At 42.4% G+C, this 71,685-nt stretch overlaps 3 protein-coding genes across 5 annotated transcripts; all 3 read right to left on the minus strand.

Annotated features, from left to right (window-relative positions):
- Positions 1 to 11,661: 11,661 nt before the first annotated feature.
- LOC109905437 (sodium/potassium-transporting ATPase subunit gamma-like) lies at positions 11,662 to 17,027 on the minus strand. Of its 2 annotated transcripts, XM_020502803.2 has the most exons (6): positions 16,891 to 17,027; positions 14,274 to 14,311; positions 13,251 to 13,286; positions 12,690 to 12,764; positions 12,445 to 12,476; positions 11,662 to 11,772 (listed from the first exon to the last, which is right to left on the minus strand). In XM_020502803.2, exons 1-6 carry the CDS (start codon positions 17,010 to 17,012, stop codon positions 11,740 to 11,742), a joined length of 336 nt encoding a protein of 111 aa, XP_020358392.1. In that variant the 5' UTR covers positions 17,013 to 17,027; the 3' UTR covers positions 11,662 to 11,739. The 2 variants fall into 2 exon arrangements, with proteins under 2 accessions (XP_020358392.1, XP_020358391.1); XM_020502802.1 differs by lacking the exon at positions 11,662 to 11,772 and having other exon boundaries at positions 11,779 to 12,476.
- A 408-nt stretch (positions 17,028 to 17,435) lies between these two features.
- Positions 17,436 to 42,355, minus strand: LOC109905438 (FXYD domain-containing ion transport regulator 6-like). 2 transcript variants are annotated; one of them, XM_031790477.1, is made up of 8 exons: positions 41,797 to 42,355; positions 23,317 to 23,370; positions 19,798 to 19,818; positions 19,602 to 19,643; positions 19,423 to 19,497; positions 19,276 to 19,318; positions 19,107 to 19,156; positions 17,436 to 18,902 (listed from the first exon to the last, which is right to left on the minus strand). In XM_031790477.1, the coding sequence occupies exons 2-8, from the start codon at positions 23,363 to 23,365 to the stop codon at positions 18,853 to 18,855; spliced, it is 330 nt and encodes a 109-aa protein (XP_031646337.1). In that variant the 5' UTR covers positions 23,366 to 23,370; positions 41,797 to 42,355; the 3' UTR covers positions 17,436 to 18,852. The 2 variants fall into 2 exon arrangements, with proteins under 2 accessions (XP_031646337.1, XP_020358395.1); XM_020502806.2 differs by having other exon boundaries at positions 19,798 to 19,821; positions 41,797 to 42,350.
- tmprss13a (transmembrane serine protease 13a) lies at positions 41,912 to 57,790 on the minus strand. Its single transcript, XM_020502809.2, has 13 exons — positions 57,632 to 57,790; positions 53,388 to 53,562; positions 52,476 to 52,589; positions 51,978 to 52,154; positions 51,677 to 51,803; positions 50,918 to 51,013; positions 50,439 to 50,482; positions 50,150 to 50,312; positions 49,274 to 49,452; positions 48,782 to 48,880; positions 48,169 to 48,311; positions 46,396 to 46,551; positions 41,912 to 44,964 (listed from the first exon to the last, which is right to left on the minus strand). Exons 1-13 carry the CDS (start codon positions 57,647 to 57,649, stop codon positions 44,950 to 44,952), a joined length of 1,506 nt encoding a protein of 501 aa, XP_020358398.1. The 5' UTR covers positions 57,650 to 57,790; the 3' UTR covers positions 41,912 to 44,949.
- Between the last annotated feature and the right edge of the window lie 13,895 nt (positions 57,791 to 71,685).

Below are 71,685 nucleotides of genomic sequence, written 5' to 3' on the forward strand. Positions count from 1 at the left end.
CTGCTCTCTACAACATAGAACGATAGTTGCTGGGTATGTAACTCCAGTTCTATCAGTGGAGTGGAGCCCCATAGGCAATTGGCTGCCAAGGCAGCGGGGTAAACCAAAAGGAGCGCCCCTATGGGGCTCCGCTCCACTCATAAAACTGGAGTTACATACCGCATACAGCAACTATCGTTCTATGTCATCAGATCTGAAAGGACTGGACGGGGAAACACTATGTGATGACCCGAACTAACTAGCCTTTCACAAGGGTATTTGGGTCCTGCCATATTGCTTACACCTATAGGTATTATGTCCTTTTAGATCTTTCAGATCTGTTCATATCAAGACAGAATGAGTGAGGGAAAGGGGTTTGGGCCTAAAGGCCCTGAATGGAACCTGTGTGGTTAACTTTGTGGGCTACTGTGTCAGTTTTCCTACCCCTCTCTTTATCCGTGTGTGTGTGTGTGTGTGTGTGTGTGTGTGTGTGTGTGTGTGTGTGTGTGTGTGTGTGTGTGTGTGTGTGTGTGTGTGTGTGTGTGTGTGTGTGTGTGTGTGTGTGTGTGTGTGTGTGTGTGTGAGAGAGAGAGAGAGCGTGAGAGGGCACGCAGAGCATTGCTGAGCGAAGACTTTCCATCTTGACCCCCATGCTCAGATCTTATCACTTTCCCACGCTTCACACTCCCCCCGCCACACCGACACTCACACATGGTAAATAAGGAGCTTCATCACCTTGACAGGTTAAACAAGCATTGCCCTGAGCATTTAACTGGCATTAAATAGTGGAAACAACACACTCCTTATCTCTGCATGTTTCCGATTCCAACAAGCTCTCACAAGCCTCACTGCAAATTTCTAAGTTGCTCCAAAAGTCACATTTCAAAGTGTTTTTATTGCTATTTTTTATGATTATTATGATTCTTATTATTCCTCGTGCAGCTCTGTATTGTTCAATTTCTCCAAGAGTCTAATTTTGAAGTTAAGGGTTAAGTTAAGGCACTCATTCAAAATGGTAAAGGTAATGGTGAAGGTTTGGGATAGGTTTACAACATTAAGTGTAGGCACTCATTCCGCGTGGTTAAGTTAAGAGTTAAGGTTTTGGGATGAGTTAAAAAAAATATATACATTTTAAAAATGGGTCCCACGACTAGGGGTGAAACATGAAACGTTCTAATCCAGAGTCATAGGATTAACAGTGTCATGAGAACAGGCCCATTCACCACCCCCATCCACAACGACCTAGCAGAACCCAAGCCTATCAAGTCAGCAAAAAAGAAACGTCCCTTTTTCAGGACCATGTCTTTCAAAGATATTTCAGAAAAATCCAAATGTCTTCACAGATCTTCATTGTTAAGGATTTAAACTCTGTTTCCCATGCTTGTTCAATGAACCATAATCATTGAATGAATATACACCTGGGGAACAGTCATTAAGACACTAACAGCTTACAGACGGAAGGCAATTAAGGTCACAGTTATGAAAACTTAGGACACTAAAGAGGCCTTTCTACTGACTCTGAAAAACACCAAACGAAACATGCCCAGGGTCCCTGCTCATCTGCGTGAACGTGCCTTAGGCATGCTGCAAGGAGGCATGAGGACTGCAAATGTGGCCAGGGCAATAAATTGCAATGTCCGTACTGTGAGACACCTAAGACAGCGCTACAGGGAGACAGGACGGACAGTTTATCGTCCTCGCAGTGTTAGGCCACGTGTAACAACACTTGCACAGGATCAGTACATCCAAACATCACACCTGTGGGACAGGTACAGGATGGCAACAACAACTTCCCAAGTTACACCAGGAATGCACAATCCCTCCATCAGTGCTCAGATTGTCCACAATAGCCTGAGAGAGGCTGGACTGAGGGCTTGTAGACCTGTTGTAAGGCAGGTCCTCACCAGACATCACCGGCAACAACATCGCCTATGGGCACAAACCCATCGTCGCTGGACCAGACAGGTTTTGTCTCACCAGGGGTGATGGTCGGATTGGCGTTTATCGTCAAAGGAATGAGCGTTACACCGAAGCCTGTACTCTGGAGCGGGATCGATTTGGAGCTGGAGGGTCCGTCGTGGTCTGGGGCGATGTGTCACAGCACCATCGAACTGAGCTTGTTGTCATTGCAGGCAATCTCAACGCTGTGCGTTACATCCTCCTACCTCATGTGGTACCCTTCCTGCAGGCTCATCCTGACATGACCCTCCAGCATGACAATGCCACCAGCCATACTGCTCATTCTGTGCGTGATTTCCTGCAAGACAGGAATGTCAGTGTTCTCCCATGGCCAGTGTAGAGCCTGGATCTCAATCCCATTGAGCACGTCTGGGACCTGTTGGATGGGAGGGTGAGGGCTAGGGCCATTCCCCCCCCAGAAATGTCCGGGAACTTGCAGGTGCCTTGGTGGAATGGTGGGGTAACATCTCACAGCAAGAACGGACAAGTCTGGAGCAGTCCATGAGGAGACGCACTGCAGTACTTAATGCAGCTGGTGGCCACACCAGACACCGACTGTTACTTTTGATTTTTGACCCCTTTGTTCAGGGACAAATTGTTCAATTTCTGTCTGTGGAACTTGTTCTGTTTATGTCTCGGGTTGTTGAATCTTGTTATGTTCATGCAAATATTTACACATGTTAAGTTTGCTGAAAATAAACGCAGTTGACAGTGAGAAGACGTTTCTTTTTTTGGTGAGTATATGACGGTAACAGAGCTCACTGTTGCCCCTAGTGGCCGGTTTTGAAGGCATTTCCCGGCACCTTCAGGTAATGGACAGATGTCCAATTTTTGAAAGACCTTTCTACTGATTCTTCAGACCTGTAAATTAGATTAGAGCCTTTTGACAGTTCAGCGTTTGACATTTGATTTAGCTGTTCTGATTTTGTTGTTCTACCTCAGTTTCACCCCAATGCTTTGCGCTATAACCGGTTTTGCGCTATAACCAATTCAACTGCAAACTTTCTGACATTGTCATAACCTGACATATGCAGTACACACAGATGCTGGCAATTAGGCTACCTACCTTACCTGTGGACACAATAACTGCCCTGCCCTCTCACATACCCCAGCACCTGTCCATTGTGTTTTCAGGTCCGTGAGCAAAGTACTAAAGATATTATCAGGACAGGGAACAGTCTGATAAATGGCCTCTCATTCTTAACTTAAGTGAAGTCTTCCTGCAAAGCAAGGCAGGTGTGGGAGGGAGAGCCCACCTGTCAAAGCATCCCATGTACAGTATTCACCATGCTGATCCAGCAAGTTGCCTTGGTGGGAGATTGATGCTGTTTCCACACGCTGAAACTTTTTTGGGTGTTTGTGGTTCTATAATAGGCCAGTTAACAGGAAATTCAGCAACTCTTAGAGGACAGTGAAAATTGATAAAGGTGCTTCAGTAAAACAAATGTGTTTCGGCCTTGTCGGAGTTATAGCTGGAAAATACAGGAGGCTGCTTAGGGGAAAACGGCTCATAATAACGTCTGTAATGGAGCACATGGAAACCATGTGTTCGATGTATTGGATACCATTCCACTAATTCCGCTCCAGTCATTACCACACGCCCGTTCTCCCCAATAAAGGTGCCACCAACCTCCTGTGGTGGAATAATTAAGGACACTTTTATATATTTCGAAAGGCCTACGACAGGTTCAGAGACCAATCAGGTGCCAATCACAACGAAAATTCAACGAAAAAATGTGATTGGATTGGTTATTGAGAAAAGAAAATTGCTCTTAATCACAATGTTTGAATTCCTTTCTGCACCTGTAACTGCGACGAGGCCGAAACGCATTTGTTTTTACCGAAGCTCTTATCAGCTTTCACTGTCCTCCGAGAGCTGATGAATTCCCCCTTCACATCACCGTTTACTCCTCAATTCATGCACCTTATTGAGCAAGTTATATAGGCCTAATATTCCCATCTAGGTGGTGGGCCGACGCAGAAAAATTTGAAGTCGATCTATCCCTGTCGAGGGAGGAGCTGATTATTTTGGATATGACAGTAAAACATTCTTATGTTGACCATGAAATTTGTTGCCACCTTCAATTCTTGCAATAAATTTAAAAAAATAAAAAGTATATTTCACCACTGTCTGCTCAGGCAAATTTGCTGAACTGCTTAACATGGAACCAATCAGAACTCCCGTACATATCCCTTGTCATGAAGGCAGCCAATGGCATGCTTCTATCTAATATGTAAACAGCCTCGTGTGAAAACGTAAGCCGCTGTCTGTCTGTGTGTGATGAAGAGGAACATATACAGATGTCGGGTCTTTATTTGATCACTCTTTTGTGGCGGAGAATTTTCCTGATACATCAGGTAATTCAAAAGAGCCTTGTGAGTGGCTGAAATTGAACGGTTCTCTTTTTCTCCATGCGGGGGCAGTCGAGTCAATGGGATCAGGGTTTGCAATCAAAATTATGTTCTCTCTCACTCGCTCAAACCCTAGGCCTAAGTCCTATTACTGCATAATTCAAATGCACAAAAATGTATCTGAAATCCATACACATCATCAACCGTCATTTTATATACAGTACCAGTCAAAAGTTTGGACACACCTACTCATTCAAGGGTTCTTCAAAGTAGCCACCCTTTGCCTTGATGACAGCTTTGCACACACTTGGCATTCTCTCAACGAGGTAGTCTTCATGAGGTAGTCACCTGTAATGCATTTCAATAAACAGGTGTGCCTTGTTAAAAGTTAATTTGTGGAATTTCATTCCTTCTTAATGCGTCTAACACATGAAGGTCAGTCAATCCGGAAAAGTGGCTTTATGATAGCACTGTAATAATGCAATATCTTAGTCATTTGAAGAAGTAAACGGTGGAATTCAGCCCTGGGACTGATATGAAATTAGAGGCAGCCATCTGGTGTTTGGGTTAAAGATAAGCTTCCGGTGGACCAACAGATAGGCTGCCGGTGAAAGTGAGTGATACTCGTTGAACTCAGGCTGTAAGGGACACAGGTATGAATCATTGAATAAGATACATTTTTGACGTTTGTAATACGTTTCATTATTTCTTCATTCAATAGTTTCAATAACACCAGTGAATTAAATGGTAAGGTAATGTCATCTAAAAAACAATCATCTCTTTCCATTGTGTGAAACACTGTCCAGAATTGGAGTAGATCCAATTAAATGTTTTAGGACTGAATATTGAGCTGATAAGTCAACACCAACTTTTTGAAGGCACTAGCAGATTTGTTAAACAACAGGTTTTATATTTTGACTAGTTTATGTCCCAGGAACAGTTAGTACAGAACAGGTCAATGCAACCCGATTGTGGTAAGAGCTATGGAAACAATGGTTAAACCTTGAGAGATTTATTTACCTCTGGGTCTACAGATCCCTTGTGTATCTGTGTGTATTTTAGATTGTACAACCCAGATTGAAGGGTTTGAAAGGATAACGGGTCTGGTTTTATGTGTTGATTTTGCTTACTTTGATAGAAGTATAGGACATCCTTTGATAGTTTAAGCCATAATAAAATGCTTACCTTTAAAACGAAACAATAATTATCACAGTGATAAAAGGAGGGAATGTGAGGGAAAATGTTGTCTGAAGAGATGTGAACTCAGACCAATTGGAACATCTCAGTTTTAGTATTTGAGAGTAGAAGCCATTTTTTTTTTTTACAATTTACTTAACTAGGGAAGTCAGTTAAGAACAAATTCTTATTTTCAATGACGGCCTAGGAACAGTGGGTAAACTGCCTTGTTCAGGGGCAGAATGAATGATTTTTATCTTGTCAGCTCTGGGATTTGATCAAGCAACCTTTTGGTTACTAGTCCAATGCTCTTAACCACCTGCCGCCCCACATGCAGGAGCAAAGTTAATAATTAATCATGTAAATCATGCTGACATGACTTGTTTGTGTAACAGTATATAAGAACTGAAAGGGAATGCCCTTTTCAGAGTTTACATCAAATTTGGATTGAGTTTGTGAACATCTCCGGCTGTGATAATAAAGATTGATTCATGCACATTGAGTTTGAGTCCATAGTGGTGAATTTCCACGACTGTCATACCAAGGATAATTTAGCTATTTGATTTAGAATTTTAAGCCTCCTTAATTAAAGTATCAACATATTTTTTTGCTCTGTTTTTTTGGGGGGACTTACTAGCCCATACAAATGCCTTGAATTACAGATTCACCACATGGAACAACAGATAGTCCCAAAAAATAAGTTAGTTCTGAAGTGTTTCTCCTATATCTGAGATAAATATATATATTTATTACATGTATTAAACCCCATATATTTGGCATTAAACATGCACTGTCAACTGTGAGACCTAATATAGACAGTTGTGTGCCTTTCAAAATCATGTCCAGTCAATTGAATTGACCACAGATGGACTCCAATCAAGTTGTGGAAACATCTCAAGGATGACTGGGTATTGTGTGTAGATTTATGAGGGGAAGAAATAATTAAATACATTTTAGAATAAGGCTGTAACGTATCAAAATGTGGAAAATAAAAAAAGGGATCTGAATACTTTCCGAATGCACTGTATATAGTACCACCATTCATTTTTCTCAACTGGTACCGGGGGTTCTTGAGACGAGTCTTGTGAGGCCTGTGGGCGTTCTAGAGCAAAACCACTGACATTTACATGTTTGTGAGAGTCTCACGTTTGCACAGAGGGGTTATATTAGTGTGTAGCCCAAAAGGTTTGGATGCTACAGACAGAAGTTGCCAGATCAGGGAGCAAAAAAACCACCATTGTGTTTGTGAGAGTCTCGTCTTTCCATAGAGGGCCTATCCTTATCGCGTAATTTACTAGCGAAGAGGAGGCGAGGTGTGTTTCTGCACAGATAATCAGTTTGTCTGCCTCTACGAATGAGATGTTCTGCTCTTAATCTGAGTGAGGAATTTAACTCGGATATTATGATGAATAATTCTCTCTCTTTCTCTGCGGAGAAACTGTTCTGCCGTTGACGAGTTAGTAAGGATAGAGTGGACTCCAGTTTTCTTTTAGTTGAGACCAGAAGCAAACGCCATTGCATTGTTCATAATGAACCCTTGAATGGCATCCCACAGGAATATCTTGTCATTCACAGACTCTTTGTTGCGGAGGATAAATTCATGTAAATCAGTGTGTGTGATTAAATCTCCACCTTGTGGCACGATTTGGAGCATTGGTTGTAGGCAATTTGCATACATTTGCATTATGATCAGGCATAGACACATGTACAATTTTCACCTTCTGAACTAGATGCACTAACTGTGATGAAAGTGATGTGTAATCTATCCTTGAAAATGATCAGTCTAGCGAGGTAAAAAGTATATTCTTCAGCTGTGGGTTATGTACGCCCCATATATCTGCTAGTGTAAAATCAGAGACCATATTTCACAATGCTATGGTGGGAGGAGGTGCAGTACCCAATTTGTTAGATTTATCCATTGTCAGGATGAGTGTTGTGTTCATGTCATCACCCAGGACCACATGGAAATCAGATAATCCAGCAAGTATTTTGAAAAAAGAATCATAAACCATATGCAAAAAGATATGGGGGGCATATGCAAAAATATATATTTTTAAGCAAATTTAAGTCATGACTGAGACTGGACCAAAAGACTGCGGTGGGTTTTCCTCTGACTTCCTCTAACTAGGCCCTGCTCCTTTCATATTTATTTTTGATCCAGCGAAACTCCCTAGTTCCTGTCAGTGACAAGCATACCAATAACATGATTCTGCTACCACTCTGTGTTGTATTGTATTTGACCCAAGCCTGTAGTTTTTTAATTTAGGCCAAAAAGTTCATTTATTTGCCGTGCCGTCTTGCAGTATTACTTACTGGCCTTGTTGAAAACAGAATGGATGATTTGTTGAACACAAGCTTCCTTCTTTTCTCTTTGTCATACAGAACAGTAATTTGTAGGGAAAGCAATGCTGTTCCTCTGTATTGTGGTGGCAGCATCATGTTATGGGTATGATTGTCACCGACAGAACCAATGAACCAGGCTGCAAGGAAAAGGATACAGGCAGGGTGCTCCGCATCCTACTCCAACTAGGCCTATTGACAGGGATAATGTTGCATTTCCTATTTGTCAGTATGAATGAGATGAGTGAGTCCTGCCCTGATGACTGTATTAGGTTTACAATACTTGTCCTATAGATTTTTGTAGTCTTACATTTTTACTTGGAATAGTGACAGCTTAATCTCTCTGTCCCAGAATGGAATGCTCGTTATAAAGCCATCTGCTCCTGCTAGTTAGTAACAGGTCTACTTCTTGTAGCTAGCTATCTACGTTGCTAAGGTTGTGCGTTTTACGTAAAGTTGGGAGTTAATTTACAGCTTTCATTGACGGTAGTATGTTTATATTACTAAATAGATTACAAATATTTTTTTAAAGACTTTACCCATAGCAGCTTGCCAGACTGAGGTCTCTCAAGTTGTCACCAGCGGTGTTTAAGTGCCTTAGGTACGGAGAATGTGATTGGCCGACGTGATCAGCGTAGTTTTGATTTGTTTTCTGTTTAGTACTTGGCAGTGTTTGCCTGTATAGCTAGTGAACATAAAAGTCAGTACACGACACGACCAGAAGTATGTGGACACCTGCTCGTCAAACATCTCATTCCAAAATCATGGGCATTAATATGGAATTGGTCCCCCCTTTGCTGCTATAACAGCCTCCTCTCTTCTGGGAAGGCTTTCCACTAGACGTTGGACATTGCTAGGGGAACTTGCTTCCGTTCAGCCACAAGTGCATTAGTGAGGTTGCTGGCTCACAGTCAGAGTTCCAATTCATCCCAAAGGTGTTCGATGGGGTTGTGGTCAGGGGTCTGTGCAGGAAAGGGCCTTCCCCAAACTGTTGCCTCAAAGTTGGAAGCGCAGAATCATTTAGAATGTCATTGTATTCTGTAGCATTAAGATTTTCCTTCACTGGAACTAAGGGGCCTTCCCCGAACCATGAAAAACGGCCCCACACCATTATTCCTCCTACACCAAACTTTACATTCTGCACAATGCATTCAGGCAGGTAGCATTTTCCTGGCATCCACCAAACCGAAATTTGTCCTTTGAACTGCCAGATGTTGAAGCGTGATTCATCACTCCAGAGAACGCATTTCTACTGGTCCGGAATCCAATGGCGGCAAACTTTACACCCCTCCAGCTGGCGCATGGTGATCTTAGGCTTGTGTGCGGCTGCTCGGCCATGGAAACCCATTTCATGAAGATCCCTACAAATAGTTATTGTGCTGACGTTGCTTCCAGAGGCAGTTTGGAACTCGGTACTAAGTGTTGCAACCGAGGACAGACGGTCTCGTTCGGTGAGCTTGTTGCCTAACATTTCGCGGCTGAGCCATTGTTGCTCCTAGATGTTTCCACTTCAGAATAATAGCACTTACAGATGACCGGGCAGCTCTAGCAGCGCATAAATTTGATGACCTGACATGTTGGAAAGGTGCCATCCTATGATGCGGCCACGTTGAAAGTCACTGAACTCTTAAGGAAGGCCATTCTACTGCCAATGTTTGTCTATGGAGATTGCATGGCGGTGTGCTCGATTTTATACACCTGTCAGCAACGGGTGTGGGTGAATTTGCCAAATCCACTATTTTGAAGAGGTTTCCACATACTTTTGTATATATAGTGTATTTTGAAAAGAGTTAGCAACGAATGGAAAAAAGAGTTAGCAATGTTAGCCAACGAATGGAAATGTGCTCAGGATAAATTAATATGTCAAAAACCGCTCCTCCCAATCATTTCGAAAACTAAATCAGAGACGATGCTTCGACTCACTGCCTTTTCCTCTTTGTTGTTCTAGAAGTCTGAAACAAAGATTGAGATGGAGGAATATATTATGCAGTTGCCTAAGCTAAATAACCTTGTTTCAGGGAGGAAGGTGTTTGCCGTCGTGGTGTTGTGGACTTTCCACTGACAGCTACTGTCCCTGGCTGTAACAACTTATTTATTCTGGGATAATTAACGCGGCCCCGGCGCCATGATTAATGCACTTTGTCATCGTCAGCACGATATAATCATCCAACGCTGCCTGTAGCCTATAGCAAGATGATGCACTTCAAAACGAGTTCAATATCTCAGCAAAAACAACAGCATGTGGCGCGTACAGTCACATACTGTATACAGTCATTGGGTGCAACCCATTTCACGTAGCTTAGGCCTCGTCTGTAGCCTAGGCATGGCCTACGGTCAGTTACATTGAAAACTGTACGATAACATCCATTCTCTTAGCTTAGGCTAATAGTTATGTGACTATAAAATGGGGTCAAATTAAATATAGGTAGAGGTGGTCACTGTCTAGGCTATTTTTAGGCCTGTGACAAGGTTGCAAGATCATGAGAATTCGTAGAAAGGATAACACATTGAAGATGGGATGATTGTTGATAGTTCAGAGAACTATAAGCCATAAATCTTGGCTGTTTTTGTTAAATGTCCATAGGATATTCACCCATTTAGCCTACAGGTAGGTGTGTGTGAGTGTGTTCCTTCCTGGGTGCATGCATGCATGTGCGTGTGTGTGTGAGAGAGAGCGATGGTGATCAAGGAAATGTAAAAGAGTGAGAAAGATTATGATCACAACGGGATGATGATAGGTAAATTAGTCTCTGTGTATGTGTGTGCATTCACACCCTAACACAGTGTGGCTGTTGTGGGGGTGTAGGACGGTGTTTACAGACGGACACTGCTGAGCCCCTTTGACCTAGAGGAGGTCCTGCAGGAGCTGCACAAAAGGGACAAAGAGAGAGGTGTGTAGACTAAGCCTACTGGTCTATTAAAATGCGGTGTATTCATTCGTTGGGTTCCCGTTGCAAAACGTTTCGCCTGTTGCGAAAGCGTTTTACAACGGAAACTGTTTGCTCCGAAACGTCCTTCAACGTTTCGTAAAAGCTGCTGAGTGCTTAAAAACGAAAGTTGTAGTTAATTTTTAAATGTATGGTTTCCACTCATTGCCATTCCAATCCGAATAGTCTGCGACGTGTTTGGCACAAGCTGCACATGTATAAATGAACAATTCTTCCATGCTCCAAAGTGGATTGAAGTCTGCGGGGTTCAATCCAACTTCTTCCACCTGCATATTTTTTTTTTAAGAGGGACTTGACTGAACTACAATTTCCATTTAAGAACTAAACAGAACTGAACAGGTTTTGGATTAAACAGACAAACATTTTGCAACGCAATCCAACTAATGACTACACCCTTGGATGTTTTTCAGGTTTGCTCATAGCATAAGACAAGTCTATGGTCATGGCCAAACAATGTTTTGCCTCCATCTCGTGGCCACATACGGTATTAATTCACTACTGAAATGATTGAGAGCGGACAGCAGGGTTTGAACCATCACATTTACGGTTACTGGGCACTTAACTTTCTGAGCCATTAATATCCAGACCTCTTGGCAGTGGTTCATTGTAGGCTTCTGCTAACATAGGCTACAGTACTACTTGGCAAAGTAAAGGCCTAATACCACAGAATTACATGATCTCAGTGACTCATTTACATTTTAGCAGATGCTCTTATCCAGAGCGACTTACCGAAGCCATTAGGGTTAAGTGCCTTGCTCAAGAGCACATGGACAGATTTGTCACCTCTGGGATTCAAACTAGTGACCTTTCGGTAACTAATAGGCTATCTGCAACCCAGTATAACACTTTGTCAAATTTACACAGGTACATTTTCAACTTACTTTGTATTAAACACAGGACAGCTACAGTGGGTCTACAGTTTATCAATACAAAAGGAACGCAGTCTCACACAATACAGTCAACAACATACAAGTGCCCAGCCGTCCTACGGTAGGTGAACCTCTTCAATCTTTCTTTGCTGGAACACACATAGCAGAAGGGCAGGACATTAACAATCGAATTCACAGAATATTCTCTTGTTAAAAAATTGTGACATGTAAAATAGTGACCGTTACAATGCCATTTATATATTCCTCCCTTCGGGTGTAGTAGATAGATGTAACATAGTCGAGAATTGAACTAATAGATTTTGGTATGAATGTGAATGAGAGCCTGAATTACTCGTACTATTACGTCTAGTAATACAACTGATTCATTAAAACTATGTACATTATGGGCCATCATTCATCCGTCATGAATAATCTTGCATTCTTCCAGTACCCAAGAAACACTTGGAAGTGTTCAGGCAGAAAGTATTTAGAGCTGCCACAACTGGTGTTGACCTGGAAAAACTTGTCCCAAACCGAGTGAGATGGATGGCATTCATTAACGGCCTTATAGGAGTGCTTCAGTCAAGTAAGTCTTCCAGACCTCTTACTCTATGTCTCAAAATGCAAACCAGCAGATGTCACTTAAATACTGCTTCATAACTGCTTTCCCCGAGAGCAACTTGCTCAATGGGTCACTGTGGTATCAACAATCCCACATGTTCATTTCTTGACCAATGACAGAGGGATGTGGACTGCCTCTCATTCAAGATGTAGCCTGTATCTCATCTTTGTATTCCATTGTCTGATATCAGGACACTCACCCGGGGCTTTCCACACTGGCGGATTTTGTTGCCTAGGGGATGAGAGAGAAAGACAATCAGCGAGTACTGATGATACAGTCTATTACAGCACTCCCCATTCCCCTAATAGACAGCAAGGCAATAGAGAACACTATCATTAAATTGGTTTAAAATGGGGTTGTTAGATGTCAGTCAGGTTGGAGAGTGCACACGCGCACACGCACACGCACACGCACACACACACACAGTCTGGTCTGGGGACTCACTGGCCAGCAGGAGAACAGACAGGATCATGATGACAGCAACAAAGGTCAGACCTCCAATACGAAGAGTCTGGTAGTCTACAACACAGAGGACACACCCATCATACGTTCACCTATGGCAACATCTCTATCTGTCTGTCTCTCTCTCTCTCTCTCTCTCTCTGTCTCTCTCTGTCACTGTCTCTGTCTCTTGCTCTCTCAATTTAAATTCAATTTAAGAGCTTTATTGGCATGGGAAACTTGTTTACATTGCCAAAGCAAGTGAAATAGATAAGAAACAAAACAGTTTTACAATAAACATTACCCTCACAAAAAGTTTTTAAAAAAAGGTCATATTATGTGCAAATAGTTAAAGTACAAAAGGGAAAATAAATAAAATATATATGGTTTGTATTTACAATGGTGTTTGTTCTTCACAAAATGCACTTTTCTTGTGGCAACAGCTTGCTCTCTCTCTCGCTCTCTAGCTCACTCACTCTCTCCTTGCCATTAGGCGTTATCAAATTACCAAATGACTGTCTGTCAGACAATCCTTTCCTGCAGTACCATTTTGTTGTCTCTTACCATACACAAATTCTGCATCAGGGTCGTACTCGGGAGCTGAGGAGAGAGCAGAGAACACGAGTTAAGTTCCAAGAGGATATACACACTCTACAGGCCGACACACACATAGGGGTGACAGAAATAGAGTAGACAAAGAAACATACTGTTGTCCCATGAGAGGGGTAGACCCATAAAGAAGTGGTCCCCTCTGATCCTCTACCTACATGGATCTGGATAAGCGTCAATGGCTGCCTACGCAGGAGGTTCCTGTCTATGTTTATGGTTGTGGATTTCCTGTGCGCCCGATTTCAAATGTCATATGCAGTTTAATGATCCCCATGCAATGTACATACACAAACATACACCATATTGTCTAATATACAGTACCATGGTTTTCAGCCAATCAGCATCCAGGGCTCGAATGTCCCGGTTTCTAATAATACATGACTGGCTCAAAAGTAAACCTGACCCACAGGAAGTCAATGTAAATCTCCCAGAGCAGGTCATGCCAATATGTTTCGATGATCCATGGTACCTGGTTTGTTTGACCGCTCCATAGATAAGGAGCAGGCTAACATGTGTCTCACTCAGTCAACGGGAAGTAGTGGCGACTGAGAGTGGTTTGCTTGACTAAGTGAAGGTGCTTTGGGATTTGTACTGTATGTCTCACAGTACACCGCGAAGCTAGCTAGCTCGTGTCGGTCTAGCTGTAAGCATAGCAAACCAATGTTTACTATGTAGCTAGAGCAACGAGCTAGCACATGGTTCCCTGTGGCTTTCTGCCCATTACCTGACTGGCTAATGATGTACATGAAACATGATCAGGTCACAGGTTGTGCCCCTTGCCTGATAAACCCATAGTATAAGAGAGAACTAGGACTAGAGGGGACACCTATGGGCATGTTCTCCATTTAATAAAAAAAATTATGGTCAATCACCATGAACTAGAATACAACATAGTGGGTCAAAACATTAAACCTCTGAGCAAAAAAACAAGCTATTTGTGTCTATGACCGGTAATTGAAATTCAGCAGTAACACGTACCTCCAGCGGCGGACATGATGGCCGGTCTGTGTGAGTGTCTGTTCGGATGAAGGAAATGAGTAAGAGATATACAAAAGCTGCATCCGTGTCTACAATAACATTTGTTGGATCCCTAGTCATTCATTGTAGCATGGCATGCTTTTTGGTTTGACACCGGCGTTACTGACAGGGCAAAAGTGGTTAAAATGTAACATATTTTTAGTTTGTTTAGTTAGCAAATAATTTCTCAGTAGCACTACCAATGAAAACAGGCATTCTGTTAGTTCTGAAAGCCATTGTCTCGCGTGGTTATGGATTCAGACGGATTACATTTCAATAACCTGTTTATAATTAATCTAAGGAATGGTTTTTAATGTTTTTATCCAGTTTTTATGAAAGTCCGTTGACAGGATAAGGAACATTAGATGTCCAATGAAATTGCTTCAGCTGGTTCTTAATCTTCATGTATCTGACTAATTCCTAGAGACGGTAGTAGAGATATTGATTTACACATGCACGCACACACACACACACAATCAGTACTCTGTTCTGTTTTTTTGATCTAAATCTCTATGCCTTTAATCATTAATTGCATGGATTGTGAGATTAAAACGTCCCGGAGTCAATTTTGTTCGGCTAGTCTCACGTGTGTGTGTAAGTACGAGGTGTGAAAGTTGACAGAGTGTATTTGCGTGTGTGTAGATATACAGTACCAGTCAAAAGGTTTGGACACACCTACTCATTCAAGGTTTTTATTTTGATTTGTACTATTTTCTACATTGTAGAATAATAGTGAAGACATTAAAACGATGAAATAACACAATTGGAATCATGTAGTACTCTGCTTTTCCTTCACTCTGCCGTCCAACTCATCCCAAACCATCTCAATTGGGTTGAGGTCTGCTGATTGCGGAGGCCAGGTCATATAGCCCTTACACAGCCTGGAGGTGTGTTTTGGGTCATTGTCCTGTTTAAAAACAAACGATAGTCCCACGAAGCGCAAACCAGATGGGATGGCATATCGCTGCAGAATGCTGTGGTAGCCATGCTGGTTCAGTGTGCCTTGAATTCTAAATAAATCACGGACAATGTCATCAGCAAAGCACCCCCACAACATCATACCTCCTTCTCCTTGCTTCACGGTGGGAACCACACATGCGGAGATCATCCGTTCACCTACTCTGCGTCCAAAAATCTCACATTTGGACTCGTCAAACCAAAGGACAGATTTCCACCGGTCAAATGTCCATTGCTCTTGTTTCTTGGCTCAAGCAAGTCTCTTCTTCTTATTGGTGTCCTTTAGTAGTGGTTTCTTTGCGGCAATTTGACCATGAAGGCCTGATTCACGCAGTCTCCTCTGAACAGTTGATGTTGAGATGTGTCTGTTACTTGAACTCTGTGCAGCATATATTTGGGCTGCAATCTGAGGTGCAGTTAACTCTAATGAACTTATCCTCTGCAGCAGAGGTAACTCTGGGTCTTCCTTTCCTGTCGTGGTCCTCATGAGACAGTTTCATCATAGCACTTGATGGTTTTTGAGGCAGTTGAAGAAATATTCAAAGTTCTTGACATTTTATGGATTGACTGACCTTCGTGTCTTAAAGTAATGATGTACTGTCATTTCTCTTTGCTTATTTCAGCTGTTCTTTCCTTAATATGGACCTGGTCTTTTACCAAATAGGGCTATCTTCTGTATACAACTCCTACCTTATCACAACACAACTGATTGGCTCAAACACATTAACACAGATTAACTTTTAATAAGGCACACCTGTTAATTGAAATGCATTCCAGGTGACTACCTCATGAAGTTGATTGAGAGAATTGGTTTAACACTTTTTTGGTTACTACATGATTCCATATGTGTTATTTCATAGTTTTGATGTCTTTACTATTATTCTACAATGTATAAAATATATATTTTTTTTTATCAACTGGAATGTGTTGGTGTGTCCAAACATTGACTGGCACTGTATGTGTTTCAGTATTCTGTGTATGATTTTTCAATGCATGGGTGACATACTTTAGCATATAGAAAAGTTATTTATTGCCTAAATGTCAGCTTAATTCATGAAACTCGACACCCACCTACAACCACCCTCTAAATACGAGACCAGAATGCTTCTGCTTTAACTCCAAGTAAAATGTACTCAATATGGAATTATTATAATTTTCGTTTAAGGGCTCGTAGACAAACATTTCACGGTCAAGTTCACACCCGCTGTATTCGGTGCATGTGACAAGTCAAATTATATGTGATTTGTAGAACATCCTGAGAAAGTCAACATCAATAAAGGCTTATTGCTAGTTCGATAATATTATTCAATGTAATTATAGACCAGTATAGTTTTCCCTTTTACTGATCAATATGTATAGAAGAGTAACACACCATGTTATTGATATTATAAAGATTGGGGATCAAAATCTGATGCTTTATGAAAAGCTGGCCCTTTCCCCAACTACACAGTGTTTCCCAAACTATACATGATTCGCTGGCTGCGGTTGCTTATGAGTTGCTTGAGTTAAGTAAGCAATAATTCAACAACGTTCATCCGACGAGTGCCCCTATTACGTATTTGAAGTACCAACGGTCGATCAATCTCTAGTCATAGGTTCGGTAGAACCAGGTTGGACTCACCTGTGGTGCTGGAGGGCTCCTCTGGCTGTGTGAGATCCTCTCAGGTGTGTCTCTCCGTCTGTCTCTGCAGTCGGCTGCTCTCCAGTCACCTCCTGCCCAGTCAACCCCATTCCCTCCCCCATAATTCAGCCTGCCCGGCTTGCCCTGCCCCCAGTCAGCCAGTCATTTACATGTTTACAGGCCTATAAAACTTGGCCTTCAGACCCGATAAATAGTGTGAGATGGTAACCTTTGGAATCATTTGAGGCACAGTGTTCACATTACTGTGACTAACCTATGAGGATAGGCACGCCATTTTGTACCTTACATTTGAAGTAGCACTCACACAACCTTGAGTGACTTTGAGTTTGGGAATTGGCAGGTTCATTGCATTGCCATTGTGTTGTAGTTCTTGGTCGTGTGACTTTGTAGCTTACCACAATTATGACCAGAATCACAGGTGAGCAGTGGTTGGCGGCTATTTTTCTCCATATAAGTCAACCAAACAAGTAAACCACAACATAACATTACAATTAAAACTGCATAAATTAACAAATAAGTGAAGGTTATTGGTGAGAGACACTTTATTTCTATGCTACAAGCCCAAAATGCAGCTATTACAATACAACCTCATGCACAGAACGAACAGAGTTAGTTACTTATTGTCGTGACAGTGTTTTTTTTTGTTTGTTTGTTGTAACAATAATACTCCGCATAAGACTCCATATATCGTACTGCGTAACAAGCTTTACCTGACATCTGATACAGAGCAAATTATATTTTCCTTTTGTTTTCTTCCACCTAATTTGGCGTCTAAAACTATGACTCTGGCACACTTAGCATCGACACACACTCTCGATCACTCACACACAGGCCCGCTCTCTCATTAACTAAATGCATAACCAATCATACAATACAAAACAGCGAAACGCCATTGGTTGAGAGACTGATTTTGCAATCAGCTACTGTTGCTTCGCAAATAAATGATAGAGGACACAGATTTGCGGCACTGGTGTGGGAACCGGCCAATCCTAGCCTGCCTCTGAGGGCGGTATCGCCCCGGCTCAGCCAATGGCAGAGGAGGAGACTAGATTGGACGTTTTTTTTCTTCTTCTAGGACAAGGCAGTGATACAGCTGATGTAGGAGCTCACTTTACTACAGTAAGTACTGTTGGTGAGCTCCTAGTTAACTCTGATGCATTCTTGTGCTTGGTCAGCAAACTGTGGCAGTTGGATTCTCGTGTGTAAGGCGCAACACAGTCAAAAACACACAACCTCTCAGACACACACACACACATACACACACACCACCGAAACTCATGTACCCACACAGGCACACATATATTTCAATATATATAGCTATAACTTTGTATAGACTATTTATACTAATATGTATGCATGTATACATAGTGTAGAATCTACTACGTGAAAAACAGCATTGAGGACAATTGTTACAAGTGTGATGGTGATAACAGCAACAACAAAAATATAGCAAACAGTAACCTCTAGAATCTAAAGACGATAGAAACACAGAATTGAAGGTAAACACAAACAAGAAGAACATTTCTTGACAAATCTCTTACTTACTGGGGTAAAGACGATCTGTAAAAAGGTGTCACTGGCTAAGACAACAAACTGGAGACAGAGTGTCGCAGAAAGGCACAGGTACACACGAGATCACTGAGACACATACACGGGCACAGAGCACGGAACAATAGGTTAGAGGTCTATTTACATCTGCATTATCCCCCCCCACCCCCATCTACACACTCCTATCCTCTACCCAGTGGTCGCACAGTATTCCTTTTGCAAAATCTTCATTCTTCATTATCATCTTCGTTCGTCATCATTATTTTTCCCCAGCATCATCACCTTTGTTGCCGTCGTCATCATCGTCATGGTTGTTGTGTTGGTCGTTAGGTAGTGGTTCAGTGGCAGATGTGGTTGATTCGGTCAGGTGGGGTTCAGTCTGGTTGTGCTGACTCAGTTCTCAGCCTTAGCTTCAGGCTCTGGCTCTGGCTCTGGCTCCTTAGCTGTGATTGGATAGAAGAGGAGGAATCAAGGAAACTCACATGACTTCATGAAAAGCCAGTGAGGCTGGGGTAGTCATTTCAAACAGTGGCCGTAACATGTGGGGGATCCTAGGCATCGACTACGAAAAATCATTCCCGGACTGGTGTCAAGGGTGTTCTAAGGGGTGTGTGTGAGGGGTGAGTGGGGAGTGACAGGTCTCTCACCCTTGGACACGATCAGGGTCTCTGCCGTAGCCTCTTCGTCTCCAGGGGCCCTGCAACAGAACCAAGGGGACAGATGTTGGTTGTCATGGTGACCAGTGACGGAGAACACAGCCCCATAACAACAGAGCAGAAATGTAAATCGACCAATCAGGCACAAATGCTGACTTACTTGGGCTTCTTCTCCTGATTGGAACTGCAGCGACATTTTCGGCCTAGAACCGACAACAAATCATCAACCCGATCTTAAAATCAACAATCGAAGGCCCATAAAGTACATGTGCTCCGTAGGTAGACTTACTGAAGTATGAAGACTTACTGAGGATGAGGAGGATGCCCAGCGCAAAGAGTACCACGCCAAAGACCAGTCCACAGATCCGCAGGCTATGATAGTCTACACAGAGACACAGACGTCTACTTAAGAAACTCTCTTGGCTATCGTAACACTGTCAGTTGATGGGGAAGAGCATCAAGATGCACTAACAGTGGTCTACTTACCATAGACAAATGGGTCCACCACTTTCTTCTCCTTTTCACCATCTGGAAATACAGGCACAGGAAAAGGCAAGGCAATGAGATACTAGCCATATCGCACATCTAACAATCATAGCAGTTTTCAATGCTGTACATACCAAAAAGTATAACGGGGCTGGGGTTAACATGGCTAAACACATTGTACACACAGGTTACTCACCCTCTGCACTTGGGTCTGCTACTGCTGAGAGAGAGACAGAGAGAGAGAGACAGAGAGAGAGACAGAGAGAGAGAGAGACAGAGACACAGAGAGAGAGAGAGACACAGAGAGAGAGAGAGACACAGAGAGAGAGAGAGACACAGAGAGAGAGAGAGAGAGAGAGAGAGAGAGAGAGAGAGAGAGAGAGAGAGAGAGAGAGAGAGAGAGAGAGAGAGAGAGAGAGAGAGAGAGAGAGAGAGAGAGAGAGAGAGAGAGAGAGAGAGAGAGAGAGAGAGAGAGAGAGAGAGAGAGAGACACAGAGAGAGAGAGAGAGAGAGAGAGAGACACAGAGAGAGAGAGAGAGAGAGACACAGAGAGAGAGAGAGAGAGAGAGAGAGAGAGACACAGAGAGACAGAGAGAGAGAGACAGAGAGAGAGACAGAGAGAGAGAGACAGAGACACAGAGAGAGAGAGACACAGAGAGAGAGAGAGACACAGAGAGAGAGAGAGACACAGAGAGAGAGAGAGACACAGAGAGAGAGACACAGAGAGACAGAGAGAGAGACACAGAGAGACAGAGAGAGAGACACAGAGAGACAGAGAGAGAGACACAGAGAGAGAGAAATATACTTATTAATGTCACTGAGGGAGATTATGTCAGGATACGTTATTGTTAGCCATCAGGGATCATATGGAAGGGATCCTCTGGGAGGAGAAGAGACACCGTCTGGTACCAATAACCATGACAGCCTTTAGTTGGGGAAGAGTGATCGCATTGGGGCAGAGGTCAGGTCAGATGAAGTGGGGAACAACAGATATCACTAAGGTTCTTTCTAGCAACAGAGATGCATTGGCTGTTCAGATGTGGAGGAAACAGCATAGGAGAAGGGTTAAATATCAGTGCTTGTGTGAATATGTGTTCGTCGATTCAGCTGTTCGATCCTTTGGGAAGAATAAACTTGGTTGAAGCGTTCACAGTGTCCGTCAAGTTCTTACTCTAATAATTAGAACCCAACACTTAGAACATACAGTGCATTTGGAAAGTATTCAGACCCCTTGACTTTTTCCACATTTTGTTACATTACAGCCTTATTCTCAAATGGATTACATAAATGTTTTCCCTCAATCTACACACAATACCCCATAATGACAGCAAAAACAGGTTTTCAGAAAAAAAGATACCTTGTTTACAGAAGGATTCAGACCTTTTGCTATGAGACTCGAAATTGAGCTCTGGTGCATTATTTTTCCATTGATCATCCTTGAGATGTTTCTACAACTTAATTGGAGTCCACCTGTGGTAAACTCAATTGATTGGATGTGTTTCGAATGGTCCCACAGTTGTCAGAGCAAAAACCAAGCCATGAGGTTGAAGGAATTGTCCGTAGAGCTCCGAGACAGGATTGTTTTGATGCACAGATCTGGAGAAGGGTACCAAAAACATTTTGCAGCATTGAAGGTCCTCAAGAACACAGTGGCCTCCATCATTCTTAAAAGGAAGAAGTTTGGAACCACCAAGACTCTTCCTAGAGTTGGCCGCCCGGCCAAACTGAGCAATCGAGGAGAAGGGCCTTGGTCAGGGAGCTGAACAAGAACCCGATGGTCACTCTGACAGAGCTCCAGAGTTTGTGGAGATGGGAGAACTTTCCAGAAGGACAACCATCTCTGAAACACTCTACCAATCAAAAGGCACATGACAGCCCGCTTGGAGTTTACCAAAAGGCACCTAAAGGACTCTGACCATGAGAAAAAAGATTCTCTGGTCTGATGACACCAAGATTGAACTCTTTGGCCTGAATGCCAAGCGTCATGTCTGGAGAAACCTGGCACCCACCCTACGGAGAAGCATTGTGGTGGCAGCATCATGCTGTGGGGATGTTTTTCAGCGGCAAGGACTGGGAGACTAGTCGGGATCAAGGGAAAGATGAACAGATCAAAGTACAGCAAGATCCTTGATGACAACCTGCTCCAGAGCACTCAGGACCTCAGACTGGGGTGAAGGTTCACCTTCCAACAAGACAATGACAAGTCTCTGAATATCTCGAGGCTGCCAAAGCTGTAATCGCTGCCAAAGGTGCTTCAACAAAGTACTAAGTAAAGGGTCTGAATACTTATGTAAATGTAATATTTCAGTTTGTAATTTTTGTTGAGTGTGTAGATTGTTGAGAAAAACAAAACAATTGAATGCATTTTCGAATAAGGCTGTAGCGTTAGAAGTCAAGGGGTCTGAATACTTTCCGAATGCACTGTAATTCAGAATTCTTATTGGCTCATATTTGAACGACAGTATGTCACATCAGAGCTTGGATAGGGCTCTTGACAGGCTGCAGTATTCACATCCAGTTGTGCAATGGCACTGGCCTTATGGATTATTAGTTGAATGAATCGCCTCAGTTATCTCCTCACCTACTCTTTTCTTCCAACCCTCACTCACCGTGTCAATTCATTTCCTAAATTCCCATCAGCAAACACTGTCCGGCCCATTGCACAAACCCCAGACCTTCTTTCTGCCCCACTCCCCCATTGTGTGTGTGTGTGTGGACGTGTTTAACTATTCTTGTGGGGACCAAGCGAAAAAACATTTGACCAACTGGGGATGTTTTGTTAGTCTCCACAAGGTCAAATGCTATTTTCTAGGGGGTTTAGGGTTAAGGTTGGAATTAGTGTTAGGGTTAGAATTACATTAAGTGTTAGGAGCTTAGGGTTAGGGTTAGAGTTAAGGTTAGGTTTTTGGGTTAGGGTAAGACTACAGGCTAGGTTTAGGGATTAGGGAGAATAGAATTTTGAATGGGACTGAATTGTGTGTTGCCAGAAGGTTAGTTGTACAAGACTGTGTGTGTGTGTGTGTGTGTGTGTGTGTGTACTCAGCATGTGTATTCATATCAACAGACGGAGTCATACAGCATGGGGAGTGTGTATGTGTGTATGAAAAACACAGAATTATAGTGGGAGGGAGATTGATAGAGAAAAATGTACATCTGGCGATGGAGAAAGGGAAGAGGGAAAAGGAGAGATGTTTAATCTGGAGACAAAAGAAGAAAGGGAGAGAGAAAGAGAAACCAGAACAGAATGTGAACTGAAGAGAGGTGGGACAATACCAAAGCGATAGAATGTGGAAGGTTGGTCTGATTGACAGACGAGAAAGAGTGAGAGGCAAACAGTATGGATAACACCAGACTTCTATAGAAAAATACATAACATGGATGGCTCAGTTGCTCTCTCAGTTGATGTATAGAACCTATGATCTGCAGCAGAGTTAAACAGTTGCTGTATGTGTGTCATGGCATAAATATACTTGTGATATACAGTATATTACATTATACTTGGGATATACATAACACACACACCCAAACACTGTACTACGCATGCAAAGGAAGGAAGCCTCAGGCTCCAGAATCCACTAATGTTCAGTCAAAACCCCATGCCTGCCATGTCATGCCACGGCCCTCCCCTGTGTCTCCTACCTCCCTGTGGATAGTGTGGTCGTCGTGCTGGTGTTAGTGGTGTTGGTAGTGGCTGAGGGGAGGAGGGGGCACTTACCAGCCACATACACCAGGAGTGAAAAGAGGAAGAACATAATAGTTTCCATGGTAACTGCAGAAAGAGAGGGAGAGCGAGAGAGACGTGTTAGTGGGTAACATGCCACACACATACACACCAAGACACATGTTCACACAGACAAATACAGTAGGTAAGATTAGAAATGACTCCATATGGGTGCTCTGCAGAGGAATGTTTAATTTATATTGGCGTTTTACATCCACTGGTAGATAGATAATGACATTAATCAGGCAGCTGTGATACCTGCAGAAAGAGTGCTACAAAAATGAATGGATCAATACCAATCAAGGTGTCTCATTTTCAGTTACATTCTCAAATCAGTACTACACAGACATCTTGATGGGAGTAGAAACTAGATGTAAAAGTTGCCAAGCTGCCGGAGAAATTAGTGTAATGGGTTGAAGATGAGATAATTACAGACAAAAGACAGGTTACAATACTACAGTAGATTACTTGGATTCAGGCTTTTCATGGAAAGAAATTTGCCCTCGAGGCAAAAGAGATGACAACAATCCCTCCATTGCTTCTCCTCTCCTCTCCCAGATTGAGTCTCTCTATCCATCTACAGTATCTCCTCCAAGTTATGTGCCCCACTTCCCATGGAGCAAATCCTTTACTGATACCAAAATGCAGATTGTGGGGGAGAGAATACATTTGGCTAGACAGGACCTAAGTCATTAGCATAGTTGCTTAGCACCACAGTCCAGAGGCTGTTTGTGTGCTGTGAAAGAATGCCATGTTGTTTGAGGAGAGTGCACAGTAATGAACTTGAAAATGTATTAATAAACCAATTAGGCAAATTTGGGCAGTCTTGATACATCATTTTGAACGGAAGTGCAATGGTTCATTGGATCAGTCTAAAACCTGGCACATGCACTGCTTCCATCTAATGGCCAAAATCTAAATTGCGCCTAACCTGGAATAGTACATTATGGCCTTTCTCTTGCATTTCAAAGACGATGAAAAGAAAACGCATGTTTCTTTTCTTTGTGTTGTTATCTTTTACCAGATCTAATGTGTTATATTCTCCTACATTAATTTCACATTTCCACAAACTTCAAAGTGTTTCCTTTCAAATGGTATCAAGAATATGCATTTCCTTCCTTCAGGTCCTGAGCTACAAGCAGTTAGATTTGTCAATATGTCATTTTAGGTGAAAATTGAAAAAAAGGGACCGATCATTAAGGATAAGAGGTGTGACCTTGCCCTTGAAACAGCTCTAGGTGGCGAGCCCAGCCTCATGGCCACACGTTGAAGTTTCTTAGGATGAATCATGTTCAGGAGGCAGGTAATTTGCTCGATGATAGGGCACCTGATAGTAATTGAGCAACAAATGGCCTAATTGAACTGGGAGAGTGGCCTCACAGCACACATTATGTTGTCATGTTGAATCCAGGCAAATATTCACAGAGCTACACATTTTACATGTCATTCATGGCATTAAGAACATTGCATGTACAGTCTAGCACAGAACGTCTCTGTACACAATTATGTGGATGAATTTTTGTCTGTAAACTGGCTGCATGTTTTACCTGGTTGCATGTTATCACTATTCTACCCGGTAACAGTATGTCTGCTTAATATGCCTGCTGTTGTCTATATCCAGAGAGGTTCTGGGTTATGACTGGGACAATAGCACTCAACCGCCAGTCACTATGGAGCAGACATAAGTGGGTTGTTATGTCTGGCTCTGTGATGTTGCATCTACTCCCACCACCCTCCCCAGCTGCACTAAATAGGACAGTGTTGTACTCACGATCCTCTCATTCAGTCAGTCACCGCCCATCCCGACCCTATAGCCCTGGGGCTATTCATTAGCAGGAGATACACAGGCAGGGAGGACGTCTACAGTGGTGGATGACGATGTGTTGTGAAGGCTAATAGACATCTACAGATGTGGCCAGAGGTCTTCTGAGAGAGAGGAAAGGGTTAATCTGCGTGGCGATTGAGTCTTAACAGCTGCTGCAACCTCAATAAAGACGATCCTGACACCGTTGAAGCTCCGCTCTGTGACTTTTGGCCGTGAACGTTACATCCCATCGTTGTTCAATACAGCATTATTATCCTCTTCCTTATTAAATCATCATATCCTGTCCTTTTTACCCATCTTATATATATATACGTTTTATACGTTTTGTTATGGCCTTATTATAAAATTGATGAATTTAGTTTTTTTTCAATCTACACACACTACCCCAAAATGACAAATCAAAACAGGTTGACATTTTTTGCAAATTAAAACTTCTTGGTGACAGGGGGGCAGTATTGAGTAGCTTGGATGAATAAGGTGCCCAGAGTAAACTGCCTGCTACTCTGTCCCAGATGCTAATATATGCATATTTTTTGTAGTATTGGATAGAGAACACTCTGAAGTTTCTAAAACTGTTTGAATGATGTCTGTGAGAATAACCGAACTCATATGGCAGGCAAAAACCTAAGACAAATCCAACCAGGAAGTGGGAAATCTGAGGTTTATAGTTTCATTTAAGTGATTGCCTATCCAATATGCTGTGTCTTTGGGGCCAGATTGCACTTCCCAAGGCTTCCAGCAGATGTCAACAGTCTTTAGAAAGTTGTTTGAGGCTTCTATTGTAGAAGGGGATCGAATAAGAGCTGTTTCAATAAGTGGTCTAGGCTGTGGGCAATCAGTTGTTTACTGCGCGGTCACGCAGGCGCGCCGTTCCTTCTTTTTTCTCTGTAATGAATACGCTATTGTTCGGTTGGGATATTATTGAAGATTTATTATAAAAATACCCTAATGATTGATTGTAAACATCGTTTGACATGTTTCTACAAACTGTAATGGAACTCTTTTGACTTTTCGTGTGGATTTTGTGCTCGCGCATTGTGCCTTTGGAATAGTGAACTAAACACGCGAACAAAACGGAGGTATTTGGACATAAATATGGACGTAATCGAACAAAACAAACATTTCTTGTGGAAGTGGGAGTCCTGGGAGTGCATTCCGACGAAGATCAGCAAAGGTAAGTGAAGATTTATAATGCTATTTATGACTTTTGTTGACTCCACAACTTGGCGGGTAACTGTATGGCTTGCTTTTGTGGCTGAATGCTGTTCTCAGATGATTGAATATTGTGCTTTTGACGTAAAGCATTTTTCAAATCTGACACAGCGGTTGCATTAAGAACAAGTTTATCTTTAATTCTTTAATGTAAAACATGTATCTTTCATCAAAGTTTATGATGAGTATTTCTGTTATTTGATGTGGCTCTGCAATTTCTCCGGATGTTTTGGAGGCATTTCTGAACATGGCGCCAATGTAACCTGAGGTTTTTGGATATAAATATGAACTTGATCGAACAAAACATACATGTATTGTGTAACATTGAGTCCTGGAGGTGTCATCTGATGAAGATCGTCAAAGGTTAGTGATTCATTTGATCTATATTTCTGCTTTTTGTGACACCTCTCTTTGGTTGGAAAATGGCTCAATGCTTTCTTTGACTAGTTGCTGACCTAACATAATGATATGTTCTACTTTCGCCGAAAAGCCTTTTTGAAATCGGACACTGTGGTTGGATTAACGAGAAGTGTATCCCAGAGAGGTTAATAAATATTTTTAAAAACTGAAATAACATTTACATAACTATTCAAACCCTTTACTCAGTACTTTGTTGAAGCACCTTTGGCAGCGATTACAGCCTCCAGCCTTCTTGGGTATGATGCTACAAGCTTGGCACACCTGTATTTGGGGAGTTACTCCCATTATTTTCTGCAGATCCTCTCAAGCTTTGTCAGGTTGCATGGGAAGCATCGCTACACAGCTTTTTTCAGGTCTCTCCAAAGATGTTCGATCTGGTTCAAGTCCAGGCTCCTGCTGGGCCACTCAAGGACATTGAGACTTGTCCCAAAGCCACTCCTGCGTTGTCTTGGCTGTGTGCCTAGGGTCTTTGCCTAATTTGAAAAAATAATAATAATTGTCCTGTTGGAAGGTGAACCTTCACCCCCAGTCTGAGGTCTTGAGTGCTCTGGAGGAGGTTTTCATCAATGATCTCTCTTTGCTCTGTTCATCTTTGCCTTGATCCCAGTCCCTGTCGCTGAAAAACATCCCCACAGCATGATGCTGCCACCACCATGCTTCACCGTAGGGATGGTGACAGGTTTCCTCCAGACGTGACGCTTTGCATTCAGGCCAAAGAGTTCAATCTTGGTTTCAAGATTCCAGAGAATCTTGTTTCTCATGGTCTGAGAGTCTTTTTTGTGTGTTTTATTTAAAAATACTTTATTGGACATATAAAGAAATACAAAATAGAAATTGAACAGATACATCCTTCTACCCCTATACTTATTGAACCACCCCCTCCCTTTAACAACAAAAGCGGCATACATACAAAAAATAAAATGCATTTACGAATGGAAATAATATATAAATATGCACACAAGTACACATACACAAAAATATAAAATATCACAACATACTATCCTTTCCTTCCCACACCCTCCCGTATCCCGTTGGCCAAAATTCTTACTCCTGATCAATAGAAGGCAACTGTTCAAAAAAAGGAAATTAAAGGCTGCCATCTCAAGAAAAAGTTACCAGTACATCTTCTCAGAGTGTATTACATGTTTTTCTAAGTGTAAAAAAGACATTAGATCTTTCAAACAAGATGATGCAGTGGGAGGTTTGAAGGATATCCAGCTAAGTAAGATCTGCCGGCGGGCTATAAGGGAGGCAAACGCCACAACGTCATCTTCACTTTTAATGAGACTATGCAACAAAGATGGAACTCCAAATATAGCTATTAGAGGACAAGGCTGCAGGTCAATATCTAGAATTGTATTATTTAGTATTAAAAAAGGATGACCAATACTCAGACAGCTTAGAACACAAATAACACACATGGGTGTGGTCTGCCAGAGTGAATGAACATCTATCACGTGTCATTCGTGTCTGGGAGGAATTCATTTACAAAGTTTTTCTTTGGTGTATTGAATTCTCTGCAAGACTTTGAACTGGATTAAACTTAACCGAGCACACGAGGATGTGCAGTTAACCCGAAGGGCCTCCTCCCACCAGTCATCTGCAATGTCAAGTTCACTACCCCAGTCTGTCTTGATTTTGTTTATTGAGAGGGTTTAGAGGTCAGCATAAATCAGACTTGCGATTCCACAGGAGGGACAAAATCTCCTCTAGCAAAATCTTGGGAAGTAGTTGAGGAAAGGTGGGAAAATGAGAGCGAACAAAGTTACGGGCTCAAAAAAAGCACAAAAGATTAGAATGAGCTAGAATAGATTTAGCTACGAGATCATTAAAACTGACAAACTTCCCATCTAAAAATACATCTTTGAAACAAACCAAACCTCTCTCATGCCACAAAACAAAACCCTGGTGGAGTTTGGAGGGTAGAAATAGGTGGTCGATACTGATAGGGCTAGAAGAGAAGGGGCAGAAAGTCTAAAATGTTGACGAAATTGTCCCCAGAGCTTCAAAGTAGAGCGCACAATGGGGTTTCCCGTATACTCTGAAGGACACAAGGACAGTGGGGCAGAAAGGGAGGATGATTGGCAGGATTGCACCTCTATTGAGCACCAGTTGGAAGCTGGAGCATGACACTAGATCACAATCTTTTGAATATCGGCTGCCCAATAGTAAAGCAGTAAATTTGGAAGTGCCAATCCTCCATCTTGTCTCCTTCTTTGAAGTATTGCTCTACGTATCCTAGGTGATTTGTTCCCAGATAAAATGATTGATGAGCCTATCCAACTTGGTAAAAAATGATTTCAGCAGAAAGATTGGAAGACATTGAAAAAGGTATAGAAACCTAAATATACATTTTAATAGATTGGATTCTGCCAGCTAATAAGAAAGGCGTGCAAAGTTAGTTTTATGGAGGGTAGCCAGGGACTGTATTATATTCACACCCAAATAGGGAAAGCCAGAGGGCGACAGACGGAAAGGCAGGGCTCCAAGGGGAATTTGCTTGGCAGCAGGGTTGATAGGAAAACATGAACTTTTCTGAATGTTCAATTTGTGACCTGAAAATTATCCAAACGTGTTTAAAATATGCATTATGTTATCGACAGAGTTCACAGGGTTAGAGATATATAATAGTAGATAATCTGTATACAGTGACACTTTGTGTTCTTCACCAGCGAATGATTCCAGTGAATGATGATAATTTTAAGGCCAAGGAAAGTGGTTCTATCGCATGAGCAAAAAGGAGTGGGGACATAGGGCACCCTTGACGGGACCCTCTGGAGAAGGGGAAGTATTTTGAATATTGAGAGTTGGTGTGTACGCTAGCTGTCGGAGCAGAATAGAGCAGACATATTTGTCGGATTTGTGGAGGTTAGAATAAAATGACACGAAAGTTGAATTAATATTAGAGAGATCACTTGTAAGATTATGGGAGGAGTCATATACCTGAGAGATAAGATGAGATGCTGACTGGCGTTTAAGTTGGTGTGCCAAAAGGTGGCTGGTCTTGTCACCATATTCGTAGTACGAAGTTCGTTGCAACAGAAACTCTGCTTCATCAGTGGAAAGCGGATTAAATTGAGTTTGACGTTTCAGCCTCTGCGGTTAATTCAGGGGGTGGTGAAGTTGAATATTGCCGGTCTATTTCCCGAATTGAGTCCACCAGTTCCTGATGTTTCAGTTCTTTGTTTGACATAATGAGCTTTGTAAGAAATGATATTTCCCCGTAATACAGCTTTTGAAAGTCTCCCAAAGAAGGAGGTTGGTTGAAATAAAGTCACAGAATTCTTTGTTAGACAATAGGGCCGTGTTAAATCTATAATTCAACTGTTGTTTTTTTTTTAGTTTATTTTTATTTTTACAGGGACAATGCACATTAATCAACATTTCAGTAAAAGTGCCGGTTTTAGCCAACCGGCTAATTTTCAACCGCAGTCCCTGGGCAGGTTTGCATTCAGAGTAAGTGCTAAATCAAGAATGTGGGGGGAATGGTCCAAAATCACAATCACAGAATATTATCACAGATTAGACCACTTTAACTGAGGGGAGAAGGGCTCTATCTAAAAAAATAAAAAGTAGTCTATGCGCGAGTAGGCTTTATGAACATGAGAAAAGTAGAGGAAGTCTTTTTTGACCGGCTGGAAGAAGCGCCATGAATCAACACAACCCATTTGGGTCATGAATTTAGAAAGAGCTTTTGCCATTCCGGAAGGAGGAAGTGTTCTGGGATTAGACCGGTCAAATCTTGGGTCAATAACACAGTTAAGGTCCCCGCTGAAGATGAGGTGGTGGGTCTCAAGATTAGGGAGAGGCTAAAAGAGATGTCATAAATCTAGTGTCATCCCAGTTAGGGGCATAAACATTCGCAAGTACTACAGGTGTTTGGAAGAGGGTGCCACTAACTATTGTATAACATCCTCCAAGATCTGAACTGATCTGTGAGGGTGAAAACTGTACCCGTTTGTGAATCACTATTGCTGTTCCCCTGGCTTTGCCGTTAAAATTAGAATGAAAAACCTGTTCAACCCATGCTTTACGCAATCTAGTATGGTCGTTAACACGTAGGTGTGTTTTTCTTGAATAAATGCGATATCAGTATTCAGGCTGTTCAGATGTGAAAATACTCTGGAGCACTTAATTTTCCCCCCACATGTCACCAGTCTGTCTGGAAGCCCTAAAGTACAATCATGACTTGTTGTTGAACTAGACATTAATCCTCATAAGAGGAGAAGTCAAATGAAAAAGAAAGAGGAAAAGAGAGATTGAGAGAGGAGCAGCATGAGCAAAACATCAGAAAAAAAAATGTATACAATTTTAAAAAATATCTTTGGATAATGCCAACGTAACCCCCACCACCACCCCCAACATACACCCCAACATACACCCCAACATACACCAAAATAAAAATGATAGTACAACACCCTTCAAAGAAAAAATACAAATCCTAAACTCGTCATTATGAATAAGACGAGCAGCAGGAATTCTCTCTTACTCAGCATCCGTTGATTAGCCGACATGTGCAGTGAGGTCAAACCGACCTAGGAAAGAAGTGACATACGCCATTGAAATTAAAAAATAAAATATGTCAATAAGCAAGTGTACATTTTTGGGTTTCGGTCACACTTTAAACAACGAGAGTAACCTTCACCTTCAGTTAGTAATATGTTAACAGCGATTGCTGGCATTTCAATGACCATAAAATGAGAGTAGTCCACTAGGTGTCGCCACAGAGCTGAGCAATGAGAAACGTTTGAAATTAACCAGTAGGCTATGAAAAGAGTCAGCCCCTGTTTTGGTAAATTGTTAAACTTTGTTAGGAGGGAATAATTCAATAAAAGTAGACAAAGGGACAATTAGAATTTTGGATATGTACAATTACGCAAACAAACCGTGGGCCTAAACTCTTCCGCTAGTGCAACAATTAAACAAGAGTACATTTGGAAGAGAGGAGCGATGGTATTAGACTGCAATGTCGTAGTGGAGTCCAAGATGAAGTGAATTGAGGACCATCGGTGACCAACCTCACCAATCATGGCCAACGTAAACCACGGTAGTTCAGTGTTCATAAAAATAAAGAGTAAAAAATACAATTTAAAAAATGGTATATATCATGCAGACCCCAATGAAAAATGTAAATACACAAATATTGGTGGACAGGATCTGTGTCTAACTAGCAAGTCTTCAAAATGACCTAAAGGCTGCCAAACTGCAATGTAGGTTATAGATTGCCATTAGTGGAGCAGCAAGTTCAAAGCCTTAGTAAAATGTAAGAAATCAAAATGCTTCGCTTTTACCAGCGATTGTCTTTGATTAAGAAACTAAACAAGATCAAATGGAAGTTTAAAGAGCAGTGAGACGGTGTAGTATGTCATTGTCAACAACAGAAAGGAGTTGTGTGCTGCTTCAAACATACCTACTGTAGCTAACACGCTTTAGCATAGGATTGTTTCACGAGAAACGGATCGATAGATGGTCATAGGTATATGTAGCCTATTGTCCACACGGTCACTAGAACTAACGTTACTCACATAATACAGGCAGGAGAGAAATCATCCCAATTCAGGCATTCAATGTATTTCAGGTATTCAATGTATGTGCTGTCGGTAGAAGTACTTCTTCCGGTTTTTCAAAAAAATTCACCTCGCCGTTAAAGGTGACACGGAGTTGGGCAGGATGAATCAGCCCAATCGGATTCCCTTCTTGTACAGAGTGGACTTGATGTCGTTGAATGCGGAAACCATTTCTTTGCCAGGCTAGAACTGAAATCCTGGTAGAACTTGATCTTGTGGCCTTGGAAAGTGGTGTCGCTATTTTCCCTTTCTTTGTATCGATGCACCCGCACCATGATAGGACGCGGTCGGCCACCTGGGCGAGCTTTCGGTGCAAGGCTGCGGTGGGCTCTATCAAGTTCAGGGAGATTGGGAAAAGCCTCATCATCCAAAACGTCCTTCAACATCTCCGCCATGAACTGGGTTGGATATCCTATCTCGGAGTCCTCTGGCAGTCCAAACACGTGGATATTCTGGCGTTTTTGAACGTGAAATCAAATCTTCCACTTGTAGCTTCAGAGACTTGTTGGCAGTGGCCACATCGTCAAGCCTGGTTTCCAGCATAGTGAGTTTGTCACTGTGGCTGGAGAGCCCGGCCTAAACTTCGACCAGTTTGGTAGTGTGAGATTCCACAGAACCCCGGGTGGTTTCCACAGTTGCCTGAATTGGAGCCAGTGCAGCCACCAGTTTTAGCTGAGGTTGATTTGTTGGAATGTGTAGTTTTTTCTGTCGATTTTTCCAAACCATATGACTGGTTTGCTAATGCTAACTTAGGTACACCCTATTACTGGGTAATTAAAATTAGGCTTTTGAGGTTATGAAAAGTATGAATTTAGGCAAAATTTAGGATTATTTACAAAAGTTGATGGAGAAGAAACCTAGTGCGACTTCTTTCTACATTGCTCAGCTGTCAGCCGGTCTGAGCGTCTTTAGCCTTCTTAAGGCTAGGGGGCAGTATTCAGAAGTTCAGATGACTGATGTGCCGAAAGTAAACTGCCTGTTGCTCAGGCCCAGAAGCTAGGATATGCATATATCGGTAGCATTGGATGGAAAACATTGGTAGCATTGGATGGAAAACACTCTGACGTTTCTAAAACTGTTAAAATAATGTCTGTGAGTATAACAGAACTGATATGGCAGGCGAAAATCAGAGGAGAATCCATACGGAATATTTTTGTTTGTTGAGGTCACCACCCATTGAAATGCTCGTCTATGGGATATTCAAAGGAAATCCTCCCAGATTGCAGTTCCTATGGCTTCCACTAGATGTCAACAGTCTTTAGAAAGGGTTTCAGGCTTGTTTTTTGAAAAATGAGTTAGTAGTAGTTTTTCAAGCTGGCTCTCATTTTGGACTGTAGTCTTGTGGCGCGAGTGAATGAGGGAGCACACTACATTCCGTCTTAAATTGTATAGTTTATTTACATATTAGGGTACCTGAGGATTGATTAGAAACGTTGTTTGACTTGTTGGGACAAAGTTTATTGGTAACTTTTGGGATTCCTTTGTATGCATGTTGAACGAGTCGAATGGGTGGATTACTGAATCAAACGTGCCAACTAAACTGACTTTTTTGGGATATAAAGAAGGACTTTATCGAACAATACAACCATTTGTTGTGTAGCTAGGACCCTTGGGATTGCAAACAGAGGAAGATCTTCAAAGGTAAGTGATTTATTTTAGCGCTTTTTCTGACTTTTGTGACGCCTCTGCTGGTTTGGAAAATGTTTTTAATGCTTTTGTTTTGCGGGACGCTGTCCTCAGATAATCACATGGTATGCTTTCGCTGTAAAGTCTGGATTAACAAGAAGTTAAGCTTTTAAATGATGTATGACACTTGTATTTTCATGAATGTTTAATATTACGATTTTTGTATTTTGAATTTCGCGCTCTGCAATTTCACCGGATTTGTGGAGACGGGGCGCTAGCGTCCCACCTAGCCCAAAAATGTTTTTAAATGAGGAGTGGCTTCAGTCTGGCCACTCTATCATAAAGGCCTGATTGGTGGAGTGCTTCAGAGATGATTACACTTCTGGAAGGTTCTCCCATCTCCACAGAGGAACTCTGGAGCTCTGTCAGAGTGACCATCAGGTTATTGGTCACATCCCTGACCAAGGACCTTCTCCCCTGATTGCTCAGTTTGGCCGGGCGGCCAGCTCTAGGAAGAGTCTTGGTGGCTCCAAACTTCTTCCATTGAAGAATAATGGAGGCCACTGTGTTCTTGGGGACCTTCAATGCTGCAGAACTTTTTTGGTACCCTTCCCCAGATCTGTGCCTAGACACATGGCTTGGTTATTGCTATGAGATGCACTGCGAACTGTCCAATCAATTGAATTAACCACAGGTAGACTCCAATCAAGTTGTAGAAACAACTCAAGGATGATCAATGGAAACAGGATACACTTGAGCTCAATTTCGAGTCTCAAAGAAAAGGGTCGGAATACTTATGTAAATAAGTATTATTTTTTAGATTTGCAAAAACTTTAAAAAAATATATATTTTAGCTTTGTCATTGTGGGGAATTGTGTGTAGATTGATGAGGATTTTGTTATTTTATCCATTTTAGAGTAAGGCTGTAATGTATCAAAATGTGGAAAATGTCAAGGGGTCTGAATACTTTCCCGAATGCATTGTATATTAGACATTAAAAAAAACACAGGAAAGAGGAGTACAGTACAAGTTTTAACGTTTTCCATTTAACAAGCTAAAAAGGAGGGATAGGAAAAGGATGACAGCGAATTGGGCGAGGGAGGAGGCTGGGGCATGATAGCAAATACAACCCACGAGGTCCATTCCGTAGTGTTTACCTCAGAGTAGTATCTTTATACTGACAGTAGGGCTTTGCGATAAGGCCGAAAAATCATACCTCAATTTTGCATGGCCGATTCACATTCTACAGTTGAAGTCGGAAGTTTACATACAACTTAGCCGAATACATTTAAACTCAGTTTTTCACAATTCCTGACATTTAATCCCAGTAAAAATGCACTGTCTTAGGTCAGTTAGGATCACCACTTTATTTCAAGAATGTGAAAGGTCAGAATAATAGTAGAGAGAATGATTTATTTCAGCTTTAATTTTTTTTCATCACATTCCCAGTGGGTCAGAAGTTTACATACACTCAATTAGTATTTGGTAGCATTGCCTTGAAATTGTTTAACTTGGGTCAAACGTTTCAGGTAGCCTTCCACAAGCTTCCCACAATAAGTTGCGTGAATTTTGGCCTATTCCTCCTGATAGAGTTGGTGTAATTGAGTCAGGTTTGTAGGCCTCCTTGCTCACACACGCCTTTTCATTTTTGCCCAAACATTTCTATGGGATTGAGGTCAGGGCTTTGTGATGGCCACTCCAATACCTTGACTTTGTTGTCCTTAAAGCCATTTTGCCACAACTTTGGAAGTATGCTTGGGGTCATTGTCCATTTGGAAGACCCATTTGCGACCAAGCTTTAACTTCCCGACTGATGTCTGAGATGTTGCTTCAATATATCCTCATAATTTTCCTCCTCATGATGCCATCTATTTTGTGAGGTGCACCAGTCCCTCCTGCAGCAAAGCACCCCCACAACATGATGCTGCCACCCCCGTGCTTCACGGTTGGGATGGTGTTCTTCGGCTTGCCAGCCTCCCCCTTTTTCCTCCAAACATAACAATGGTCATTATGGCCAAACAGTTCTATTTTTGTTTCATCAGACTAGAGGACATTTCGCCAAAAAGTACTCTCTTTGTCCCCATGTGCATTTGCAAACCGTAGTCTGCCTTTTTTATGGTGTTTTTGAAGCAGTGGCTTCTTCCTTGCTGAGCGGCCTTTCAGGTTATGTCGACTTGTTTTACTGTGGATATAGATACTTTTGTACCTGTTTCCTCCAGCATCTTCACAAGATCCTTTAGTGTTGTTCTGGGATTGATTTGCACTTTTCACACCAAAGTACGTTCATCTCTAGGAGACGGAACGCGTCTCCTTCCTGAGTGGTATGACGGCTGTGTGGTCCCGTGGTGTTTATATTTGCGTACTATTGTTTGTACAGATGAACGTGGTACCTTCAGGCATTTGGAAATTGCTCCCAAGGATGAACCAGACTTGTGGAGATCTCCAATTTTTGGCTTGGCTGATTTCTTTTAATTTTCCTATGATGTCAAGCAAAGAGGCACGGAGTTTGAAGGTAGGCATTGAAATACATCCACAGGTACACCTCCAATGGACTCAAATGATGTCAATTAGCCTATCAGAAGCTTATAAAGGCATGACATCATTTTCTGGAATATTCCAAGCTGTTTAAAGGCACAGTCAATTTAGTGCATGTAAACTTCTGACCCACTGGAATTGTGATACAGTGAAATAAGTTAAATAATCTGTCTACAAAAAAATTGTTGGGAAAATTACTTGGGTCATGCACAAAGTATATGTCCTAACTGACTTGCCAAAACTATAGTTTGTTAACAAGAAATCTGTGGAGTGGTTGAAAAACGAGTTTTAATGACTCCAACCTAAGTGTATGTAAACTTCCAACTTCAACTGTATATCTCTTTAAAAAAAATGTTTTCTCTAAATTAACATTGTTTCGCAATTCAAGGTCAAATACACTGCATTTAAAAGAGACAGCAAAAATCTAATGAATTCAGGGCTTTTGAAATTATACTTACATGCTGACTAGACCGGGCGCACACGTGCCTCAGCATGCACATGTTGATTTTGTCCATTCACATGAGACGCGATCAGTACACACAAAACAAAATATAAACCAACTATATTAATTTGGGGACAGGTCGAAAAGCATTAAACATTTATGATATTTTAACTAGCTAGCCTGCTGTTGCTAGGTAATTTGTCCTGGGATATAAACATTGGGTTGTTATTTTACCTAAAATGCACAAGGTCCTCTACTCCGACAATTAATCCACAGATACAAAGGTAAATTGAGTAATCTAGTAATCTCTCCTCCTGTCTTCTTCTTTGGTCTTTATATGGTGGTTGGAAAACAACTCTAAGGTGCATTACCACCACCAACTGGACTGGAGTGTGGACCTCAGTTTCAATCACCCACATGGGTAAAACCAATGAGGAGATGGGAGAGGCAGGACTTGCAGCGCGCTAAGCATCACAAATAGAACCAAGTTCTATTTTAGTGCCTGGCTACGCAGACGCTAGTTGACTAACATGTGTAAATGTATTTTGCAATGCTCTGTGCATGTAACGCGAGCAGTGTGGTCAACATGTTAGGCTACATTTACCAGAATCAATGTTCATTGATACTCCTATTTCAGTAGTCTGCTCTGTGCGCAATTTGAGGAGTTGAGACATAAAAAGGGTCTCATTAGAAAGGTTATCTTCTCCTATATTACAGTAAAATATTGTCTCAATGTGTTTTGGTGTCCATATGACCGGTTCTGTTGGACCAAACCTCAAATGCAAATAACGAGTTGAAACTGCTCGTCAGAGAGGAAGAAGTAATCTCTCATCTTCGTTGGTGTGAGTAGCAAGGGGAGGGGCTTAGTGTACATGGGAAGATGCGCACACAACACAGAAGGAGAAAAGGAGATAAGACCAAAAAGACCACATGAGAACAAGCGGACTTAAAAACTCATACATATATGTATTTTTAATTACGTGATTCTTGCGATACAGGCATTTGGAATTGTGCTAAAACATGAATTACAATTCATTGAATTAATTCCATAGATCGCCTAGCCCTAACTGACAGAGTGAGGATTGACCCGATGTCTACCGTCTAACAACCAGACCAGTGGGCACGAAAAACACAATGTCAATAGTCTGAAATGCCACGCAGTGTAAAAGTGCAATGCAACCAGTTCAACCTCTCAGATCAGAGGTTGCCAAGTTGGCCGTATCTCTCCGAATCCCGTGGGAAAGCTGCTGTTGGGGAGTGGCACTGCTAGCCAGGCCAGTGCTAGTGACACAGACCCTCAAGTTCACCTCTCTCGCTAGAAATGAGAAGTGCCACCCGCTGCACTGGCCTCTATGCCTCTCCTTAAACCACGTTTGTCACCCCGTTGTTTGTCGGTGCCGTGTTTCAGTCCCATTGTCTGAGGGAGAAGGGGAAGGGCAGGCAGAAAATGAGGTAGAAGCAGCGGTACCCTCTGTCGAAGCAACAAACCCAGGGACGAAGCTATGACTCAAGCCCAAGACATGAATTATGAATTAAGCATATGGGAGAAGACAGAAATAAACATCATAGTGGAAATGCTGTTGTGAGTTGTGACCCGTTGGTTTTCTTCCTTCTCTGTGTGAGTGTGAATCTTTTCACACCTGAACACTCACACCTTTGTTTGCGAGTGTCTAGGCCATGATCAAACCAACACCCAAAAAGGGTTATACAGCTATCCCTATAGGACAACCCTTTCTGGTCACAGATAGAATCCTTTTTGATTCCAGGGAGAACTCTTTAGGGTTACTTGTAGAACCCTCTGGGTTAAGGGTTCTATCTGGGACTCAAAAGGATTCTACACGAGGACCAAAACATTTTCTGTGTGTAGATATGGTTATGTGAAATGATATCTGGGAGTGTTGGGATCTGATCGGTGGAGCTTGTTTTCTCTCTTGATCTTACCCATTATGGATATTTCTGTGTCAATTTGACACTAACCTCCATCTCTCTGGGACACCCAGGCTCATGTAAAAGCTCCCATATCTAGGTGTTTAGGAGGTAGGTCAGGTGTTGATTGGCATTTGGAGAGTGCAGAATGAGAATCTATTTACCCCATCACGCTGTCTCTGAGAACAAAAACAGCAGCTATTACCTGTGACAAACCCCACTATTACTGACAATATGATTTTAGAGTGCCTCTCTGCTGATGAAAGACACATGTAACTGAGGAAATAAAGGAAACACTATCATAAAGTGCCTAAATAGGGTGGTGGGCTACCATGGCCCCCTAGAACAGCTTCAATGCGCCTTGGTATAGATTCTACAAATCATCCTGGAAGAGACCCCCCCATCAGGATAGAAATGTTTCACCATAGGTTGAAAGTGGTAACCCAAAATGGCTGTGTGTTTATTGATGTTTGCCATGCGCTTCTAAGGGGTTGAGAGGACCTAAATCATGCCGGGAAAAAGCACCCCACACCATAACAGAGCTGCCAGAACCCTCATTTGCTCAAGTGTTTCCTTTATTTTGGCAGTTACCTGTAGCTCTTCACAATGGAACTGCCTCTGATTAGCTCTCAGATGCGTGTCTGTGTGTGTGTGTCTCATCTATCACTTTATTACAACTTGCTCAAACAGAACAAGCAAATCATGAATTAAGACAAAATACAGGTCATCAAGGTCCTTTCTGGAGCAAGACTCATGCCTTAACATCTTTGCCATCATGATGATGGTACATCTCCATGACAACAAGACATGGGACGTGCCTCCTGTCACGGTGCCGGGGTATTGCTATGGCAACTGTTTCCATCAGGTGACTCCTATTAGAAGTACCAAATACTGTCGGTGAGGAATGTGTGCCGAGGGGAGGGAGGTGGGCTGGAAATGGTAGCGTCAAGAAACACTAGTACGTGAGAAGAGGAGAAAGAGGTAGTGCACAGTGATGAGATTCAAAACGTTCATTCATGCGTGTTCACGCTGAACATAAACCTTTATACAACAGGGTCGTTCAACTAAAAGAGTGCCGTTTCATATTTTCAGTAGAAATTGTGCACCAATATTTAATTTGAAAAATCTATTATATTAAGTGCGCTTTAATTAATACAGACCACACGGAAAATTCTATAAATCTGTTCCTTGGTGCACCTTCTGACTTCTAGGGAGATTTTAACCCACTTAACTCTAACATTTCTCCAAGTCTTCCCCATCATTGTAAAGCCCTAGTTATTTTATTGCTTTTACAAAGTCATTTCTGAAGATTATAATTTACTTAATGTGATTAGTGATCCATCCAATCTCATGAAATATTCTTCCTTTATTTTAAGATCTAACCTGCTACGTGAACTGAACTCTCATTTTAATATGGTGAAACTATTCCTTTTTAAAATATTTAAAAAATAAATAACATTGAACATCTAATAGTCAAATCATAGTGTAAAAGCAGGTGATCTGGTTCTACTCCTTTTAGCCATTTTCTGGTATTTTGTGGTGGAAAAGTATGCGATCATAACAAATTAACCCTATTACCCAGAAAGAACGGCTAAAATGAACGTTTTTGTGTTTGCATTCAACTGCCCCTCCCTGTTGCACACAACAAGCTTCCATTCCCCCTGTGACAAGGGGATTTATGGCTTATTTAAAATGAAATCATCAACCCCTTTACAGTCAACCCTGTTTTGGTCAATCCTGTTGGCACTTAATAGGCACTTACTATATTCATTTTTCAATGTAACTTCTTGAGATGCTGAAACATTTTTATTAAATCGAACGTGTTATTCAGAAAAGAACGTTAAAATAAGGTGAAAAAAATGTATACTATGTTACACTACCCAAAAGGTACTCATTTGGTGGAATGACCCAACAGCTCATGACAACCAGATTAACACAAGTGCCTCCGTTTTATAATTGCAGACTACTTTCTGTACCACATCCATCATTTGCAGATAAGCTTTTTTCGCGCACCCGACCGCTGTCTGTCACTGGCCAAATGGAGACACTGAGGGACAATAACTCCCGAATAATTGTATTGGTTGGTAGATTATAATATTGCCTAGTGTGTCTCTGGTGTTACCTAAATTACGACATAGCCTTAAGTTTGCATAACTGTGCATGAATATGTTTTAGAATGTGCATAGCCGAGAAAATCTAGCTCATCAATATACACTGTCTGGCGCGAGCTCCGCGAGTCTGCCACTTTCTCTGATCCTAACCTGTGGCTTTACCACTAGACTTGCCAGTATTGTGGAAGACAGAGGAGTATTCAAGCGCTTCAAATAATTCGTTCTACATACCATTTAGATCTATTTAGCCTGGGACTAATTATACAAACGGTTGAATGTGTTGTGTCTGCTATGCAGCACTGCACGAGGCGATTTGGCTAATCTAACATCATACACTGCCACTGAAAAGGACACACCCTCATGGCACTAAAATAGATGGAATCCATAAACAACTCTCGACACCACATAGTTGAGGCATATTTGAAAAAATATGATGCTCGTACAGACGTTATTGTTGCAAAATAAAATGAGTGATTTTTAAAAAATATATATCCATCATGCGATTTATATTAGGCATGCATAGGCCTGTACACATTGCGAGAAGTTTACGTTTTCTTAATAAATGATTCACATCAATATTTCAGGAAATTGAATGTTGCCTATATTATTGATTAGCAAATACACCCTACTCACATTAAAACTCACATCTAAGAAACAATGCATTTTCCCCCCAGCACTCGTTTTGACCAGAAACCACATTCCAAAAATGTAGCTCCAACTAGGCAGACAATAACACACTGTAGATATAAGAACGCACACGCCCCTTTAGAATTATATCGAAAAAGAAACATGCCCAATTTATCTTCTTACCTGTTTCTATTATCTTGACTTTAAGACACAAATTGACTGACCACAATCCAATCAACGACAATGATCAGCTTCTTCTCGCAAAGCTTTACTATTGCTCCAGTGTATAATCTGTGCCTTCTCACTGTTCAATTGCAATCCACGAAGGGTTCTTGGTCGAGTCGCGCTCTTAGAATGCAAAACATGAACGTAGTTTGCCAAAGTCTTTGTTGATGAATCTCAATGTTTCTTTTGTTTTTATTGATTCCAAATTGTCTCCTGATGTCTATCACTTGATGTCTGTCTGTCTGTCTCTCACACACACACGACCACTGATGATGTTCGTGAGCATCTAGCCATCTACCCGTAGCTTTGCGCGCGTCTCCCCGTCGGTGAATGGTGTACCCAAACGGTTACAAATATACACGGATTGTGTTTTAGATGTAGTATACCGTGTATTCGGTGTTAAACCATCAATATTTGGAGACTGGAGAGAGACAGAGAGATTTACATTAGGAAGCAGTGGAAATGTACACAATTGTTCCCTAGAGGACAATGAGGGAGGGTCATGTTTATTCAATTTAAATCAGGGGGAAGGCTTAGTATTTGTTGTATTTACTCCGGAGGAGGGTCATGTGATTTGTAATACAATAAATGTGGTATTGCTCAGGGTTTGAGAATTAGTTGCTTATTATAGTATTTCGATGTCTGCCCGATGATGCCCCTAATCCCTGATTCTTTGCTGGGTGTGCAATATCAAGTGTGCCTAGTGTGGTTTCAATAAAATGATCCATAGCCTATACTATAGGCCAGACGAAGAGCGTGCTCAGAGAAGCACAGGACAAAGTAATATTTCTAAGAAAATGTACTTCCTGAGTTTTTGCACTCTTGGGATGGTGTATATAGAACTAAGCTACACTGCATTACACATGGCAATGGACTGGACTTTCCAATCATGAGCCCCAGCCTGCCCTGCTTTTACTGATGGAACAACAAGGTCTCACAGTATCACATCAGCCATTAGACGTTAATCCATGCTTCTCAAACGTCACATTGTGAAGTTGTTCCAAACGTTACATTTCAAAGTGATTAAGGTTACGTTTAGGCACTAACTCCACATTTCTAAGGTTATTGGTAAAATATAGGCATTTATTACAAAATCTTAAAGTTGGGCATTAACCCCTGAATGGTTAAGGTTTGGAATAGGCTTAAAACAAAAATCTCAAAAACAACTTTTAAATCGCTGGATTAGAACATGCAAACTTTGGCACTAGAGGCAAATACTTACCTACTTGAAGTTAACACCGCTTACTGTTGCCCCTAGTGTCCGGTTTCCATGTAATCTCCCAACATCCTCAGACATGGATGAATGTGGAATACTGACTTCTATCACCAGTGACCTAGCTGGATCTGAACCTTTTTGTTCTACCTAACCAATGACTGTGCCTTGTATGGTGGCACTACAGGAGTTGAGTCAAAGGCTTTGAGAAGTCCTAATTCATTTCAACAGTCTTCATTTGAATTGGACTTTAAGGCTACTAAGAACAATGTAGCTTTGTGTTGGCGCCTATTTCTTCCTATTCAAAGAACAAGAGTTAGGCCTACCTGTTTGACAGACAAAATTATAGTCTACTATGAATATATTGGGATTTTGTCAGCCAAATCCTTCAGTCACCATGCACTCCTTAATAAATATCCCAGTGTCAGTGAAGATCGTGGTGTGTTAAGTTAAAACCAGGGCTCGAATTGAGGGGGTTTGAGAGGGTAATTTGGCTTTCCATGAGGAGATGCACTGCAGTACTTAATGTAGCTGGTGGCCAACCCAGATACTGACTGTTACTTTTGATTTTGACCCCCCTTTGTTCGGGGACACATTATTCCATTTCTGTTAGTCACATGTCTGTGGTACTTGTTCAGTTTATGTCTGTTGTTGAATCTCGTTATGTTCATACAAATATTTACACGTGTTAAGTTTGCTGAAAATCAACGCAGTTAACAGTGAGAGGACGTTTATTTTTTTGCTGAGTTTATATTCCTATGCCAGAGTCAACACAAATCTATTCCGTAACAACAATACCGTGTTACAAGTGTTTATAGGCCATACCTGATGATATGCGGCTGCTGTGGTAAACAACAAATGTACTTCTCTTGAATTCATTGCTGATCAGATACTTCAGTTGTATCTGGTTCTGTTGTTTTTACACGTTTTTACAGTTGATAGACAACTTTGGCACTGTTTCAAACTTAGACTATTCTCTTTTTTTTTAACAATAGCCTGCATAGAAATGAAAACGTCTCCGGGGCTGCAGCATGCGCTCATTCGTTGTCATGCTCTGTTGTGGTATTAAATAAAAGTCTCCTCTTGTCTCCAGTCATTCATTATTATTTTGGGTATAAGGGGAGGGTCACTTGTCTTTTTTCAAGCTTTCAGAGAGGGTCGGGTAAACATATATTTTTACTAAAGGGAGGGCCATCCATTTTGCTTTCCCGAGAGGTTTGATTTTCTTCAGGTATTATCCCCCCATTATAAACGATGTACAGTCCCTTGCAGTAGTTATACTCCTTTCTTTCCTATGAGTTTCACATAACTAACACTAAATCATTTCTGGAGATGAATCACAAAGCACTCTACATTCCTTATAGATGAAACAGAAATAAGCATGCAAGTCAGCCCCCAAAATATTAGATTTAAAAAAGAAAGAATGTAACATAGAGATGGGAGGCGTGAGTGGATATGAGGGTGGCATAGACTTAGAAAAGAGAAAGGCCAGCCATCTTAGACCCTCCTATCTCAGGTAAATATCCTTACCGTAAGATTAGAAAAACAGATGGGATTTCAAATAATTCAAACACAACACTGGAATCAGAGCCCAGAATGGATTGGCCTACATTCACATATTTTACATAGTGTAGCATCCATTGGGCATAACTACAGTAAACACAATGCATTTTGTGATTTTAGAAGGTACAGTAAAGTGCAGTATGCCTTTCCTGCTACTCCCTTAGCTAGCGGCCATCTTTTCATCTGTCGACCCATCGATATATCCATCTTGATCTGTCAATCTAGTATCATTCTGAGAAGACTTCATGGTGTGGTGTTCAGAGAGGAAGGACAAAGAAGGCCGCCAGCGGTCTTTAGGGACATGATGTGGCGAGGTCACTGGAAAGGAAGTGGCATCACGGACTTTCCAGCTGCAGAGGGAACAATGAGAGTTAACATACGCTATACATACAAACGTACAGTATGTGGACACCCCTTCAAATGAGTGGATTCAGCTATTTCAGCCACACCCGTTTCTGACGGGTGTATATAATCGAGCACACAGCCATAGACAAACATTGGCAGTAGAATGGCCTTACTGAAGAGCTCAGTGACGTTCAACGTTGTACCGTCATAGGATGCCACCCTTCCAACAAGTCAGTTCGTCAAATTTCTAAACTGCTATAGATGCCCCGGTCAACTGTAAGTGCTGTTACTGTGAAGTGGAAACCTCTCAGAGCAACAACGACTCAGCCGCGAAGTGGTAGGCCACACAAGCTCACAGAACGGGACCGGTGAGTTCTGAAGCACTTTGCCGCGTAAAATCGCCTGTCCTCGGTTGCAACACTCACTATAGTTCCAAACTGCCTCTGGAAGCAAGATCAGCACAATAACTATTCGTCAGGAGCATCATGAAATGGGTTTCCATGGCCGAGCAGGCGCACACAAGACTAAGATCACCATGCGCAATCCCAAGCGTCGGCTGGAGTGGTGTTAAGCTCGCCGCCATTGGACTCCGGAGCAGTGGGAACGCATTCTATGGAGTGATGAATTATGGTTCACTATCTGGCAGTCTGACGGACAAATCTGGGTTTGGCGGATGCCAGAAGAATGCTACCTGCCCGAATGCAGAGTGCCAACTGTAATGTTTTGTGGCGGAAGAAAAATGGTCTGGGGCTGTTTTTCATAGTTCAAGCTAGATCCCTTAGTTGGGGCGGCAGGTAGCCTGGTGGGTAGAAGTGTTGGACCAGTAAACAAAAGGTCGCTGGATCGTATCCCTGAGCTGACAAGGTAAAAATCTGTCATTTTGTCCCTGAGCAAGGCAGTTAACCCACTGTTCCCGGGCTATTCTGTGCTTCCAACTTTGTGGCAACAGTTTGGGGAAGGCCCCTTCCTGTTTCAGCATGACAATGCTAGCGTGAACAACGTGAGGTCCTTACAGAAATCGTTTGTTGAGATTGGTGTGGAAGAACTTGACTGGCCTGCACAGAGCCCTGACCTCTAGCCCATCAAATACCTTTGGGAATGAATTGGAATGCCGACTGCGAGCCAGGCCTAATCGCCCAACATTAGTGCCTGACCACACTAACGCTTGTGACTGAATGGAAGCAAGTCCCCGAAGCAATGTTCCAACATCTATTAGAAAGCCTTCACAGAAGAGTGGAGGCTCTTATAGCAGCAGAGGAGGGACAAACTCCATATTAATGCCCATGACTTTGGAATGAGGTGTTCGACAAGCAGGTGTCCACATACTTTTGGTCAAGTAGTGTAAGTCAATGGAAGGTGAGCTGTGTATTAGGTGTGTATTGCATGGTGTGGTTTGATGGAACACAGGCAATCCTGGTAGTTTCTCTTCATCTCACCTGCATCTTGCTGTAGATCCAGGGCAGTAGGCTGGACACCTTGGTGTAGACTCCCGGCCTGTTACTCTGCCCACAGCCGGTGCCCCAGCTGGTCACGCCCACCAGCTGCCAAAGGTTGTCACTGGCTTGGCACACCAGAGGACCACCACTGTCTCCCTGTGAGATAAGAGGAGAGAATGGATGAATGAACAGTTGAAGTGAGGGGCCAAGGTGTGGAAAGCACCTGCTACAACATACTGTATGTTTTCATGTCGTGGATAACAGATGAGGTAGAAGGGAATTTGAGTAGAGGGAGAGACGATTTCCTCAGTCCAAAGGCGTCTAAGATGAGGACAAGAGTTGGTGAGTAGCAGGAGAGGACAGCTGTGGATTAACGAAATTCCAAATTTTAACGAGTAATGTTGGCACCAAACGTTCTAAGACAGTTAGGGAAGGATTTAGAATTTTGCTGTCATGGAACATCTGGTGTCCTTACGGAGGTCAGTTTGACAAACTCTGCATCTATTGCTCTGTAAAGAAAAAAAAATAAGCACATTTGTTTTGTATGTTAATGGAATAGGGAGAGATAAGAGGTGAAAGGTCGGAGAAAGAGTGCTGAAAGAGTCGTCGGCCAAAATGGAACCCATGCTGACAGCGGCACACTGTACATGTGCTCCCGAGGCAGTGGCTTAAACCTCTAGAGCACCCCAGGGGCCTCATTTCTAACCGTTGCGTAAATTTCACACTAGAAATATTGAGATTTACAAACTTGGTGTACGCCGTAGAACCCGTTTCCAGTTCTAAATCAGACTTGACGTAAAACTGCGCGTGTGAACAAGCATTTATAACTCAGCCTGGAAAACACCCTCCATTCAACTTTTATGGTAACACTAAAGCCTTCTATTTTCCGTACAACTTGGAACTATTGGAATTGGGCCACAACAGTTTCTAAAAGAAAGAGCAATTGCGATGTTTTTGGAGGTGTTGGTAGAAACTTTTCATCTTGTCAAAGGACTGGGACAGTTTCTGAAAGAGAAAACAATGGCCAATTGTTGTGGACCTGCCGTCAGAACATTTTAGTTCAACCATGTTTTGCATTGACTTTTCCCCCCAACATAAATATGCCGGACTGCGAATTCTGAAACATTGTCTGGGCGACTCAAAACATTTTAAATTACAGTCGGCTACTCACAGTAGTTGCATACATGATGCAATGTAAAATATCAACTGTAATGTTCACCTGTTAAATTCAACTGTACGTGCTGCCTATGGGATCGCATAGGCTACAGCAGAACTTGAAATACACATCCTATCTATTTACTAGGCTACTAGGCTCAATTAAATGAGATGTGCATGGTATTTTTTTTTAACATGGCTACTTCGTGAATGCAAAAAAAGGTGAGGAATTTATTCTGCAATGGTTATAATAATCAAATCAAATAGGAAATAGATGTGTCTAATTATTTTAGATTCCAAAAACAAAAAAACATTTTCGCTCTTCTCACTTTTTTAGATATTAAGGGCGTCATCCTATCCCCTTTTTGCACAAAATACTTACTTGCCTGCTTGCAATACAATACTTCAAGCACTAGAAAATGTGTTTAGGCATGGTCTGACGTTTGCGCGGAGGTAAGCATATTCTCACGCCGAGTTCAGTTCGTATAAATGCCAACTTTTGCGGTAAAACTGCAGCACCCATGTTTTTGCGGTATATTTTGTACATACGCAATGTTTATAAAATGAGTCCCAAGCCCTGTAAATAGAAGAATTCAACTACAATATGTGGACATGTACCTGACAGGAGTCCCTGCCCCCTTTGAGGTCTCCGGCACACAGCATGTTGTTGGACACACTGCCGGAGTATACCTTGGAGCTGTTACACACACGCACGTCGATGATGTCAACGGCCACCTCCATCAGGTCTTTGGAGGGTTTCGCTGTGAAGGGACACATACAGTACCCGGTCATTCTCCAAACACACACACACACACACTTCAGCTAGCGTCACTATGGCTAGTTGCACTATGCGAACTGTAGCTCTACTGAATATAGCATGTGTTTTCTGCAATGAAAAAACATTGAGATTGGATGAATGACGCAGGTGTAGCCTCCTTTCTCCACATCACTCTCTTTATATCACAGAGACAGACAGGCCATATGGCAATTCTGGGAAATGCCAGATGGGCTGGTTCATTTTTAACCCAGAGGGCCTGTCTAAATTGTTGTTTCTTGTGCAAAATGATTTTAAAAAAGGGCTGGTGTCGGGGCCTCGAGGATAGAAATGGGCCGGTGTGTGAGAAATACCCGGTCCGAATTCTGGTCCCAGTCTGTCCCTGTTGTTTCACTCTAGATAAGCATGATTTAATTTAGTATAGTCCATTTCTCACTCCCTTGTCTGTCTTCCTACCTGCCCCCTCATCTGTTGTTCCGAATCCCGAGGTCCAGCATTTGGTTCCATGGGGGAATGTCTGGTCAAAGGCTGGCAAACAGGCAGGCTGAACTGCATCTGAATAAAAAAAACACAAAGTTAAGTTAGATAAACAGAGTGGGCATTCTGACTTCAGACACATACGTAACACACAGTTACAAAAATGACACACACGTGCGCACACACACCATGCATCCCAGACATTTAGAGCTGAAAAGGGCTAACATTTTTACAGTACTGTACCAACAATGATGTTAGCGTTTCCCTAGCGTTTCCCTAGCATTTCCCTAGCGTTTCCCTAGCGTTTCCCTAGCGTTTCCCTAGCGTTTCCCTAGTGACTCCCTAGTGTTTCCCTAGCGTTTCCCTAGCGTTTCCCTAGTGTTTCCCTAGCGACTCCCTAGTGTTTCCCTAGTGTTTCCCTAGCGTTTCCCTAGCGTTTCTCTGATATAGAAGGAATAGAGCCGGACTCACTAGTGAAGTCCACTGGTGAGGCCAGCTTCAGTATGGCGATGTCCTGGTCGTTGGTTACATTGTTGTAGTTCTCATTCACAATGATCTTCTCGACGAGGTAGGGAGAAGGAAGCTGGTCTTGTGACACCACTCCTCCGTACACACGCCACCTACTGGCATCAAGAACCGGGTGGAACGACCTTCAATGGGCACGGGAAAAAATACAATAAAATATATATTCATTTACTTATCAAACTAAGGCTTTAGCTCATGACACAGATTATGTTATTATTATGGTAATAAGGTGTATAATTGAGTTGAGATTGGTTGTCACGGTGAGGGTTGTTGAGGTGATGAGGGGTTGTCATGCTGCTTAGTCTTGAGTCATGCTGAGCAAGTTTCTGCACAGATTTACTACTAGTCTGTTATTTATATGGATAAGTGAAAGTGAAAGGACTGACATTCTCCTGAGGCAAATGGCGCGTTTATGACCCTGTCAGAAACATGGAAATACAAGCTTCAGAGTGTGTGGGGGGGGGGGGGGGGTCCATTTGGATTGTCCTCTAACTAGCCATTAAAAGTCAGAATCCCTAGCATCATCTGAGTACTCCGGGTATTTTTGGACATGCTACTCTGACTAAGGAAATTACTTAGACAACAGCATTTTTGGCCTTTAACACTGTTTACGAGCAATATAGCTGTACTTTCCGTTTATGGTCGGAGCAGCTAGCTTGCCGTTAGTCAATTGGCATTCTCAGCGAGTTCAAAACAAGTCGGATTTCACTCCGCAGCAGAGTGGGTAAGGTGGAGCTATTACCAAGGATCTACATAGCGTGTCTAGAATTAGAACCAAGGGATCCGTTTGGAAATGAGTATTGTTGTCCTCTAGTCACTGACCTGGGAAAGCAGTGGGCAGCTGTCACCACAAAGTCAGGGGACACCAGGATCCCTCCACAGATGTGTGATCCACCAAAGTGGAGAGAGAGTTGCCAGGGCCATTGGCCCAGCTTGGCAACACTGCCCCCTATGATCCGGGAGGACAACTGTTGACGTCCACAATCTTGGAAAAGGGGAATAAGTGATCAAATGTTTGTATCTAATTATAACTAGAAGTCAGATTTCAAATAGAAGGTTGATATAGACCTGCCTGGTGAAATATGAACAGATGAGTTCACGAGTTCCTTACCAATACACTTCAGAGAGACAGTATTCTGGTCTGGGCAGGACGAGCTACACAGCAACACAAGCACAACCATGTCAGGAACTTAGGACCTAACATTAAACCACACTGGAATTTGTGCAGCATGGTTACAGTTGATTTGAAACAGCCTTATTGCTGCTTATAATGCAGCAATAATGATGTAACATTACATCCCGACCAGTCATGACAGTGTATGACTTAACACCATTTTTTTTAACCTTTATTTAACTAGGTAAGTCAGTTAAGAACAAATTCTTATTTTCAATGACGGCCTAGTGGGTTAACTGCCTGTTCAGGGGCAGAATGACAGATTTGCACCTTGTCAGCTCGGGGATTTGAACTTGCAACCTTCTGGTTACTAGCTCTAACCACTAGGCTACCCTGCCGCCATCACTCCCTCAACATTACTGGGACTAAAATGAGTCAATACATATGTGCTAAGGTTTGTAGAGGGGTTCTCTCACCTGACATTGACCTGGCCCTGGATGGGTAAAGATGATCTGTTGTTCAGTGTTAGACCAATTGACTGCTGGGACTTCACTGCCTTGGTTGCAAAGGACCTGCACGGTCGACACACACAAACACATTTGGATTCTGTCTGCCAAAGCAATACGAGAATCAATTCCCCTCCCATGAAGCATTCCCAGAAAGTCAATTTGCCACAGGCACACCAACCCCAGAGAGAGAGAGAGAGGAGCGCAGAGATTCAATCTGAGTGTAAATACTGAAAATGGCAGCAGTGAAATTAGACGTCACCGAGCAAATGTCTGTGAGAGAAAGTAGTTGCTTCGAGAGGTGGCGTATACAAAAAAGGCTATTGTGAGAGAAAGTGATTGCTCTCTAAAGGTAGCTTATGAAATGGCTGTTGTGAGAGAAAGTGATTGCTCTCTAAAGGTAGCTTATGAAATGGCTGTTGTGAGACAAAGTGATTGTTCTCTAAAGGTAGCTTATGAAATGGCTGTTGTGAGAGAAAGTGATTGCTCTCTAAAGGTAGCTTATGAAATGGCTATTGTGAGAGAAAGTGATTGCTCTCTAAAGGTAGCTTATGAAATGGCTGTTGTGAGAGAAAGTGATTGCTCTCTAAAGGTAGCTTATGAAATGGCTGTTGTGAGAGAAAGTGATTGCTCTCTAAAGGTAGCTTATGAAATGGCTGTTGTGAGAGAAAGTGATTGCTCTCTAAAGGTAGCTTATGAAATGGCTGTTGTGAAATAAGGTGATCTTACTTTCTGAAGCCCAGTTGGGCACAGGTTCGGTTGGCGTAGCTCTGGTCCCATCCCTGGTAACACACTGGGAGAAAACGACCGTCCTGAGACGTTCTGACCTGTAGAGCACCGTCCGCCCCAAACCTCACTGGAGAGAGAGGGAGAGGAGGGGATAGAATAACAAGATACGAAAAGGGCTATGTTTCTCTGCTTGTCATACCGCGAGTGTACGTCTACCTGTCCACCTGGGTTTCATCTCTGTACACCTACCTGCAAGCCCGTATGTCTGTCTGTTGTGTTGTGCGTGTGAGAGTGTGCTTACCACAGCTGGACTCGTCCGTGCCCAGTTGGCAGTCCCGCAGAGCGTCACATTGGACGGTGGAGTTGGAGCAGGTGTCGTGAGCGGGCACGCTCAACTGCTTCTCAGGGTGCCCCTCATCCTCACTGTCATGGTGGTCGAGGGTGGCAGTCGTAGTTGCCAACCTGGTACCGTAATGCACTACACACAGGGAGAGAGGGAGAGAGTTGGGAGAGGGAGAGAGATGGGGGCATGGAGAACAGGTAAGGGTGGGGTGAAGAGGAGACTGAGGAAGTGGTAGCAGAGGAAGACTGTCAATGTCTGTACAAATACAGAAAGGGAAAGGGGAGGGGGATACCGAGTCAGTTGCACAACTGAATTGCATTCAACCGAAATGTGTCTCCCGCATTTAACCCGACCCCTCCTGAATCAGAGAGTAGCTTCCAAATGAAAGAGTAAACAGGCACACATATACACGAGTAACAACAACGTGAGTAAATATGACGACAGCCCTGGCCTTACCTCCGAGCCAGATGGCAATGGCCAGGAGGAGCAGCAGAACGGTGCCTCCTGAGCCACCAAAGCACTTGGCACTATGCTGGCAGCATTTGTGTTTCCTCTTGTTGTCAGGAAGAGCTGGAACAACACACACAACATACACGTCAAAACAGATGTATCTTCCCCAGGAGACCATATACAAAAGCGTACACTGAGTGTGCAAAAAAAATAAAGAACACCTTCCTAATATTGAGTCGCACTCCCGTTTGCCTTTAACATTGGGTCATGGACTCTACATGGTGTCGAAAGCGTTCCACAGAGATACTGGCCAATGTTGACTCCGATGCTTCCCATAGTTATGTCAGGTTGGCTGGATGTCCTTTGGGTGGTGGACCATTCTTGAAACCCACGGGAAACTGTTGAGCGTGGAAAAAAATCCAGCAGGATTGCAGTTTCTTTACACACTTAACCCAGTGTGCCTGGCACCTACTGTCTTGCCCATTCACCCTCAGAATGGCACACATATGCAATCTATGTCTCAATTGTCTCAGGGCTTAAAAATCCTTCTTTAACCGGTCTCCTCGCCTTCATCTACACTGATCGAAGTGGATTTAACGAGTGAAATCAAATCAGATGTCACAGCTTTCACCTGGACTCACCTGGTCAGTCTACGTCACGGACAGAGCAGGTGCTCCTAATGTTCTGTGTACTCAGTGTATAGACACCACATAATGCATAACACACAACTCGGAAGTTAAAATCCTATTTCTTTCTCAAGGATGTTTTTTGTATTGCTACCACTTCTGTTGAAACTTGTATCATTTTACACTACTTTCACTGGTGGTTTGTCGTCCCCTGAAAGCAAATAAGGAATGGAGGGAACTAGACTGGGACAGAACTGAGATAGTCAGGCACTAGATAGAGAGTACGACTCACATATACTGGGCTGGCAGATGTGTTGCGCAGCCACTGGTGGGGGGTGCTGGGGGATGTAGTATAGCTGGTTGGGAGGAGTGGGCCTTGGACCAGCTCCATAGACTGCCTCTTCATAGGACTGGAGGGGCGGGAGGGTGTGCACCTCAACAGAGTAGTATGGAGGAGGGAGCTCGTTCTGCAGGGGAGAACGCAGAGGAAAAGGCAAAAGGTTAAGCAGTCAGTCATTCAAAAAAAATATTCGGATCAAAAGCCCATGTGGGGACTTAAAGTCCCAGTGTTTTGTATTATATTGTATATATTTAACACTGTAAAAGTGTAAAAAAAAAAAAAATCAGTTTTATTTCCTGACAGTTGCTGGTTGATAATACAGTCTACACAGGACCTTCAAAATGACGTCGCTAGGCGGTATCAGTTTATGGCCCAGCACAGTCAAAACCGTGATTTTCCTGTGTTTTATATAATAATACTTTGAAATTGTACCAACTATGATAATGCCCTTTTAATTGTAAGAGCTGTTGGAAAGGAGAGTCTGAAATGTCATTGTTTTGTTGGGGTGGAGTTTTGGGCTGCCTGGTGACATCACTAGGTGGTAAATTAGTTAATAGACCAATAAGAAAGAGGGTTAACAAACCTCTCTACCAATAACAGCTTAGGAAAATTCTTGCTTGAGAAATTGCTCTTAGCTTTTTAGCCATTTGTTTTGTCTTTAATCATTTTTATTGAGAACAATCACAGTAAGGTACTTAATTATTAGCCAGAAATGATTTGATATTGAGATAAAAATGTAGATTGGACATTTAACAGACCAATAACAGAGTTCAAAACCGTTCTGCCAATAACAGCTAGTTTTCAGTTTTCTCCTCTCCACTCAGTTCACTCCTAGACAATCTTAGCAAAATGATTTTTTGAGAAAGTTTTTTTGCTAAAAAAGCTATTTTTGTTTCTTTTTTTACTAATTTAATGGAAAACTATTACAGAAAGGCACTGATTTGTTTGCCAGAAATGATTTGATATTGAGATTTAAAAAAATGAACGGCTGCATAATCCCCAGTAAAACAGCTTCCATGCAGGAACCCCGATTCATCCATAAACAGGGTATGGGGAGCTGCCTAGAGGACACATGCTGATTGCGAACAGGGCTGACAGATGGTTGATGGCGGGTGAAAAACAACCACATTCTAGTATCTACAGGTTAGATATCACTCATTGTCGGCCATAATGTGTGAATCTAAGTGTGCGTTCTCTAATTCTCTCCTTCTCTCTTTCTTTCTCTCTCTCGGAGGACCTGAGCCCTAGGACCATGCCCCAGGACTACCTGACATGATGACTCCTTGCTGTCCCCAGTCCACCTGGCCATGCTGCTGTTCCAGTTTCAACTGACCTGAGCCCTAGGACCATGCCCAGGACTACCTGACATGATGACTCCTTGCTGTCCCCAGTCCACCTGGCCATGCTGCTGCTCCAGTTTCAACTTCCACCTGACTGTGCTGCTGCTCCAGTTTCAACTGTTCTGCCTTATTATTATTCGACCATGCTGGTCATTTATGAACATTTGAACATCTTGGCCATGTTCTGTTATAATCTCCACCCGGCACAGCCAGAAGAGGACTGGCCACCCCACATAGCCTGGTTCCTCTCTAGGTTTCTTCCTAGGTATTGGCCTTTCTAGGGAGTTTTTCCTAGCCACCGTGCTTCTACACCTGCATTGCTTGCTGTTTGGGGTTTTAGGCTGGGTTTCTGTACAGCACTTTGAGATATCAGCTGATGTACGAAGGGCTATATAAATAAATTTGATTTGATTTGATAATCATATCATCCTAATGGAGCAAGTTTGAGATCCCAACACCTGAATAACCAACTCCAGCACAATGGAAGGTGCCATGTCTCTAGGCAACAATGTGCCGAGCTTCCCAATTGACCCCTTATTCATTTCCTCCAGTCTTTATCGTGCTCTCATTTCTGCTTTATATTCATCTGCTCCCCATAGCGCTATCAAGCATCTCAGACAATAGAGCTAATCAACGTTGCCAAGGACAAGCTCACATTGTCCCCCCCCCCCTCCTCCCAGGAGTCTCTATTGTTGCCACGGAGAAGAAAGGTGGCTGCCATGGAGACAACAGAACAGCAAATTCCAAAAGGAAGTTGTGGTCGACCCCCTGTCCCTGTCCCTATCCCTGGCTGGCTGCTGCCAGGTTGTATCACACACGCAGGTGATTTGTGACCCACTTCAAACACAGGTGCAGGTCAGTCAGTCTGATAGTGTGCCCCCCCCTCCCCCCTCCCCGCCCCCCTGAGGCTGGATGACAGACAGCCAGGGTTCAATATTGCCTTTGAGTTCGGTCTCTCTTTTCCTTGCCGCTAAACGGACACCTTTTCACTTTACACTGTGTGTTTATTCAGGGGGGGGGGGGGGGGGGGTGAATTCCAGTCATGTTTCCTTGTAGGGATGACATTGCTTTTAACTTCCCTAACTGGTTCTGCTGTTGGGACTTTGGCTGATCTGCACATGGCGATGTTTATGTTGCAATGACCGACATGGAATGAATCTGCTTCCTGTACAACATGCAGGCACACACATAAATTACCCCCCACACTGATTCTCACCGTTAGGTTCTAAATAAACAGAATAAAAACTAACCGGACAACTAGATAAAGCTCAAACCAAGTGTATTCACCCACCGGGTCAAACATCTGTAAAGACAAAGACATCGTTACACGAGCACATAGTCTCCTCCTTGCACATCTGGACAGCCAATACATCTCTGTTGCTAGACAGGACTTTAGTGATTCCTGTTCTCTCCCTTCATCTGACCTGGGCCCAAATCCCTCACTCCTCCCCAAATCACGGCTGTCCTGCCTTACCTGTTGACTGCAACCCGACTGTGGCCCTTCCCCTCCCCTTAGGACACCTGAGACGCAACAATAACATGTTTCTTCCTGCACTCCCCTTTCTCACCCAGTAGATTTCCATACCCTCAGTTCTTACATGGTCACATGAATAAGGCTATTTTCCCATTTCGAGTTCAAGAAGTTAGTACCCAACACCACAACAGATGAGCAGTGTGCTCTGCTCTACACCTACAGTGGATGTGCTATGGATTGGTGGAGATTTACACAACATTGCAAGATTCTTAGGTGGAGTTTTGATTTCAGAGGGGCCTAGGCTGTAGTGGATGATCACAAGGATCATTCGATCCTATAGGTCTACAGCAGACATGGATCATATTGAAGTGTCTGTCTGGTTGAGGATGAAGAGCACAACACAAAAACAAAGATGGGACTTAACTGTTGTCTGTCTCGGTGACAGAGAGAAGACTCCAGGGCTCAGTCAGTAATAATACCAGTTTATAACCTCAACCTTTTCTTTGGTAAACAGCTCCAGTTTCATGACCATAGGCACCAGACTCCAACACAAGCGAACCAGAATGCTGCCCCAAGTGGATATTCAGTTGGTGGAAGAGCCCGGCTTGCCTGAATTCCCAACTGAATCCACATAGGTCAATAGACATTGTTCCAGGTTTTAGTTACATTTCCAAGGGAAGACCGTACTTATAAACAATGAAGTTGTTAAATACTGTAACTTTGAACTTCAATTCCAAAGAGTACCTTTTGAGCTCAATAGTAGATGTGTCGGTAGCCCACATTGATTGTTGATTCATTAATCGAGACAGATAAATCCTCTCTGTCACAGACGGAACACAACAGTAGCAGGGTAGAGTGGCCCTACTGGCCTCATTTCCACCAAAAGCCTTATTTCACAATCTGTCCCCGTATTTTGGTACAACAAACTTTGGTGAATAAGACTGGTTTGAGACATAAAACCACTATCCATTTCGATGAAGAACCTCGACTTTTCAACACAATATTTTCCGCATGGGAGTATTCAACATCATTTCAACACACCATGCGAAAGCAACACAGTATAGAGATCGGAGACAGAGGCCACCGCAATGAGATCATACGGGGCTCCAGCTACACACCAGCTTGACCCTGTGCCTCGGTCTCCTGGTAAACATATCAACACAAACTGGTTCACATACCCTGCAATCTGTCCATGACGTGGCAAAAAGTACTTCTAGTCAAATGACCCACCCCGACAGAGAGAAAGTGAGAGCACGAGTACAGCATGGTCAGTGTGTGAGAAAGACAAGTGTCTTGCTTTGGAAGCTGGTGACAGAAGTCATCCCAGGGGAAACAGATAGAGAAGCAGAGAACAAGGAGGAGAGGATAAAGGAAGAACTTACAGGGTCATGCTTTGCCATCGGACGCTGGGGGAGCAGTGAGGAGAGTGGAGGTGAGACCTGGTAGGAGAGGCTTTTCACAGGGCCACTCAAACAGTCCCAGAACAGTGATCAGAGCCTGCTGACGCCACATTTGACACTCCTTCTTTCCTCTCGCTGTCTGTCCCTGAACCCCTCCACCCAGGCCACACAGGTGGGACTGCCCCACCCCATCCAACCCCTCCCTCTCTCATCTCCTCTACACTGAAATTGGTGTGTCCCAGTGCGCTACTTTCCCACCCGCCAGACCGGTTTCAAGGTGGCCAAGGAGAGACAAAGATTGATTCACACCGTGTGGCCTGCTACATTCCGGCTCAGGTGACACCAGCTGGGCAATCAGAGCCAGGGACCAAAATGGCGTCCTCTCAGACAGACACATTTTTATTTATGTGGCAGATCTTTTTCTCAGGACCTCCGGTTGAAAAAGTCTGTCTGCAGGTACATCACTTGTGCGATGTAGAGTCGTTCCAAATACATAGCAGTTAATATTGACATATTGAGTTTAAATAACTATCAAATTCAAATAAATGTTAGTGAAATTTGCCGTCCTTAGGGAAACAAATAGAATGGCGCCGTGTCAACATAGTTGACGAACTTTCGATACTCAACTTTCGATTACTCAATATGCCTTTGAGAGCCCACAGTATTTATAGAAAGTGCTTTGTCATAAAAACAAGAGCTTCCTTATGGGAAGAATGTGTTTAATATGTGAGGTGTGTCGCCCCCCCCCCCCCCCCCCCCCCCCCCCCCCCACCCCCCACCTTGTGTAACTGTGTTTGTGTGCATCCTTGGGTAAAGGTAGAACATATTTCATTTGTGATGTCACGGTGTACAAAAAGGAGCCTAGACTGCATTCCTTCTACTAGAGAAAGCACATGCATGCAGACAAGCAGACAAGTAGATTTGTACATTTGTAAATCTGTAAATAAAAAAAAATGGAAAAAAAATCTGGTTTGCTTAATATAAGGAATTTGAAATGATTTATACTTTTACTTTGATACTTAAGTATAGTTGAGCAATTACATTTACTTTTGATACTTAAGTATATTTGAGCAATTACATTTACTTTTGATACTTAAGTATATTTGAGCAATTACATTTACTTTTGATACAAGTATATTTTAAACTAAATAGTTTAAGACTTTTACTCAAGTGAAATTTTACTGGGTGACTTTTACTTTTGCTTGAGTCATTTTCTATTAAGGGATCTTTACTTTTACTCAAGTATGAAAATTGGGTACTTTTTTCATCACTGCTTCCTCCTAAACTTTGGACACTAGGAAAATTAACAAAAAGGAAGGAGCTACCGGCAATCATCTATGGTCAACTTTACCATAACAAAAGATGCCGCCTTCAGCAGAATATGACGCAGACTTTAAAAACTGAAATCAGAGGCAATGTAATGGTACATATGTTAACTCAAAGCAATGAACACAGACCTTGAGGGTGGGTAAAGGTTGGCTAATGTAATCATCATAAAAGGTGAAAATATGTTAATTCATGCTATTTGTTCACCAGACATAGACGTATCAGGATTCGTACATGTTTCCAGGAGAGTGCATCTTAAAAAGCATATCAAAAGATTGGGAAGGTGACACCTCAGCTTGACAATTAAGTTGCATTAACCACTTATCACCACCAGGGGGAGATAGCGCATGGTACATCGAATCTGGTGTCTTATCTACTGCTCTCAACTAGAGGTCATCGTTATAGACCACCAAACCACGATTGTCTCAACTCAGCTGCATTTGTGTGGTGGTGTCCATTTTCAGAAGAGAAACCAACAGAGACATAGATCGAAAGAGAAATAGTACCGATGTTGAATTACTAGAAAAAGGAAGTGGACAGGAGACAAAAGCGAGAGACAGTAGCTAAAATAATCAAATGAAATGACATTTTATTTGTCACATGCTTTGTAAACATCCTGTGAAGGCTAACAGTAAAATGCTTACTTACGGGTCCTGGGAAGACTAGAAACAATAACACAATACACTACACAGTGTAATAATGTGTTTGTGTATGTGATTGACTCTACATACAGTAATGAGAGAAAATTGATTGGGGTGCTCACAGTGCTTGGAGAGGAAACATTCAATGTGCCGGTGGATGAGAGGGCACATGAGACGTGGCTTCAGTTCATGTCAGGAGAGAGATAACAATGGTAGTGGAGTGGACATCACCTCGTAATCAGGGAACAGGAGGGGACTTAGCTGTAAATACAAACAGCAGAGACATTCCATTACAACTGCGCCATCGTAGGTTAGGACAACAAGTTTCTCCATGAAGTTAAACTCCGACATCTCAGAATTCACGAAGGTCAAACACAGACTGCGCATCTCTCCCACTTGACACATCAAAGTAGACCCAAGAAACGTTCCTGAATAAATCCCTGATCATCCACATAGCTGATGATAACTGACAACTGCAAGCAGGCTGGTGGCACCATAGGTTCCAGAGTGGTGGGGCAATTTAAACCTCCTAGGGCCTGGAGTTTTTCCTTATCTGTTAACCTAACCAGGAAAACTCTGGACCCTATAAGGTATGACAGTGATTAATCAGTTGTAAAAAGGTTTTATACGGGCTATGATGGGACCAGTTTTTCCTAATCAGGTCAAATGTTGGTTTTTTTATATGCTGAAAAGAAAACTGCTGGCCTAGAGGTGTGAAAACCCTGTCAAACTGCAGCAACTTTATACTTGTTCATATGAATTATATTTAGACTAGACTAACAGGGGGGTTTCCTCTACCCAGACACAGAGACAACAACTGATAGATGATAGAACTCCCTGGCTGAGCTTGCTTTTATGCATGTTTGCATCACGCAGGCCTATGCAACTGTAGGCCTAATAACAAATGTACTGTCTTCACTATTATGTTGATTGATTCATTCCAGTTAATCATGTTGGATTTTAAACGCCTAGTCAGCCCAAGTTTTAATATACACAACATTTGATCACATTCACATATTCTCCTGACACACAAATGGACTTTAAATACATAACGTTACCAATTTGTTGCACATCGGCTGTATGCAGCTGCTATTATTAGTAGCCTACAGTTGATCAGAATAAAAAATGGTCTCGTTTTCATCCCATACAGCAAGTCAGATATCCGATGTTTAGGTGTGGCCTAGGCTGCTGCAACATTTTAGTAATGAGTTTTTGCTTGTGTCTGTCCGGTGTGATGTGTTATCACGTTTGCTAAATAAATTCAGAAGGAAAGTGGAAAGCCTACGTGAGCGCGCGAAATGCGCTCCGTCAACCTCTCTTTAATCGGACGTTTAATGGATGATGCGATGGAAGCTATCAAATCATTCTGAATTGATTTCGACATAGCATAAACCAAAGTCGAAAGTTCCATATGTGCAGCAAGTAAAGCATCTTAATGTGCAATTACCGCTGCAAGCTCCTTGTAGTTGCCCTTGTAGGCAGAACTTTCCCTCTCGTCGTGTACTTTAATAGCCATCTCCTGTATGCCCATAAGTGCACTTAGTGGTGTCGATAAACCGCTTGATAACATACCTGTTTCTTCATACCTTCTCGTTGTGTTGCGCAGTTTGAATAAGCAGCCCTTCGTCCATTACATGACCGATGCGGGTTTTTCCCAGAAGCTTGAATTTGATGGAGATTTACAGTGGCTGAGGAAAGTATTCAGACCCCTTGACTTTTTCAATATTTTGTTACGTTACAGCCTTATTCACAACTGGACACAAAAATAAAGTTATAAAACCAAGAAAACAATTTATAATCTACCTCCTCCATCTCCTGTAATTTGAAGAAACTCATTTAAATTGAATAATATACAAAAAATGCTCAACTATCACTTTTCACTCTCAATCGCTATCCAATAATGTCACCAATACAACATACTGGTTTCATTCCCTGATCCTAAGCCTATGATTGCAGTATGAACTGACATGTTTTCCATCCAAAAGCTTTGATTGGTTGGAGGTCGTCCTCTGGAAGTGGTCATAATTCCTATGCCGGTGTGGAAGGGGGTGATTCCTACGAGCCTCCTAGATTTTGTATTGAAGTCAATGTAGCTGACGTCCGGCTACACGATGCTTCTACCCCAGAGAGTGTTGTTGAAGGTACTGAAGACCTTTATTGCAAGAGTCAATTCTTTGGTGACATATAAATATATTTAGTGTAGTTTTATCTAAAAAGGTGAACTTTATCAATGTTTCAATATTTTATTACATTTCACTGGGGAGGATGGTCCTCCCCTTCCTCCTCTGAGGAGCCTCCACTAATCTACGTATAGGTAGGGTTAAAGTGCCTAAGCAAAAATGATGGACAGTAGCAGCAGAGTATGTGGTGACTGAAAGTGTTTGTGTGTGTGGCTATAAGTAGTGTAATTATGTGTGAGTGTGTCGGTAGGGTCCGGTGTGCAGCGCAAGAGAGTTAGTGAAAAAAAGTGTCAGTGCAGGTTGTCCGGTTGGCCATTTGATTAGCTATTTAGTAGTCTTGTTTAGCAGTCTTATGGCTTGGGGTGAAAGCTGTTCAGGGTCCTGTTGGTTTCAGACATGGTGCACTGGTACCACTTTGCCGTGCAGTAGCAGAAAGAACAGTCTATGTCTTGGGTGGCTGGAGTTGGACCATTTTTGGGGCCTTCCTCTTACACCGCCTGGTATAGAGGTCCTGGATGGCAGGGAGCTCAGTCCCAATGATGTAGTGCACAGTACACACAACCAGTGGTGGAAAAAGGACCCAATTGTCATACTGAAGTCAAAGTAAAAATACCTTACAAGAACATTGCTCAAGTAAAAGTCACAGAGTAACATACTACGAGTAAAATTATAAAAGTTATTGGTTGTAAATGTACTTATAGATCAAAAGTAAATGTATAAATAAGTAAACATTTGTTATATTAAGCAAACCAGAGGACAATATTCATGGTTTATTTTATGTATGGATAGCCAGGGGCACAGTTCAACACTCAGACATAATTTACAAACAAAGCATTTGTGTTTAGTGAGTCCACCAGATCAGAGGCAGTAGGGATGACCAGGGATGTTTTCTTGACAAGTGCGTGAATTAGACATCTTTCTTGTCTTGCTAAGCATTCAAAATGTAAAAATGTAAGGAGTAAAAAGCACATTATTTTCTTTAGGAATGTAGTAGAGTATAAGTAAAAGTTGTCAAAAATATAAACAGTAAAGTAAAGTACAGATACCCCCCCAAAAAAACTTTAGTACTTAAAAGTATTTTTACTTAAGTACTTTACACCACTGCACACTACCTTCTGTTGCACCTTGCAGATGTCGATGTCGATCATGTCGATCAGTTGCCACACCAAGCAGTGATGCAGCCAGTCAAGCTGCTCTCAATGGTTCCGTTTTAGAACTTTGAGGATCTGAGGGCCCATGCCAAATCTTAGCCAGGATCTAGGTGCAGAGTGAAGTGTTCAGTTCCAGGGTCTTGAGGTTAGTGACGAGCATGGAGGGGACTATGGTGTTGAGTGCTGGGTTGTAGCAATGAACAGCCTACTTACTTGGTTTTATTTTGTTCAGGTGGGAGTGTGCAATAGAGATGGCATCATCTGAAGATCTGTTGTGGCGTTATGTATATCGGAGCAGGTCCAGGTAAGGCTGGATACCATATCTTATGATATACTGGTATTGAAGCAGGGACCGATTTGGGTTTTTACTTTACCATCCACGCAAGTATATGAATGTTTGGTTTGTTAAAGGTGATAAGGCATGTGCAATGTCAATTTCTATAGTTTACTTCTCTACTGGAGTCATCTCTGTCCACTTTTTCTCTAGGTGAAACTTTCCACAGACCTAGCCACCACCCCAGTCACTCAAGGAGCGCATTTGATGTTCCTCAATCACGAGACACTTGCTTTCAGTCTGCATGGTCAATGCAGCACATGCAACAATGTTGATGACAACAATCCTGTTTCCACTTTGCTTCTTAATATAAATCCACTAGCGTTCTATAATTACACTATTAGTTTGTGTTTCTTACATCAGCAAACAGCTAGTTTGTCTTTTCTTATCAAGTTGCCCTAAATCTTGTTAGCCGCGAATGCTAATAGCTAGCTAATACATGTACTGAGTAAGAGCAATCGTAGTAAGCTAATACAGCCTGATCATAACCAGTGATGGTGTAGACCTAAATCAGCATGTTGTATGTGAATCAAACAGTATCTTCTAAATCAAAGAGGAATATGCAAAGCAAGAATATTTGAGCTACATTAAGTAGCTAAGAGAAAACCTTGCAATGTAGCCAACGCGTATATGGTCCCAAAGGAAACACTTAACAACACTTTCTGTTCCTACCCCGTAGTGATGGGTTGTTCGCGAACGAGTCGGAGCAGGCTCGCATATCAGAAGAGCCGAATCGATTTATAAAAAATATAAACAATTATCAAAATATGTAAATAAATAGAATTAACCAATTCAAATAACGAAAAAAGAAATAAAATAGTATAGGCCTAAAGGCTCAAGCCACACACATTCGTTCTGCCTGTCTGCTCCGACTAACAGCCTCAACTGTTGTTCCTGTCAATCAGACACGCAGTGTCAACCAATGAACCAAAGATGCGTGAGGGAGGGCCGAGCCAACTCACTCACAGTCACACACTTAGCAGCCGAGCAGTGATGCCAATTTAGCAATTGTGTTGCTAGATTTAGCAACTTTTCAGAGTACCCTGGCAACTTTTTTTTCAAACAGCACCTAGCAACAAATGTATCTACTTTTAAAAATGTATTTGGAACTTTTAGCAACTTTAGAAAATTGACTCAAACGCTAAAATGCACGCATTTTCCCTCTACATGACACAAAAACGATTTTCTCTGTCACACACTCAGTCACAACACACGTGCCTGGCTGCAAAAGTGCATTGCGAGTGACGTCAGTAGCAGGCGCTCGGCTCGTGCACAGGCAGCAGCAAGCCAGCAGCAATTGTTGGCTGACTGCAGCAGCAGTAGTATGCGTTTGATCTTGAACAGAACTTACAACATCAATCAACATGTCTCAATCAGAATTGTACAGCCAGAAGTACAGAAAAGAGTGGGAGTCTGTACCTGAATTTAAAGGGTGGCTGAAGCCAGTAATTGGGGATGATTGTCGGGCATACTGTGCTACAGCAAAACATATAAATAAATCAAAACCGTACAAGGCAGTCTACATTACCACAGTTGGTTAAAAAAGTGGATAACTGCAAAAGCACAGAAGCTACTATGGCAATGGCCACTGTAGAGCATTGTTCGTTGCTAGCATGCGACCATTTAGGTATGGCTTGCAAAGCTGCCCTTTCAGATTCTGTGGCAGCAACAAACTTCCAAATGCACAGTACCAAATGCACAGATAATGATTAGGGGAGTACTGGCTCCTTATTTTCTCAAAAGGGTAACATCAGATGTGGGGGATGAGAAGTTCAGGCTCCTTTTGGATGAGTCCACTGATGTCAGTGTCTCGAAATACCTGGGTGTGGTGATTTGGTATTTCAGTGCTAAAAAAAAGAACCGTTGTGTCCACATTTCTCGGGCTGGTTGAATTGGAGGGGGGCGATGCCAGATCAATAGCAAAGGCGGTAGTTGAGTTTCTTGAGAAGCGTAAAGTTTTTTAAAGATAATCTTCAGGGTATTGGCACTGATAATGCGTCCGTGATGACTGGGGTGCACAACGGGATGCACATGATTTCAAAGGAAGAATGTGCATTTCCCAATTTGGTACTCATCCGCTGTGTGTGCCAGTCTTTACAATTGGCTGTCAGTGCAGCATCCAAAGAAACCATGCCTAGGAGTGTTGAGTACTTAATCAGGGAAACCCACAACTGGTTTTCCATTTCCCCAAAACGGCGTTGAGGCATACAAAGCAGTGTATGTTACCATTAATTGTGGCCAGAAACCCCTGCAGATCACCAAAGTGTGTGTCACGCGTTGGCTATCGATTGAGCCTGTGGTAACTCGTATATTGAGCCAGTGGGATGAACTCAAACTCCACTTTGAGGTGACCACGGCCAGTGAGCATTGATACATGGCGGATGTGCTCCATGCCATGTACATGAACAAGACAAACTATGTCTACCTGACATTCTTGAAATCAATCCTGTCCGACGTACAAGTTGCAGTGAAGTCATTTGAGGGAGAGCAAACAAATCCTGTCAAGCTTTTGGACAATCTGGTACACCTCTTAACATCAATTTGCAGCAGAGTAGTCAACCCTATGGCAAAAATGTATGCCCTAAAGGATGCCCTTGATGGACATCTCAGTCCACCACCATACCTTGAGTACCTTTTAGAGAGCATGGTGTACCAACTCAGTCTTGCGCCAGAGGACAAAAAGGTAATTCGGAGACAGTGCATCAACTACATTGTTGCTTTAAGCAAGGAGCTGCAAGCAAGGCTCCCATACAATCTTGAAGCCTTGCGAAACATGGCCTTGTTCAGTGTTAAGGAAACGCTAAAGCACAATAAAGGCACCACTGAAATTATTAAAGTAGCTAAGCTACTGGGATACCAGCCCCAAACCAGCCCCAAACAATCAAAGTCAAAGTTAAGAAATAGAATGTCACTGCACACTCTCCACTCCAGACTCCTGGTTCGGTATGGACTGAAGTTGGCTGGTGTTACCTATTACCAGCATAAACTACCAAGTGAAGTTCTACAGCAGTTTGGCACCACAGCAGCATACACCTTTTTGGGATAGGGGGCAGCATTTTCACTTTTGGATGAATAGCGTGCCCAGAGTGAACTGCCTCCTACTCTGTCCCAGATGCTAATATATGCATATTATTATTAGTATTGGATAGAAAACACTCTGACGTTTCTAAAACTGTTTGAATGATGTCTGTGAGTATAACAGAACTCGCATGGCAGGCGAAAACCTGAGAAAAATCCAACCAGGAAGTGAGAAATCTGAGGTTTGTAGTTTTTCAAAGCTTGACCTACCGAATACACAGTGTCTATGGGGTCAAGTTGCACTTCCTAAGGCTGCCACTAGTCAACTGTCTTTAGAAACCTGTTTCAGGCTTCTGCTATAAAGGAGGGGGGAATGGGAGCTGAATGAGTCATAGGTCTGGCAGAGTGTCTCAGGCTCGTGACGCGCAGTCCAGACAGAGTTAGCTCTCGTCCCAGTGCTTTTCTTCAGACAATGGAATTCTCCGGTTGGAACCTTATTGATGATTTATGTTAAAAACATCCTAAAGATTGATTTCATACATCGTTTGACTTGATTCTACGACCTGTAACGGAACCTTTCAAGTTTTTGTCTGGACGAAGTGCTCACGCCTTATGAAGATGGATTACTTGGCTGAACACGCTAACAACAAGTGGCTATTTGGACATAAATTATGGACTTTATGGAACTTTATGGAACAAATCAGTCATTTATTGTCGAACTGGGATTCCTGGGAATGCATTCTGATGAAGATCATCAAAGGTAGGTGAATATTTATAATGTTATTTCTAACTTCTGCTGACTCCAACATGGCAGATATTTCTTTGGCTGGATTGGGCTCTGAGCGCCGTACTCAGATTATGCTTTTTCCATATTTTTGCCACTGTGTGTTTTTTTGACTTGGCTATGACCTAACATAATCATATGTTGTGCTTTCGCTGTAAAGCCTCTTTGAAATCGGACATGATGGGTAGATTAACAAGAAGTTTATCTTTCATTTGCTGTATTGGACTTGTTAATATGTGAAAATGACATATTTCGGAAAAATATTTTTGAACTTCGCACGCTGCCTTTTCAGCGGAATGTTGTCGAAGGGGTTCCGCTAGCGGAACACCTGCCCTAGAAAGGTTAAGGCCACTCCATTCTCTACTGCTGGTTCCAGCTCCGTGACATTGCAGTTGGACAGTGAAGATGAAGAGGATTTCCTTGCCAATCTATGATTCATCATATTTACAGTGCGTATGCAAGGAGTGGACTTTCTGGAACTGGCAGAGACACACAGCTGATGGTGGCAGTGGGTACTGCAGTGTGTGCGAGAACAGTGGCAAAATCTGGAGGAAACCATTGAGCAGCTAGCCAGCCAAGCAGCACAACAACCTGGAGAGAGATGCCTAGCGCATACATCATTATTTGAGTTAAGTTGCTTGTTCAATAAGATAGCATATATACCTTGTTATTAGCCTGTACCTATAATTGTTGATCAGTTAGGTAGCATGTTAACTGACTACCAATACACTGCTTAAAACTATAATTGTTCAGAATGTGTAGGTTTACTAGTTAAAAAGAAAAGAAAATGTAATTGTTCAATAATTCAATGTGTTGTGTTTATATTACTTTTACAAATAAAAATATATGATAATAAACAAACAAATCTAAACTAACAAATGTCAAATCATATATTTCGTCGAGATGGCCAGTCAATTTGAGTAACGTTATTGTGTATTCTACGTACTGACGTCATCACACAATGACATCACAACGTCATTTAGCAACTTTTAGCAACAAATCGACCTGCCTCAAGCAACTTCCCCTGAAAATTAGATGGCAACACTGCAGCCGGGGAGAGAGGAAGGACAGCTGTGAAAACAACAGGTGGAAGATGAGTTGGAAGCACAGTAACATTTGGATGAATTTTAATAATGTAGACAAAGCACAGTGTAGAATTTGCCTAAAAAAAATCTAATATAAAGCCGGTTCTATGCACAACCTACAGGCATATGCGAACAGTGCACCCAACTGTGAAGCTAACTGTAGCGGAGCTTCGAGAAACTAGCGGGCCTGCTAGTGATAGTGGTGGAGCCAGCACCTCAACACGTGGATATGTATCCACTCAGTCAAGTAGGCCTACTCCGCGACCCACAGCAACGCAGTCTTCTATGGACCAGTTTATGCCAAATCTTTGTCTGTAGCAAAACAAGGCCAAATTGATATTGGATTGGCTAAAATGATTGCCACCATTTGCAGCCATTTTCGATCGTGGAGGACAGAGGTTTATAAAATTATAGCTATAGTCTAAATCCAATGTACACAATTCCAAGCATGAAAACCCTTTCAAAATCACTTATTCCACAACTGTACGAGAGCACACAGGTACGGGAAAGAGTCCAAAAAGCTACTGCAGTTTGCCTTGCCGCTGACTGCTGGACATCAAGGGTAACCACTTCTTACATGTCAGTTACATGTCACCTCATTGAAGATTTTTCGATGTCTAGCTGTCTTCTGGACTGCTTCGAGTTCAGCGACAGACACACCTCAGAGAACTTGACAGAGGAACTGTTGAGAGTGGCCAGAGAATGGCAAGTAGATGGAAAAGTGGTCTGTTGTGTTAGCGACAATGCCGCTAACATAACCAAAGCCATAAATGGACCCAACATCCATGTCTTGCCCACACAATCAACCTGATTGTAAGAGATGCTCTGAAGGTGATGAAGCCCACTGTGGACAAAGTGAAAGCAGCTGTGGAATACTTCCACAGGAGCACAGTAGGTGCTGAAAAACTAAAGTCTACACAACAACAGATGGGAATGCCTGAGCTGAGGCCTAAACAAGACTCCACTACAAGGTAGAATTCAACATTTTATATGTTGAAGCGGTTTCTTGACTCAAAGGATGCCATCATCTCTACCCTGGCCATTGTCAATGCACCTGTTGATGCTCTGACCCAAGAGGAATGGGAGGTGGTGGAGGAGGTGTGCAGAGTCCTGGAACCCTTTGAGCAGGTCTCTGTGGAGCTCAGTGGAGAGAGGTACAGTAAGCAGTTAGTACTACATCATTATTTAATTCAGTATTATATATGTACTGTATATGAGCAGTAGATGAGAACCTGAACTAATAAGTTACTGTTCTCTCCTTTCAGCTATGTGACACCCTCAAAAATGATACTCCTGTGTAAGAGTCTGCAGTGAATCACAGCCAGCACCCAGAGAGAAGCAAATGTAACCACAGGACATGTGACAGAGGTGATGGACACCCTATGTTCATCAATGGACAGAAAGTTCCACAGAATGGAATATAATCACATGCTATCAGAAATCACTGCACTTGACACCAGGTTTAAGAATTTAGCCTTCAGTGATGCCAGAGCGATTGATGAGGCTCTTAAAAGAATAACCTCAGCAGCAGGGAGGGACAGCCCCAGCAGTCAGCTGGCTCAGGCACCAGGGCAACAGGAAGAAGAGGGGTCAGATGGAGCAGAAGCACCAGCAGTAGTGACACAAACGTCTGCTGTTTGGATGCTGTTTGACGAGAGAGCAACTGAGGATGCAGCACGAAGGAATCGGTCAGCAGATGCCATAATGGAGGTCCGATCCTAATTGGAGGAACCCCTCCTCCAAAGATCTGCAGATCCTCTGAGCTGGTGGAAGAACAAGGCCTCTGTCTACCCACGGCTTACTAAAGTCATGACCTCCTGTCTCAGCCTCCAGTATTTATGCTGCAGTAGTTTATGTGTCGGGGGCTAGGGTCAGTTTGTTATATCTGGATTACTTCTCCTGTCCTATTCGGTGTCCTGTGTGAATCTAAGTGTGCATTCTCTAATTCTCTCCTTCTCTCTCTCGGAGGACCTAAGCCCTAGGACCATGCCCCAGGATTACCTGACATGATGACTCCTTGCTGTCCCCAGTCCACCTGGCCGTGCTGCTGCTCCAGTTTCAACTGTTCTGCCTTCTTATTATTCAAACATGCTGATCATTTATGAACATTTGAACATCTTGGCCATGTTCTGTTATAATCTCCACCCGGCACAGCCAGAAGAGGACTGGCCACCCCACATAGCCTGGTCCCTCTCTAGGTTTCTTCCTAGGTTTTGGCCTTTCTAGGGAGTTTTTCCTAGCCACCGTGCTTCTACACCTGCATTGCTTGCTGTTTGGGGTTTTAGGCTGGGTTTCTGTACAGCACTTTGAGATATCAGCTGATGTACGAAGGGCTATATAAATACATTTGATTTGATTCGATTTGATGACAGGGAGACTCTGCATAGTGGCCACATCCGTTCCCTCTGAGAGGGTCTTCTCAAAAACGGGACAAATAATTACTGAGAGATGAAACCGCATCAGCCCCTTGAAAGTGAGGCAGCTTGCATTTCTGAATGCAAATCTCTCATAAAAGCTAAATGTGGTCAGCATTGCTGTGTGCTGCTGCTTATAACATGGCAATTAAGGTGAGAAAATAGGGACCAGTTTAAAGTGGGATGCTGCAGTTGCACATAGTTATTTATTTTTCTTTGATAAGGTGCAATGTTCTATTATTATGTTGTTCAGATTGTATTCCTTAATGGTTATGGTTAAATGCATTTTGTTTATATACATTAAAACGTTATACTTTAAATGTAAATGTTTAATAGCATTCTTTTTCATAACAAACTCTCGCAAACTGTTCGACTTGAAAAAATACGAAACATATTTTTTTTAGAGAGCCGTTTGGGAGCCGAAAGAGCCGGCTCACTGAAAAGAGCCGGAATGCCCATCATTACTACCCTGTCACAATAACTCCTCCTTGGCAGTTTAATTCATTGTCACCTCAAACAACACTGTATTCAAAGTACCCACTCTATTCTAACTATAAAATTAGAATAGTCATTATTCTTCCACGATTCCGACAGTTTTGCTCTAATTCGCAAGTCAAATCGCAATTGCAACATTTGGTTAAAAGTAAGTCCTAGGTTATTTGCCCATATCGTGCAGCCCTATGTGGCAGTGTGAAAATTCTCAATTGAGCATTGGTGTAAAGTGCTTAAGTAAAAAATACTTTCATGTACAACTTAAGTAAAAATACTTTCAAGTACTACTTAAGTCATTGTTTTTGGTATCTGTACTAAGAGACTGTCAAGAGATTATCCCTGGTCATCTACTGTTTCTGATCTGGTGGACTCACTAAACACAAATGCTTTGTTTGTAAATTATGTCTGAGTGTTGGAGTGTGCCCCTGGCTATCTGTAATTAAAATAAAATAAAAAAATAAAATGGTACCATCTGGTTTGTTAATATAAGGAATTTGAAATGATTTATACTTTTACTTTTGATGCTGAAGTACATTTTATCAATTACATTTACTTTTGGGTGACTAACTTTTACTTGAGTCATTTTCTATTAACGTATCTTTACTTTTACT

Source organism: Oncorhynchus kisutch, linkage group LG15 (assembly GCF_002021735.2).
Source record: "Oncorhynchus kisutch isolate 150728-3 linkage group LG15, Okis_V2, whole genome shotgun sequence".
Classification (NCBI taxonomy): domain Eukaryota; kingdom Metazoa; phylum Chordata; class Actinopteri; order Salmoniformes; family Salmonidae; genus Oncorhynchus; species Oncorhynchus kisutch.

What these genes read in the sequence shown, in the direction of transcription:
- LOC109905437 (XM_020502802.1), bottom strand. Translation starts at nt 17,012, where the DNA reads ATGGGGGAGGGAATGGGGTTGACTGGGCAGGAGGTGACTGGAGAGCAG. An exon ending in GGAGCCCTCCAGCACCACAG is followed by an intron (nt 14,312 to 16,890) that starts GTGAGTCCAACC and finishes TCATCCGAACAG; the next exon opens with ACACTCACACAGACCGGCCA. An exon ending in CATCATGTCCGCCGCTGGAG is followed by an intron (nt 13,287 to 14,273) that starts GTACGTGTTACT and finishes CTCTCTCCTCAG; the next exon opens with CTCCCGAGTACGACCCTGAT.
- LOC109905438 (XM_020502806.2), bottom strand. Translation starts at nt 23,365, where the DNA reads ATGGAAACTATTATGTTCTTCCTCTTTTCACTCCTGGTGTATGTGGCT. An exon ending in GGTGGACCCATTTGTCTATG is followed by an intron (nt 19,498 to 19,601) that starts GTAAGTAGACCA and finishes GTCTCTGTGTAG; the next exon opens with ACTATCATAGCCTGCGGATC. An exon ending in GACCCTGATCGTGTCCAAGG is followed by an intron (nt 18,903 to 19,106) that starts GTGAGAGACCTG and finishes ATCCAATCACAG; the next exon opens with CTAAGGAGCCAGAGCCAGAG.
- tmprss13a (XM_020502809.2), bottom strand. An exon ending in GCCCAACTGGGCTTCAGAAA is followed by an intron (nt 51,014 to 51,676) that starts GTAAGATCACCT and finishes TCGACCGTGCAG; the next exon opens with GTCCTTTGCAACCAAGGCAG. An exon ending in AACAACAGATGAGGGGGCAG is followed by an intron (nt 48,312 to 48,781) that starts GTAGGAAGACAG and finishes GTCCCTTCACAG; the next exon opens with CGAAACCCTCCAAAGACCTG.